The following is a 63,752-nucleotide window of genomic DNA, read 5'->3' on the forward strand; positions in this document are numbered from 1 at the left end:
AAATAATACAACTAAAATCTATATAGTTAACGATTATTGAAAATAAAAAGGCAATTTATTCGTGTAAGGACCTGTCTAAACTGAGTCAAGAGTCCGTAAGTTTTCGTTCAAAATAATAATTTACAAATTAACATTCTATTATTGGTACATCTAAAAACAAAAGATAAAATAAAAAAGGTATTTTAAAGATATTTAGCAACAGGTTTCTCAGTTTGACAACTGTTCAACACCCTAGTCATGAGTGAGGTGGGGTTGTACCTTAGTAATGATACGGACCACAAATTGGGTAAATTCGTTTTTTGAAAAATTAAAAGTTATATTTGAATATCGTAGTAACAAACTATCAAAGTTTAATAAATCACGTTTCTTGTAATAACTTTGATCACCAAATTAGTTGGATGTGAATGAAAACTTTATCTCAACTCATTGAGTGAAAAAGTAAGATAGCATGGCCCAAAAAATAGAAAGTTATCATATGCACGTACATATCACTATTAGTTTGTAGATCGTTTTCTCAAACAATGGCATTAGTTGTCTTTCATATTTGGCAAACTTTGTCTATGAGGTCCGAATCTAGCGCTACATACATTCCCTCGACATGGAAATTATAGTTAGCGTGTTTTTATTGACAAATTCGTGACCCACAACAAGAAGGTTTAGTTGCAAATTCTGGGGGAGGTGCATAAAGTACCTTCTAGAGAAGAAGTGTATAGCCCTTTAAACTTATCGTATGTACTTAAAATATCAGCTTTTAATGCATAGTTTACGATATTTCTAGAACTTGATTTGGATATATGTGATATTTTACAAGTTTAAATTTAAATGTGCATATATGAAATTTCTTATTTTCTCTACCATAACAAGATTGCCAAATACAAACATATTCTTCTTTTTTTAATTCTTACTCTCCTTTGAACTTGTCAACTAATCATTTATGGTAAAAGCCGAATTCTATCAAAATGTATACACCTTAAACATTCTCTTAGGGTCATTCACTAGCCAAGGACTCATAAAGCCCATCGCCAAAGCTCTATTGAGATTTCATTCTAAACCACACTAGCGATAGGGTTAGCTCATCAAACTTATATGTTACCATTGCTACAATGGACTTTGGGTCGGGTTTGTTGTCTTATTAGTCTGCATCTAGCGCTCTTGAGTCTAGATCGAAGCTGTAACACCTTTATAAACTCATTCAAAAGCGATTCGAGATCGAAGCCATGGGTAAAAGAGAAAAAAAGTCGTAAGTTGTAATATTTGATCATTGTCTTTTAACATATTTTAGAAAGTGGTTTGCCAACTCTTCTAACACAAGACCTCTCATGAGAGAATAATTGTCGGCATGAAGTATTAGAGAGATGTGGTGAAAGCAATTAACTGATTCATATGAATGAGTCTATAAATATACACTGAGTGTGAAAATGCAGGATTACAGGAGACTAATTATGATAGAATACAACAAACTCTTGACTATTATAATTATTCAAATGCAAATAATATATGGGTTGGATCACTTAATATGCCCCCACAAGATAGACATTCCCAAGATAATTCTATTCATAGATAGAAATTAACTTAATTGTGGTTTTAGAAGTGGATTGGTTAGAATGTTAACTAGTTGATCATCGCCAGAAATATGAGTGACCCATAATGAACCATCTTCAACATTTTCTCGCACAAAGAGAAAATCTAAAGCCAAATGTTTCAAACGTGAGTGAAAAATCGGATTTGCATATATACGGTAGCACTCAAATTGTCCTATTGCAGGAACCTTGGATGGATGAAAACGATATAGATCTATGTTGGAAATAGTGGATCGGTTCGGTTAATTTAACGCGACCGACTGAGTTACGACCCGTGAGAGTTACACCTTGGGCAACGAACTAAAAATCCGTTTAAATTGTTTAACCGGTAAATGATGAATCGAATTACGCAGAATTATTATTTATAATAGTTATAAATAATAAAGTTTATTTACTAATTAAATATAATGGTTCGAGCTTTAAACGAGAGTTGGAACGAGTTGGACTTTGGACCCGGTTACGATTTATTATTAATAAATATAAGATTATAAGATAATCTTAATATAGTAAGAAATCTATTTTAACTTGGAGATTACTCCATATTGAATGGAGAGGTATGTATATATATACATATCGTGAGACCATGAAAAAAAAGACATAGCAGAACCCTTCTGCCGCAAGAAGTCCAGCCGCCACCCTAGCTTCCTTTGCGTCACCATCGCTGCCGCAAACGGACCTCCGCAACCCAGCCAACTTTAGGCCACCACCGTTGCTCCGCGAAGCTTCGCTGTAGTCGCCTGTTTGCTGCTGTCCCGCGTGTCAACAGCCACCACCATCACTGCCGTAGTGCACCGCCGCTGCTCATTGTTCAGTTCGTCATCTAGCGTTGTTCGTTGAACCTTGGTATCTCAACCGGTTATTCATTAACCGAGGTATATATTATATCATCGGTAGTTAATAATATATATATTGATTAATTGGTTTAATTAATTATTCGACATATTATTGAACCAGGTTTACCGGAATTAGAGCACAAACTTTAACTGGTTTTAAAGTTTCTGATCTAATTAAGTTTTAGGGCAACTTTATATTTTGGTGAAAATTTTATTTTGTTTTATTTGACCAAAAGCTTGCCCGAATTTCGGTTGTTTGTTATGCAATATGTAAATCTGGTCCTACCGTGTTTGTGGTTGTTTGTGATGTTTTGGTTTTTGGTTTTTGGCTTTGGCCATATGGATGATTCAAATTTGTAATACTTAGGGTTTTTCCTTTATTATATTTATTTTTGTAATATTGTATCTCATTTATTGTAATAAACGAAGACCCGAAGACAAAGACCATCGAAACTAAACGGGAATCACGAAGTTAGTGGGAGTTGCTCAAAACGACGATTGGATGCACTCAAGTCCATCCTTGTGGTTGTTTGTGTGATATGACCCCGTGACCTGTTCGGTCTTGCTAATAGGCTCTAGCAAGATCGAACAATTATTGGCATATAGATTTACATATTTATTTATTGCTTTTGTGGTTGCTTATTTTTATAATTGTTATATAATAACCAACCTCACACCAATATATATATATATATATATTTTAAAAGGAGTTTTAAAATATTAAAAACAATCATAATAAAACAATTTCTAAAGGGGGTTTTACAACTTGTCAAATTTTGTCTTTAAAACAAAGTTTGATTTAAAACAAATTATAACCAATCATGTTTTGCAAATTAAACTAAATTTGATTTTCCAAAACTAAATAACTTAATAGGTAACTATTAACTTAAAGTTGGTTATTTATATCACGACAAACTTAGTTTTAATAGGTTATATAAAACTAAGTGTCCTGAGAGATGAAAGGGTTCATTAAGTTGTCCCGATTAATACAGTAAAAATGGAATTTTACTCTATTCGGTAATATTTAAAATTAATCCCAATTTTAAAATCAATAGTCTATGCCATCCTACTATAAGCCACACTTGAGACATATTGCGAAACTTCAAGTGTTTGGAGCTACAGCACCACACTTGAATTCTAGCCTATCCTTTCAAGGTGAAAGGGTTTTGTTGACACATCCGGCCCTTTCACAAGTGACTATACTAGGGCGACTATTACTTTACTCTCCTGTTACGTGCTACAGCTGTCTGGAGACTAAGGTGGGCAAAGATGAGGCTAAACGTATCTACTTAGACAAGTGTTGTCTGAATAGGCCTCATAACCGAGAGTTGTGCATTATTCACAATTGGCAATCGTTATTTGTCTGCCTAACCACTTACTAATGTTGTGTGCTACAGCTGCCATTAGTAACTGCAAGCCAGATTCTCAAGTTCCTATTTTATTAATGTTATTGGATCATTGATAATAGGATTAAAACATCGAAAATACTAATTAAATTACTTTTTCTTATTTAACAGATGTCAACTGATAATAACTCCTCATTCACCCTCAAGGCTATTCTTGAGAAAGAAAAGCTGAATGGCACAAATTTTCTTCAATGGCACCGCAATTTGGGACTTGTTCTCAAGATGGCAAAGAAGCACTATGTTCTCGATGGACCAGTTCCAACCGAGCCTGAAAACAATACTGCTGCTGCCAAAGAAGTTCTTGACAAGCATATAGACGACTCTGCTGAAGTCGCCTGCATTATGCTAGCCACCATGCCTTACGAGCTTGCTAAAGGCTTGGAAGATTTTGGTGCCTATGAGATGCTGGAGCAACTCAAGGGCATGTTCCAGAAACAAGCTCGTCAAGAACGCTATGACACCATGAAGCAGCTTATAAGCTGCAGAATGAAATAGGGATCACCTGTTAGTGCGCATGTCGTCGAAATGAAAGGGTACATCGAACAGTTGAGGAAACTTGATTATCCCTTGTCAGATGAAATGGCAGCGGATTTCACTTGAACTCTCTTCCCAGCTCTTACGACCAGTTCATAATGAATTTCAACATGAATGGCTGCGTGAAGACAGTGCCGGAGCTTCATGGAATGCTCAAAACGGCTGAGATGAATATTCCCACTAAGACTAATCAAGTTCTTATGGTTCGATCTGCTGGTGTCAAGAAGCCTAAACCCAAGAACCGGTGTAATAACGATAAAGGCAAGAAAAGGGTTACTATTGATGTCAAGTCTGTCACCAACACTAACAAGGGTGTTGCAAAGGTACCACCGCCGCTTCCTGAGGAGCGCCAGTGCTGCAGGTGCAACAAAATGGGACACTGGAAGCGTAACTGTCCAGACTATCTTACTGAGCTGAAAAGGCAGAGGACCAATGGTGAAAGCTCCTCTAAAGGTATTTTCGTTTATGTTATTGAACTTTTCACTGTCTCTAGCAACACATGAGTATTTAATACCGAATGTGGTTACCACATCGTTAATGTCTTGCAGGAGCCTGAAAACTGGAAGAAGCTGAAACAAGGCAGCATAGAACTCATCGTTGGTGATAGGAAGAGAGTCCCAGTTCTTGCAACTGGCACATATCATTTTGCTTGTTCATATGGCCTTGTAGTTACATTAAATAACTGTTTGTTTGCACATGGTTTGACCAGAAACATTATTTCAGTTTCTTTACTATTTGAACAAGGATTTAAGTACGCTTTTAATGGTATTACTATTTCTGCCTACTTGAATAATATCTTTTATTTTGAGGCTAAACCTCGAAATGGTATTTATGAGATTGATGTTCAAATAAAAAATAATGTATATAATCTTTCTAAACGTATTAGATCTGGCATCAATGATACATTTCTATGGCATTGTCGACTTTGCCACATAAGCAAAGCATGAGTTAAGAGACTCCAATCCGAAGGGATTCTTGAATCCACAGGACCGGACTCTTTTGATGACTACGAATCCTGCTTAGCTGGCAAACTCGCCAAAGACTACTTCACTCATAAGAATGAATGAGCAAAGGATCTGCTAGGACTCTACATACATATGTATGCGGCCCTTTCAGAACCATGTCTAGAAATCATGAAAGATACTTCGTTTCTTTTATTGATGATTACAGTCGATATGCTTATGTGTATCTTATGAAACACAAGCATGAAACTTTTGAAAAGTTCAAAGAGTTTCAAAACGAAGTGGAAAACCAACTTGGGAAAACTATTAAAATGCTTCGATCAAATCGAGGTGGAGAGTATCTCAGCTCAGAATTTATAAATCATCTAAAAGAGCGTGGAATTGTTTCACAGCTCACTCCACCCGGCACACCCCAACACAATGGCGTGAGCGAGAGGAGAAATGGAACCTTGCTAAACATGGTCCAATCGATGATGTGTAGAACTAACTTGCCTCACTCCTTTTGGAGCTTTGCCTTTATGACCGCCGCCCGCATTGTCATGCTGGCTCCAACTAAAAAGGAAAGCAAAACCCCATATGAGATATGGCATGGGCGTAAACCCAATTTGTCTTTCCTTAGAGTATGGGGATGTGATGCATATGTCACCAATGATTCTGATGACAAGCTCGATCCTCGCGGCGTAAAAGTTGTTTTCGTCGGACACTATAACCAAAGTGGATATTATTTCTTCCATCCTGGTACAAATAAGATTTCTATTAAAAGGAAGGGCCACTTCCTCGAGAAGGAAATTCTCGATCGAGGAACTGGAAATAATATTGTCGATCTTGAAGAAATTCAAGAACCACAAACAACCGCTGAGGAAGTCGGAACGTCTGATCAACAAGTTGTTGTTGCTGATACATCAGACATAAACACAAGCGTTCGAGGAAGTAATAGGACTCGCGTACCAAATTCTAAATACCTATGGCATCTAGATGGTCCCGAAGTCCTCTTAGTAGCCGAGTCAAGCGACGAACCTACTAATTACAAATCTGCTATCTTAGATCCGGAATCTGGGAAATGGCAAGATGCCATGAACACCGAGATGCAATCTATGCGTGACAATCAAGTCTGGAACTTGGTTTAGCTACCTCCCGAATGTCGGGCAGTAGGGAGCAAATGGATTTTCAAAACGAAAACCAACATACATGGAAATGTATACACCTATAAAGCACTGCTAGTAGCGAAAAGCTTTACTCAAACTCAATGTGTTGACTTTGGGGAAACCTTCTCATCCATTGCAATAATCAAATCGATCAAGGTGTGCTAACTGAATAAGTCCATTTATGGACTCAAACAAGCATCTCGCAGATGGAATCTTTATTTTGATAAGAAAATCAAAGAGTTTGGTTTTATCAAAAATGAAGATGAGCCTTGTGTTTACAGAAAGGCTAGTGGGAGCACTATATCATTCCTCACCTTGTATGTGGATGATATACTGATCATTGGAAACAACATTCCTATGCTTAAGGAAGTTAAGCACTGGTTGTGATCTTGTTTCGCAATGAAAGATCTTGATGAAGCTGCTTATATTATTGGAATAAAGATCTACCGAGATAGGTCTAAGCGGATTCTAGGGCTAAGTCAAAGTACATACATAGACAAGGTAATGACACGCTTCTCAATGGTAACTCCAAGAAAGGAGCTGTCCCCATGGCTAAAGGAACCGTGTTGAACAAATTGCAATCTCCAGCAATGGACATTGAGACATTGAAACTAAACACATGCAAGCAATTCCAAATGCTTCAGCGATTGGTTCTATCTTGTATGCTATGTTGTGTACTAGACCTGACGTCTCATATGTTTTAAGCATGGCTAGTCATTTTCAGCAAAATCCTGGCATTGCCCATTGGACTGTAGTAAACATTCTTAGGTACCTGAAAAGGACCAAGGATATGTTCTTAGTGTTTGGAGGAGTGGAAGAAGAGCTCACCGTAAGGTGTTACATTGATGCCAGCTTCCAGAATGACCGAGATGTTTCTCGCTCACAATCTGCTTGAATGAAGAAATTCATAGCCCACCTCGATCTGATTTCAAGTATTCGGAAACCGATCGACTTAATATGCGATAACACATGAGCCATTGCTCAAGCCAAAGAGCTTAGATCTCATCACAGGGCCAAGCACATTCTAAGTAAGTTCCACTATATACGGGATATACTGGAACAAGGAGACATCATAATAAGCAAAGTAGACACATATCAAAACCTAGCTGACTCGTCCACTAAACCGATAACTCAAGACAAGCATGATCATCACAGAGATGCTATCGGTCTTAGATTAGCTAGTAGTTTGTTTTGATTTAGTATTTGGATGTGTGAACATTTCAACAGTTATACTTTAAGTTCTCTTTTGATTTAATGGTTAAATGCAAATGTTGAATAATGTAACTGTGTTCGGTTTTAATACTTTTAATCCATGAATATTATATTCTAAATTATCCGTAGTCAGTCAGACTTGTGGGAACGACTCTGAATTAAGACTATTCTGACTTTGGACTCAAGGAGTTAACTTCCAAACTCACAGACCTCATCATGAATGACGTTGGATGTAACTCGCATCAAATCATCTTCATGGATCTTAGTCATAAGATGTTTTGATATTGGTATACTCATTTAGTATCCTTAGACCTGAGATACATATTAGAACTTTCGTTTACTAAAAGGCTATTCTTTGATCAGTGTCAACCGTTGTCGCGTAACTGCCAGCTATAAAGGCATTGGTTGGGAATAATCTGAAGTTCAGTGGGAGTTGTATGTAATCAAGATGGGATTCTGTACTCTTACATGATATGTAACAATTAAACATCTTGGCGCCCTCGTTGATTCAAACTGGTGAAGTGTGAGGCCTCACCCAAACTTACTATGTGTTTGATTGGACCACTTTGACTCTAGATCGAGAACAATAATGATTGAACACCATATGAGATTGAATATGATCCATGTCTCATTGTTCAATTAATGTCTTATACAGAAAGGATAGATGACAACGATTATCATAAGCTCATTGTATTGCAATAGTGTATTCCAAGATGTTTTGGTTAATGACTTTAAAGTCTCATAACTTGTTGGGGGCAGCCATGTGTAGCTAGAGCACCATTGGTTGTCTGCGTTAAGAAACTTAACCGAAAGCCGTCCAAGTAGGAGACTGTTGGAAATAGTGGACCGGTTCGGTTAATTTAACGCGACCGACTGAGTTACTACCCGTGAGAGTTACACCTTGGGCAACGAACTAAAATCCGTTTAAATTGTTTAACCGGTAAATGACGAATCTAATTACGCGGAATTATTATTTATAATAGTTATAAATAATAAAATTTATTTACTAATTAAATATAATGGTTCGGGCTTTAAATGAGAGTTGGAACGAGTTGGACTTTGGACCCGGTTACGATTTATTATTAATAAATATAAGATTATAAGATAATCTTAATATAGTAAGAAATCTATTTTAACTTGGAGATTACTCCATATTGAATGGAGAGGTATGTATATATAGGGTTAGGTTATAATAGGAAGTATACTTTTTGTAAGAATGATAAGAAGTAATCTTGTCCATTGATTTTAAATATAGAGGGTTGAGATTAGTTTAGGGAGAAATCAAGTGTGAACACAAGGTAAAAGGCATAAAAGGAATAACACATTTGTTAACTTTCTCTCTCCACATGCAAGGCACATGCCAAATTCCCCCATCACTTTAAAACGTCCATAACTTTTTTTACAACATTTTTATTGAAAAACAAATTCACCATAATAACGAGTGTCTTTTTATCTTTTATATGAGTACCATATTGTAATATAAAAATTAAAAAAATTAGTGGGTTTTTTACAAATTGTGTTTTACCGAATTGTGTTTTACAAAATTGTGTTATACAATAGTATTTTTCATTATGTTTTTTTCATTGTGTTTTTTCCATTGTGTTATTTATATTGTGTCATACAATTGTGTTTTTTACTGTGTTTTTATCATTGTGTTTTTTTTCATATTGTATTTTTCCATTGTGTTTTTTTCATTGTGTTTTTTCGGACTTTTCCGGCGAGGTGGTAGCGGTGGGTGACGGTTGTGGTGGCGGTGGGCGGTGGAGTGGTGGTGGTTGTAAGAGATGAGTGAAGATGTAATTGGGTTTTTGAAATTAATTTAAGTGGGTTTTGATATTAAAGTATTAGACTAAAATACCCTTTTTCCTAGCCTTCTTAGGAAAATCAAACTTCTTACTTGAACCGAACCTGTATATATATACATATCGTGAGACCAAGAAAAAAAAGACATAGCAGAACCCTTCTGCCACAAGAAGTCCAGCCGCCACCCTAGCTTCCTTTGCGTCACCATCGTTGCCGCAAACGGACCTCCGCAACCTAGCCAACTTTAGGCCACCACCATTGCTCCGCGAAGCTTCGCTGTAGTCGCTTGTTCGCTGCTGTCCCGCGTGTCAACAGCCACCACCGTCGCTGCCGTAGTGCATCGCCGCTGCTCGTTGTTCAGTTCGTCACCTAGCGTTGTTCGTTAAACCTTGGTGTCTCAACCGGTTATTCATTAACCGAGGTATATATTATCTCATCAGTAGTTAATAATATATTGTTTATTATTACCGTGCTCGTATTGTTTTGTAACCGGATCCTGTTGGGTTTAGTTTCGGTGTTGATTACTCGATTTATTCCGCTGCGTATATATTGATTAATTGGTTTAATTAATTATTCGACATATTATTGAACCGGGTTTAATAATAAATTTTTTAACTAATCACCACTGAAACCCAACAATCTAGGCCAGCGATCATCACTGAAACCCAACAATCTAGGCCAGTGCTCAGGTTTTCTGGTAAATTGTAATGGTAAATTTACTACCCAAGTCTTGTTTCTAGAATATTTTTTTGTTATTTCTGTCTACTTTTGTAATGGTAAATAATATGCACAAGTATTTTACTAACATGAGCGGTTTAGAAACTCATTCCGATTCGAGACCGAGACTCACTAGCCAAAAAACCTTAGACCGTGAACCGGACCATTTGTGACATTCAGTTTTTTGGTCATTCGGTTTCTTGTGTTAGACTGGAATTGATAATATATGGGCTGATTTAAACATTTAGTGTATGGGCTTCTTCAGTACTCAATTGTATACACAATGGAAAATGTGGGTCAAAAAACCAGACTAAAAATGCGTTGTGGAGATCACCATGTGAGGCTAATTGGATAATGCAATAACTAATAAGAATCTTCGATTAGAAGTTTATACGAGTAGGTCATCATAAGAATCTTTCACTCAAATTTACTTGATCAAAGAAATTTAGTTTGAAACAAGTTGGTACAATAAAACAACATAGAAACAATTCACTTGCTACAAATCCATATTAGTGTCACACAAGGTCATCATGCAGGAATTAATACCTAAAGTAGAGATCCATGTGTAAGACTTACACTGGCAACCCTCATGTTATGCTACACTTACGACTTCTACTTATTTGGCATATTATAGCTTGACCCTAGAACCCCTATGCTCTATTTATTTGAATTCCTAGGATCCTAGTTCGAGTTGCCTGGATTTCATCTGTAACATCTTCTCATTCATCCAAAGATTATTTTGAGATCCTTTCATATGGTGATTTCTGTGCCGGTCGTGGGCCATCGTAATGAAGATAAGGCTTTAAACCTGTACTTAATTAAGTCCTCCAAATTATAAAAAAAATTATATAACGATATATATTTAATCGACGGATTAGAAACAAAAATAGCTATTGTTCTAGTGGCTAACCTTTGTGTTGCTTAGTGGTAGGTCACAAGTTTGAGACTAGTTATCAACACTTTTCTTTTTGTTTTTTAATACAATTGTTTAGAAAGGGCCACAAAATCAACCGGTTATCAACACTTTTCTTTTTGTTTTTTAACACAGTTGTTTTGAAAGGGGCACAAAATCTCATTTCGATTTAGGCCTCCAACATCATTGAGCGGTCCCGGTTGATTTCTAACTTTTTAAACCACACGTTGACTAAGTCTTCCACTAATTTGCAATATGCAATACTTTTTTTTGTACATTCTAAGTCTTCCACTTGTGATTTCTAACTTTAAAACACACTCGTTTCCTAAAGTCTTCAAGTTGTAATAATTCTAATTAAATTTTCAAAGCGAGAAACATTTTTAAAGGTTAATGCTGATTTGTAGTGCAGAACAAAAATTTTTAAAGATTAAAGATTAATGCTATTGCATATCACGATCCCTCCAATATTGAGCTGAATTATTGGGTGGAGCTGCTTGGCTGACTTCAAAGTCTTAGTAGTGTGAAGACTTTTAGGTCAACCATTGCTTTTATGTCTTGTCATGGCCAAAGTTCCACAATGAATTCCATGTCTTTAATAACCGGTATGTTGCGTATGAACTAGTTTCTTTAATCAAAAGTTAACCGATCTTCACATGTTACCAATTTTCTATAAGTAATTTGGGGTTGAAAAATGGGGAATACTCTTTGGGGTTTGGAAATCCGTCTCGTTTTCATTTGTATTTTTTTAGTGACAGTGACACGTGAATGTGTGGGTGGTGGAAATCTCACAGCAGTTTCTTGTTCTGAGCAAGAGAGACTAGCTCTTCTCGAGTTCAAACATAGTGCGACATATGACCAGGGAATGTTTTCATCATGGGGGGTTGGCAACGACTGTTGTAGGTGGAAAGGAGTTGGCTGTGATGATGTCACCGGAAGGGTTGTCAGCCTTCATCTCAGAAATGAATTCGGGGTTGACTACTACTTCAACGATCGAGGCCACGAAATGCCAGATAATGAAGCCTACCGCTTGGATGATCGACGCTACAGAATGTCCTATAATGAAGACTACCATATAATTGAGATTACCGAGCAATGCAGCTCCTTCGGTGCTATTGAGGTGAATTCTTGTTTGACAGGGTTGGTCTATTTAAAACATCTAGACTTGAGTGGGAATGATTTTCAGCAAAGCCAAATACCAGAGTTCATTGGATCCTTAAAACAACTAAGGTATCTCAATCTATCTAATACAAATTTCATTGGTAATGTTCCCTATCAAATTGGAAATCTTTCCAATTTGAAGGTTCTTGATCTTAGTAACCCATATGAGTTGACGATAGATGATTTCGAATGGATTTCTGGTCTTTCAAAGCTTGAACATCTTGACTTGAGTGGAGTAATTCTTAGTAGAACAAAAAACCTTGACAACTTATTTTACGCAATTCCTTCCTTATTGAACCTGCGATTGTCCTATTGTGGACTGTCTATGGCTAAACTTCATTCTCAACATCTTAATTCTAGCAGAAAACTGGCCAGCATCAAACATCTAGATCTTAGCGGAAATGACTTTCAAGCTCAACTCCCTGGCATATTTATGAACATGACGTCCTTAGAGTTCCTTGATCTTTCATACAATGATCTTGGTACTCTTAGTATGGCATGGAGATTTCAAAACTTGCTAAACAGGATACCTTATGTTTCTGTTTTGAGTTTGCAGGCTTGTTCGATCCAAAAGATCAATCTGTCACCCACTAATCTTAGTTTTAGTACAAGTTCTAATATCCAACATTTGGATCTTAGTATCAATATCATTGAAGGCATATTTCCGTTAGTTTTAACAAACATGAGTAACTTATTATCCCTTGACCTCTCGGGAAACAAGTTGGACTCATCAATTCCCACCATGCCTAGCCTTCTCAAGCTCAATATAAATGAAAACAGCTTTAGGCGGATTGAGGATGTTGGAATCTGGAGACACTGTCACCTCAAAGAATTGATTGTTACATACAATAATCTTAGAGGAGAAATGATCAGCCCATCCACTAATGTATCCAAATGCTCTCAAAATGAATTGGAAATTTTGAAATTAGATGACAATGCATTAAGCGGTTCAATTCCAGATTCTCTTGCAAGATTGACCAATTTAAGAAGCTTAGATCTATCGTTCAATAAACTTACAGGTCCAATCCCCGAATCTCTGGGAAAATTAAGATCATTACAAGTCGTATATCTATCTTATAACCTCTTGATTGGTCCCATCCCAGAATTCTACGGCCAACTCACCATACTTCACCTTGCTTATAATAATTTGAGTGGTTGTATTCCAGAATCATTGGGAAATTTAACAACTTTAAAAGACATATTTCTGAAATCAAACCGGTTTACAGGTTCCATCCCCGTATCTCTAGGAAGACTCATTTCGTTAAGAGTCTTTTCAGTGTCTTCAAATTTGTTAAATGGGACCATTCCAAGTACAATTGGGCAACTCACCAAGCTCTATATTTTGGACGTCTCTAACAATTCTTTGCAAGGATTGGTTTTGGAAGACCATTTTGCTAACCTCTCGATGTTGAGATACTTGAATGCAGATTCTAATAATTTGTTTTTCAATATTTCACATGAGTGGATACCTCCCTTCCAATTGCAAATTGTTCATCTTGTTTCTTGCAAGATTGAAGGTGGATTTCCACAGTGGTTTCGAACTCAAAGGAATCTTTATGAGTTAGTGATGTCTAATGCTAGCCTTTCTGGACCTCTTCCCGCATGGTTGCGCCTCATGCGTATCATGCATTTCTTAGACCTTTCTCACAACAAACTCACAGGTCCTTTGACGAACCTTCCTTATTTATTTGAAGGTGAACTGAATTTGCAAGATAACCTTTTCAGGGGACTAATTCCAAGGTCATTGTGCAAAAACACATATTTGAATGTTCTTGATCTTTCAAAAAATAGGTTGAGTGGTAAAATTCCCAAGTGCCTGTGGAATACGTATCTAAGTGTTATGGTACTCAGTTCAAATAGGCTATCTGGTGTCATACCGAATCCTTTAGGCTATTCAAGTTTGAGATTGTTACAATTAAATGACAATAACATCAATGGAGAGCTTCCTCGAGATTTTGGGTATTTCAAAAGTTTGGAAGTCTTGGATTTGGGTGAGAACAAAATATCAGGAAACATACCTAAATGGATTGGAGAAAATATTACTTTGTTGAGTGCTCTTAGATTGCATAAGAATAATTTCACAGGGCGTATTCCTCACTCTTTGTGCAAATTGCAACAACTTCATATTTTAGATCTGGCACACAACACCTTAATAGGATCCATCCCTCATTGTTTTGGAGAGTTAGGTGGTATGAAAGATAGCTCGCATGTTAACTCTTCTATGGTTTCCGGTTACTTTGGAAACATGATGCAAGTCCTCAAAGGTGCTGAACTTGAGTATACAAGAATTCTGGAATTCGTTAGAAACATAGATCTTTCAAGCAATAAATTTAGTGGAGAAATACCTGAAACGCTAACGACACTTGATGCATTATTGGGTCTCAATTTGGGTAACAATCATTTTAGTGGGGGTATACCAAAAAGCATTGGGAACATAAAGTCGTTAATTTCTCTCGATTTGTCGGCAAATGAGTTAAGCGGGATGATTCCTCCAAGCGTGGCGGCTTTGAATTTCTTGAGTTACTTGAATTTGTCACACAACAACTTGTCAGGACAAATCCCAACAGGTAATCAGTTGCAGACGCTTACAGATCCATCAATACATGCTGATAACACATATCTTTGTGGTGCACTCGTGCACAAAGAATGTTATCCACATGAAAAGCCACCACCCACAACAAGCAAGAACAAACAGGAAAATGCTAGCGAGCCAACGAAGGTATGGTTTTACTTGGACATAATGAGTGGTTTTACGATAGGTTTTTGGGGTATTATTGGAGTATTGTTGTTCAAGAAGCAATGGAGACATAGGCTTTTCATGTTGTGTGAGGAAACCATAGATGATATACACGTTGCGGTCATGGTTACAATTTTAAAGATGAAAAGAGGAAGAGAGGCTGCATAGAACTCAAGAAAGTGTGAAGTATCTTATCTGCTATAAACAATAGAAATTCCTTCTTTTATTCGGTTGTGCTTCTTAATATTACTTTTGTTGTGCTTCTTAATATTACTTTTGTTGTGCTTTTATATTTGTGGAATACCTACTTTAGCTTGATGTGAAACATATATTTCAATAAATGCAAATGAAACTAAGGAAAAGCGTCCAGAATTGCTCAAAAGTAGAGTCCAGAATTGTTGTTGTCCTTATTCTCCCATTGACACGCAGTGATTGAAAAGAAATTTGTCTAAATCGATTTATTACAATGCATTTTAAGTTTTCTCAAATTTACAAATTATCTATATATCAAAATGGAACGATGAATGACAAAAAAACTATTCAAACCCTACCACTGGTTACAAAAATGGTATATATTTTCAGTCACAAACCTGACACGAAACCAGTTAATATATAAACCCAGGTGTATACCCAATTACTCAAATACCCAATTACTAATAACCGACATTGAATACAGTATGAAAACGGCTATATGGCCGTTAGAGACCGAATCTAACTGTTTATTATTATTATTATTATTATTATTATTATTATTATTTTGTGTTTTTTTACCATTTTATCCATCATTGTAGGTACCATACGCATATAAAAACTTATTTAGGTCTAGGCTAGTATTCAGGTTTTCTGGTCAATTTCATAACACATGTAAATCGTAATGGTAATTTACTACCCAAGTCTTGTTTTTAGTTTAAATTTGTTATTTCTATCTACTTGTAATGGTAAATAATATATATGAGTGGTTTAGAAATTCATACCGATTCAAAACCGAGACTAACTAGCCATGAAAACCTTGACCGTGAACCGAACCATTTATAACATTCAATTTTTCGGTTGTTCGGTTTCTTGGGTTACACTGAAACTTGATAATATACGGGGTGATTTAAACTTGATAGTAAATGGGCTTCTGACGTACTGTATATGCACAAGAAAATGTGGGTTAAAAAACAAACTAAAAATGGGTTGTGGAGAGCAACACGTGAGGTTAATTGGATAATGCAACAACTAATAAAAATCTTTTATGAGAGCGTTATACAAGGAGCATGTCTTCATAAGAATATTTAATTGAGATTTACTTGGTACAATTAAACAGCATGGAAACAAATAGTTATATAAATTATTTTTTTCTCAACTACATAGCTGTTTAATTCTGATGCTACAGCTCATTATAATATTATTTGACATGTCACACCATCTCACTGCAATATTATTGGGATTAAATTATTTTATTCGTTTTCTCTATTAAAAATGGAAAAAAAAATATGAAACCATTTTAAATAATGATAAGTTTATTCTCGATGTTGAAGTACTTAAATACAAATTTTATTAAGAAATTGATTTTCAATATTTCACATGACTGAAACCCGCCATTCCAATTAACACTCTTACAACTTTGTTCCTGTAAGATTGAAAATGGATTTCCCCAATGGTTGCGAACTCAAAGGAAACTCGAGGAGTTAGTGTTGTCTAATACAAGCATTTCTGGACCTCTTCCCACATGATTGCGCCTTCTATCCATCATTCTTAATTTAGATCTTTCTCACAATAAACTCACTAGTCGTTTGACGAATCTTCCTTCTTTATATGAAGGTAGGTATGAATTAGGAGGCACGTTAGTGTTGGAAAATAATCTTTTCACAATGTTGATTCCAAGATGTTTGTGCAAAAGGACAGATTTGCAAATACTTGATCTTTCTAGATATAGGTTGACAGGGAAAATTCCCAAGTGCCTATGGAATCTAAGCTTGGATATGTTGCTTCTTAGCTCAAATAGGCTATCTGGGGTCATACCGAGTTTCTTAGGCCATATGGATCCATCTGTGGAATGGCTACAGTTGAATGACAATAACTTTAGTGGAGAGCTTCCTCGAGGTTCTGGGTATTTCAGCTATTTGATAGTCTTTGATTTAGGTGAGAACAAAATCTCAGGAAAAAAACCTGGATGGATTGGAGAAAATATTCCAAGATTGAGTGCTCTCAGGTTGCATGCAAATAACTTCACTGGATGAATTCCTTACTCGTTGTGCAAATGTTGACAACTTCAAATTTTAGATATCGCATACAACAACATTACCGGATCCATCCCTCACTGTTTTAAGGAGTTTGGTGGCATGAAAGAATCGTCAGATGTGTCTTATATGACTTTGTTTGATTACGGAAGTGTAACGCAGGTGCTCAAAGGTCTTGCATTGGACTATACAAAAAATGTGTACTTCGTCATAAATATGGATCTTTCAAGCAATAAACTTGCAGGATAAATACCCGAAGCGCTAACAACCCTTGATGCATTGGTGGGTCTCAACTTGTCACATAATCATTTTAGTGGGATATTCCAGAAAACATCAGGAACATAAAGTCTCTAAACTCTCCCGATTTGTCTGCAAACTAGTTGATGGGATTGATTCTTCCAAGCATGGCAACTTTGAATTTCTTAAGTTACTTGAACTTATCACATAACAACTTGTCATCGAAAATTCCAACGGGAAATCAATTGCAGACACTCATGGATACTTCAATATATGCAGATAACCCATTTCTCTGTGGTGCACCATTGCCAAAGGAATGCTCTGCTCATGAAAAGCCACCAATCACGGCAAGAAAGAATAAACACGAAAATGATAATGATCCTAAAAAGGTATGGTTTTACTTAGACATAACATGTGGTTTTTGTCAGAAATTGAATGGTATGATTGTTATTGAACAAAATATTAAAAAAAACCAAATGATTCTTACAAGAAGGGTTGAACCCTAGAACGACCAAAAGGATTAATGACTACATTGTTGATACTTCTTATCTACTTCTTGACTCCAGCCAAGGTCTCAATTTATAGCAGATGCTTAGAGAAGAAAGAGCCATTAGAATCAATCACAGAACCTTCCACAATCTTGGTTAGGGTTTCCATACAAAAACCACGATGATGCAAGAAGAAAAACCTGTCTTGAAGCAACCCACCAATGAGGTCAATATGCAAAACAAAAATAAGAAAAAGCGCAATATAAGAGGTGGACAAATAAAAATAAACTAGAACAATAAATAAATTTAGCATGGATTATTAAATTGAAAGAGGAAATAGAGTGTATATTTTTAACAGTTTTGCAACAGGGTTTTGGGGTATTATTGGAGTGTTGTTAAAAAAGCAATGGAGACGTAAGCTTTTCATGTTTTGTGAGGAAAGCATGGACAAGATATACATTGCAGTCATGGTTAGAGAGTTGAATCTGACAAGAGGAAAGGAGGTTTCATAGATCATTCAGAATTCAAGTAATTGTGAAGTATCTTATCTACTATAAGTAATTGTTTTTCTTACAAATGTCGTGCTTCTTAATACTGTTATGATGCTTTTAATATATGTAAGTCATTTGAACACGAGTTCTTGCATGGTAATTTCTGCATCCTCTATAAGTTGTTCGCTTTTAGAAACTAAAAGTTGGGTCCCTTATGTATTGAGTTTTATGCATGGTAACTTTTACGCATACCTGCAAATTATTTGATGTCTTACGATAAATGAAGGGGTTTTGTCGATGATGAAATTAAAAGGAGTAAACTGGACTGCTACCTGTAAATATCCCACAAATCACTTAATGTCTTATGTCTTATCCATTTAGCATCGAACCATCTTGCCTTTGTGTTTAGTGAATTGAGCTGCACTTTGTAAATTGACTCATGTGTAAGCAAACTGATTTTGATGGGCTACAGTTTGTAAACATATTCATTTTGAAAGTCTGATTCATTTTGATTAGCTGCAGTTGAGTGTCTGACTCGAGTGTAAACAAATAAGGTTTGATTCATTTTGATTAACAATAATAACCTCCTACAGTAAGTCACCCTAAGATTCTGGCATACTTTAGGTAGTCCATTTAGAGCATTGTTGCCATAATACAAACATAAACAATCTTGGGGTACAACAGCCCAATCCATTTCTGATTATTAGACATGCCAGCTGTAGATTGTTTTTGTATACAACCAACATTAGTTGATTATCCCTACAAGCAGTGGCGAAGCTTGGACGAAAGCGTCCGACATTCCGTACTAAATACGTATGAAAGCTTTCATAAACAAGGGGACGAGACTTAAAATTTTCGGACGAAAACAGAAAAATTTACACAATGTATAAAGTTTTCGAACATAAACAGATAAATTTACACAAATCTTTTTTTCAGCTAATTAAGAGCATTCATGAATTTTTGAAGGGTTTAGTTAGAGATGGTGTAACATAAAAGATGTCGTCTACCAATTTTTAATTCCTATTTCTAGTTTCATTCTAATAGTAAATGAAAGTTAAAAAATAAAGTTGATACTTTAAAGGTTCGACTGAAATCTCATTTTTGCCCTTCAATAATTAAATGTCTTATCAAAATTGTGCATTTTGAAATTTGATCTATCCATATATCATATATGCTACATACTTTATAAGAAAGAGAAGATAAATTAGAAATAAAGTTTCTTTTTTTTTTTAAATTACAAATTTTGTTATTTTGAATATACAAAATTATGGAATTGGTCCTTTTCGAAAATGAGTTTTACTCTTTATCTTTTATTTGTATGTTTCGCTCGATTTTTGTCCTTTAAACTAACGACCATCCAATAATCCAGTTAAGTCTTGGCATGTGACAATCATGTGAGGGCAAAAAGGTAATTTCCAACCTTTATTATTATTATTATACAAAAAATTTAATTTTATATTTGAGAGATTGTAGGCTCCCATCATTTTCTTATTCAGTTTCTTTAAATCAAGATCATGACCATTTCAACTTCAACTTAACCCTAACCCACCACCACGACTCCTGCCACCATCTGCAGTCGCCGCTTACCCTACACCACCTCGACCATGATCTTCATCGAACCCCTTCCCCCATCGTTAAACCCTAACCCACCACCACACTACCAGCTGTCGTTAACGACTATAGGTTTTTGTAGGTTTAATGACAATAAGGTACCGAAGTCGCTTATCTAACGCCGATTTGATTACCAAAATCGTGGAGGTGGACGGTGACAGTGCTGGTGAACGATGACGGTTTCTCCATATCTGACGCCGATTTGATTACCGAAATCGTGGAGGTGGACGCCGGTAGCTTCTAAAAGATCAATTAAGGATTTGATTCCGATGATCCTTATCAAACGCCGATTCCGGTGGACGCCGGTAGCTTCTTTTCTCCATATCTAACGCCGTATCACATTCGGGAATCAGAGGGGTTTGAAATTGGCTTCATAATTGTGTTGCTAACGCTTGGAAAATCACTTGATTTTGGTTTTGACCTAGGGTTAGGGTTTTAAAATTGTGATTATTGTACATTCCTGAGATATGAACTGGTGTTGGTGGGTTAGGGTTAAACGGTGGAAGAAGAAGAAAGGGGTTTTGATGAAGTTCTTGTTTAAGGTGGTGGTGGTGTTGCTGCTGCTGCTGTTGTAAGCGGCGGTTGGAGATGGTGGCAATAGTGGTCTGAGTGGTGGCGGTGGTGGGTTAGAGTTGTAAATAGTTGATGATGATTTGATGAAGAAGAAAATTACAGGGCCAGCAACTTCTAAAATATAGTATTAAATTTTTTGTATAATAATAAGACAGAATTACAAATTTTGTCCTTTAAAATAAGACGAATTACGGTTCGTGTCCTTTTCTAAGTTTCCTTGCAGACGGTGTACTTTAAACTTTTTTTTCCTACAAGTTTTGTCCTTTACGCTAACTGGGTTAGAAAAAGTCAGTTAAGTATGACATGTGCCAGACATGTGATGGGCATAATTGTAATTTTAACAGGGGAATGTATTATATATATTTTCTTTTCTTTCTCTCTTCTTTCTCTCTAAGCCACCACCATCACCATAAATTCCGGCCACCACCGCTACTCTCATCGATTCCGGCAACCTCGTCCTCCGAAACGACACCGATGCCGCCTCGTTCGGTGTCTGGAAATGCGTCGGGGTTCTGGAAGCAGCCGGACGGAGAAGGGTTTCGGCCGTGTTTAATGTTTGGGTTGAAGTATCGAAGGAGATCGGTTAAGATTGCGAATGAGAAGAAGCGGTTTTTAGTAGTTGTGGTTTCTGGAGGATTGTTTCAAATTCGGGCTCAGATTGTTGATGCGGTTGTTATCGCGAGAGTTCTTGAAGCTGCGTTGGTTTTTCCGGTGTTAAATGGAGACGAGAGGTTGTTTTAATTAGGGCTTTGTTTTAATTGTTGATTTTAGGGTTCATAATTGATTTGGGGGTTAAATTTGTGCATGTTTATGTTGCTAATTGTTAATTTAGGGTTCATAATTGCTTTTATTTTATTTTATTTTTTTATTTTTTAAGTTTCTATTTAAGGCTTGATTTCTAATTTTCATTATTTTATTATGCAGTGAATTTTCGGAAATATTTGATGTAGAGCACTTTAGAAAGACGTTAAACCCAAACATTAAACACGGCCGAAACCCTTCTCCGTCCGGCTGCTTCCAGAACCCGATCTCCTTCGATACTTCAACCCAAACATTAAACACGGCCGAAACCCTTCTCCGTCCGGCTGCTTCCAGAACCCCGACGCATTTCCAGACACCGAACGAGGCGGCATCGGTGTCGTTTCGGAGGACGAGGTTGCCGGAATCGGTGAGAGTAGCGGTGGTGGCCGGAATTTATGGTGATGGTGGTGGCTTAGAGAGAAAGAAGAGAGAAAGAAAAGAAAATATATATAATACATTCCCCTGTTAAAATTACAATTATGCCCATCACATGTCTGGCACATGTCATACTTAACTGACTTTTTCTAACCCAGTTAGCGTAAAGGACAAAACTTGTAGGAAAAAAAAGTTTAAAGTACACCGCCTGCAAGGAAACTTAGAAAAGGACACGAACCGTAATTCGTCTTATTTTAAAGGACAAAATTTGTAATTCTGTCTAATAATAATAATAATAAAGGTTGGAAATTACCTTTTTGCCCTCACACGATTGTCACATGCCAAGATAACTGGATTATTGGATGACCGTTAGCTTAAAGGACAAAAATCGAACGAAACATACAAATAAAGGATAAAGAGTGAAACTCATTTTCGAAAAGGATCCATTCCATAATTTTGTATATTCAAAAGTACAAAATTTGTAATTTTTTTTTCTTCTCCCTCTCTAAATATCCACCATCATTCGTGAATTTTGTAACGTCCTCTTTTCTAAATAAATAAATAAAGCATTTCGGTCATTTTAGTTGACGTGTCGAGAGACGTTAATTAAATTAATTAAATAATATGTAGGGTATGGATAGGATAAGGTTAGCAAGGTTAATGGACTTGAACACAATTAAGGGCCTAAAAGCCTTTGGGCTTTGCCTATTTAAACCCCTAAACCCTAATTCCAACCTTATCTTCATTATTTCATCATCATTCTCCTATCATTCTCACACACCCATACACACACAAATCCATCTTTCCATTTCCATCCTAGATCTAGTCCAATCACCAAAAAGGTAAACTTATATTATTGTCATTCGTTTCTCGTTAAGATTATTAACGGCTAAACCGGGTCAAACCAACATAACCAAATCTAATACAAATAACATTAAAAATGAGAAATTATAAATAATATAATTAATATACATATAAGGAAATAGTGATTAAGCAGATGCTTGTATATCTGTATGTACACCAATATATACATACAAAGATATATACATGTATATGTATATAGATATATTCGGTCACGAGGAACCAACGGGTTGAAGGTCCGGCGAGATCCAAGAATACACGAAGCTCGAGGTGCCAAACAGATCCAAACCCGTATAAGACCCGCCCCAAATAAAAGAATAGGAGTAAAAGGAGAACCAAGCAATTAACTGGCTAAGAAAGAAACTCATTGAAAAGTATTAATCTATAAATATATACATATACATATAAATATACATATGACAATGGTAGAAATAAATATGAGAACTTAAAATAAGCAAGAGCCAAATATGAACCCGACACAAACCCGAACTCGCTTAAGGAAACGTTAACTCTTAGACGCATTGAGAACGTAAACTAATAATAATGCAAAGAGTATATATATATATAAAGATCCTTAAGAATGCAAATTAATGAAGTCGGCTCGTTAATAAAATAAGGATAAGTATATTAGATTAATAAGAACGGTTAAAGATGAATACATGTCGGTTCGGTTAATTTAACGGTTAACCCCGTTAACTCAAGAAAATAAATAATAAACAAATATAGAGGATTAATACGTGTACATTATTAACAGTTAGTCGAGCTCAGTTGAAGAAAGGAATTACTATTAACGGTGAACGCAACAGGATCCAGGTGAGTTCTAGCCCCTTTCTCTGTGACGTTTTTTGGGGCTGTGTGCATACTCCTATGTGATAGTTGAAATACTTATCCTAAGTGATAAGTGTAGGATACGTGTATGATTGTGCATTGACTGCTATTATATCATAATGTTTATATGATAGAATGTGTATATGTATATATGTATATTATATATACATGAGACAGGTAAAGTATGCATGTAAGATAATGAAAGTATAAAATGAGCGTATGGAAATATATATGTGTATATTATGTATATACATGAAGCAGGTAAAGTATGCACGTACGATAATAAAAGTATGGAATGAACGTATGGATAGTTGACGGGACATGTATGGTCGTATGGTTAAACGAGACAAAAGGACCAGACTCTAATAATATCTGAGATAGCAGGAATCAGACCCTAATAATATATGAGATAGCAGGGACCAGACCCTAATAATATCTGAGATAGTAGATAATAAAGTATATAATATCTAATAATATATAATAGGGACCAGACCCTATTATATCATAATGTTTATATGATAGAATGTGTATATGTATATATGTATATTATATATACATGAGACAGGTAAAGTATGCATGTATGATAATGAAAGTATAAAATGAGCGTATGGAAATATACATGTGTATATTATGTATATACATGAAGCAGGTAAAGTATGCACGTACGATAATAAAAGTATGGAATGAACGTATGGATAGTTGACGGGACATGTATGGTCGTATGGTTAAACGAGACAAAAGGACCAGACCCTAATAATATCTGAGATAGCAGGGATCAGACCCTAATAATATATGAGATAGCAGGGACCAGACCCTAATAATATCTGAGATAGTAGGGACCAGACCCTCATAATATCTGAGATTAGAGGGACCGGACCCTATTAATATCTGGGATAGAATGGACCAGACCCTTGCAAATATCTGAGATTGAGGGACCAGACCCTAATAATATCTAAGATAGTAGAAGTAGGATAGTATACGGTATACCTTAGGAAAGTAGTAAGGAAGGTGTGTAAATACGTACGTATGTACGTAAAGTATATATATGAATGAGTAATAGTAAGTAAAGTACAAAATACGTATCTTCGGACGCGTATAAGTATGGACGTGAATGTATTGTATGTTAAATTGATTAACTAGAACTCACTCAGCGTAGCTGATTTTAGTATGCACGCAGGTGAGTAGGATGAGACGGGTGGCTTGAGGGAGACACGTGGCGAATAAAGGAAGACTGGCATCGAAAGAAAGAAGAGACATCTGTTATTATATTCTATGTTTAAGGCTTATGTTTTGTTATTTTAAGACAAGTACTTATGTTATGTAAGAATGCTTGACGTTTATGTTCCGCGAAATGTTTTAATTAACTCTGATTTTACGAATTATGTGAATGAGTAAATCCAATGAGCGAGAAAGTAGGGCACCTGGGTCGGGGGCCTTACAAATTTGGTCATGTCAATTGTGCAGTTCTTTGATCTTTGACTTTTATTTGGTGGATCTAGGGGTATTCACCGACCGGTTTAAAACCGCGAAACCGCCCAAGCCGGTCATCGGTTTGGCTTCGTGGTCGGTTTCTTTTTTTACATTCGGTCGGCCAGCTTCAAACTTTTCAAACCGTAATGAACGGTTTGGCTTGCGGTTTTTATTGAAAACCGGCCGTTAAAAACCGGATCGGACCGGAGGATTTATTTATATATAAATTTTATTTTTTTATATTAGATTTATATAATTAATTATAATATATCATATGTTTTAAAAATTGGACTTCTTGTCTTAGCCCACTATAAGATGCTAGTGTGTAATTTAACCCAACTTTACTAAAAGTCCCATTTACTCCCCTTTTGCGTAAATTACAATCAAGATCCCCACCATCTGACATTATCTCCGCCTTTTCACATTGCACGTCTTCTACTCTTCTACCTAACCCTAAATCGGCTGTTTACTCAACCTCGCAACATCACCGATCACGACATTGCCGCTCAAACTCCCGATGTCTCCTTCGATACGCTATCACACCTGGTAATATTTTTTGCAATTTGGTTTAGACTTTTTGTTAACGTTCCTGTTGTTTGTGCTTACACTCCTAATTTGAGTATTATATATGGTGTTTATACAAGTTATTATGTTAATGTTATTTATTTATTTATTTATTTTTTTTGTATTACAATTTGATTAGATATGAACTTGTAAATTAGAGTAAATTAGAGTTTAAGTTTTTGACAACAACATATTAAAGCCCAAACCGTGAAACCGGCCGGAGCCAAACCGTTAGTAACGGTTCGGTTCGGTTTGGTTTTTATTTTCAACGGTTTGGCTTCGGTTTTTTATTAGCAAAAACCGTACTAACGGTTTGGCTTACGGTTTGACCCCAAAACCATCAAAACCGGACCGTGAACACCCCTAGGTGGATCTATCAACATTAGGATTTGCTCCATTAGGACTATAATTGTCAAACCCAACCTTTAGGGTCTTCTTCGGGGTGGGCGGTGTCTTATGTTCAAATGCTTTTTTTGGAGGTTAATCCTGGATCATGTGCGCGCTCTAAAATATAGACAACATCGTTGTATGACAAATTCGAATTTGGGTAACATGATATGACAAGTGTCATGACTCACAAAGCACAGATACCACTGAGACAGCTGCCTTCCAAAAAAAAAAAAAAAACCCTGCATTTTTTATATACATTTTTAATAGACAAGGTGTGTATTACCATCGAAACCTAAATCGGAAATTTGTTGACTCAAGCTTTAACACCTTCCTAAATTACCATATTCGATCAATAATGACCATGGTCTAATAGAAATAGCAATTCGCTTGAGTTGGAAAACTATGCATATAAACATTATTGGCAAGATATTTGGTAATTCCTTTAGGGGGTGTTTGGTAGAGGGAATTGAGGGGTGAGAAATGGAATTGGAAAGAATTCTCTTGTTTGTTTAGGAAAGAAAGAGGTGAGAAATGGAAATAAACCATTTCCATTTCTCTGATTTTGTTTCTCTAAAAAATCGGAGAATTGGATTTCTAGGGTTCCATTTCTCAGTCTCATTCCAGGGTTTCCTCCATCGATCTGCTAGGTATGATTCTTCCATCCTCTCCTTCTTCTTTAACAACATATCTTTGATTTTTGAAACCCTACTTTACGATTTTGCTTGCTTCTGCTCCTTCACTCTTCCGTCACATTAACATGTTCTTTATAACTACGATTTCTTCATCTTCGTATCAGTTTCTCTGTATATCTATTTGAACCAAGGATGAAAGCCATTTTATATATGGGGTTTCAGTATATTACCCATGACCCAGGTACTTTCATTCTTACTTGATACATAAAGTTGTAACATGAGTAAATGATACAAATTATGTTTGTAAAATGATTTTAGGTAATTGGTTTTGGGTACATATAAACCTGAAAATTTGAATTGTCTTCTTTCTGCATGTTAAAATTGAAGCCTTTTTATCTCACCTAATCACACCACTGTCTTTCAAACATAATTCTCATTTCTTGTATGTGTGTATTAATTTGTTAGTTTCATCATTTAATTTATCATTTTGATTTGTAAAAATAAAAGAAGTTCTTTTTTGAAAGATTTTAAAGTTGTATTCAAATGTTGTCCTGCTTGCCCATATTCGGTATGATCAAATATTTGAAATAGGCCTGCAAATGAACTGAACGTTCAGTCATTTGTTCGGCAGGAAGTTCATTTCATTAGTAAACACACGAACACGGACAACTCTTTTTTTTCCATTTAGCAAACGACAGGTTATTGTTAGCATTTACTTTTAATTGGTGTTTGCTCAATTATATTCATTCATCTATGTACAGTTATGTCCGTTTACGTTCGTGAACCAGCCGTGAACCGTTCATTTATACTATATATGAATGAACTTGAACACTCGTGTGCTCGACCGTCTGTTTGTTTAAAGTTTAACGAACGAAGATGAACATACATGGACAGCGTAATTCATGTTCGTTTGGTTCACTTACAGGCCTAATTTGAAAACACAACCATAACTATACAAGTGTATTATATAATAAAGTTTTTTACTCACATGTGCCAGGGAGTACTTTTATCAGGACCTCCGGGAACAGGAAAAACACTATTTGCAAGAACACTAGCAAAGGAGAGCGGGATGTCATTTGTTTTTGCTTCAGGTGCAGAGTTCACAGATAGTGAAAAAAGTGGCGCTGCGAGAATTAATCAAATGTTTTCGGTTGCAAGACGAAATGTAAAATGTTTTATAGATTTTAATTTTAATAATCATTTTATGATGAGTTAGGGTAATACTAAGTTTCTTATTTTATTTGCAGGCCCCTGCTTTTATATTTGTAGATGAGATTGATGCGATTGCTGGCAGACACGCAAGAAAAGATCCAAGAAGGAAATCAACATTTGATGCATTAATCTCTCAGCTTGATGGAGAGTTAGTTTCTTAAATTTAATGATTACCTTTTATTTTTTTTGGATTTGTTTTGATATATGCTATTTTGTATGAATTTCATAAAGGTGAAAACTGGGGTTGATAGATTTTCATTAAGACAAGCAGTTATATTCATCTGTGCTACAAATAGACCGGATGAATTGGATCTAAAATTCTTTCGTGCTGGACGTATCGATCGCCGATTGTACATAGGTTTACCCGATGCAAATCAAAGAGTTCAAATTTTTGGTGTTCATAGTACAGGGAAACAGCTTGCTGAAGATGTTGATTTTGGAGAGGTAATTGCTTGGAATTTTTTTAATTTTTTTTTATTTTAGGTTTAAGTTTTGTAAGTTTATTTTATATACAGTTGGTTTTTCGCACTGTTGGGTACTCTGGGGCAGATATAAGAAATCTTGTCAATGAAGCTGGAATAATGGCTGTAAGTGTTACTTTTTATATAATTTACTTAATATTGTTCATATGAATTAATTGGTTAAATGATAAAATTTATGAAGGTGAGAAAAGGACATACAAAAATATACCAGCAAGATATTGTTGATGTGTTAGATAAGCACGCGCAAAAGAGGTAGAAGCACGGATGCAGATGAGATATATCGAGAGTCTTGCAAAGATATCAAGGAAGTTTTGCTTCGATTTGGGGAGATGGTGGGTGAACAACTTAGCAAAGAAGGTATGGAGGCTTGTGAAATCTATGAAAAGGTTAGTGATGAGTTGAAAGCTTTACCAGGTATCACTACGAAAAAACGGTTCAAAGCAGCTCATTTGATTGGTAAAGATGTGGATCTAGGACGTTCTTTTCTTGCGTTGACAATATAAGAGAAAATTGAGATGGTCGAGTTGTATACCGATGGTTCAATGGGATAGTTGTGTATGGTTGAAGTATGTTTTGTATGTGAATTGGTTTTAACTATGGTTGATGTTTTTTGCTTAAAAACTATGTTTTGTATGTGAATTGGTTTGATCAATACATATTTTGGTTGGAATTTATGCATCTTTTTATATGTTTTTTATTTTTTAATAAATATTTGTTATGAAAAAAATACTTGTGCTAATGATAAAGTTGATATAATTCTCTGTTTATTTCCTATGTACCAAACAAGAGAAATGATTCTCAGCTATATTTCTCTACTGAAATCTCTGTACTACCAAACAGAACAGTCAATTCTCATTCTCCAGACCAATTCCCTTTCTCTGCAATTCCATTTCTCTATTCCATTTCTCTACAATTCCATTCTCTGTACCAAACACCCCCTTACGGGATTTCTGGTTCCGGATAAACTAAATTTGAAAGTTGTTAATTTGTAATAGAACTTAAAATTTTTTATACATTGGAATGATATAATAAACATTTTCGATTTGTATGTTTATCAAAGAACATATGGTAGTGATGGTGAGGTGATAGATATCTTTATAAATTTAATTAAAGTATACATACGGTGTGGTGTATCAAACTCACATTCACGGGGTTTGAGACTTTGAGATAACAACCCAACTTAGGCCTTATGTATAAAGTATAAGTATTGTCCTACTTTACCATAAGAAATTGTTTCCACGACTCGAACATATGACAGTTGTCGTTGCACCAAGATGCGTCCTTGTTTACAAACTTTAGTTAATAGTTTAAATTTGAAACATAATTATAAAAAAGGCTTATGAACATTTCTTGATATAAAATAGGGGTATAAACAAGTCATAAGCTATTCGAGATCAGCTCATGAAAAAGTTCAATCGAGCCGAGCCTAAATGAGCCCAAGCCCAACCTGGAGCCTTAAAGCAAGCTCATTTAATAAACAAGCATAAGCCCAAGCTTCACGTACAAGCATAAGCCCAAGCTTCACTTGTTAAGCTCGAGCTTATCACTTTTATAATATATGCTCAATAATTGTTAACTAAATATAATAGAGATAGGTTTAAAATGAAACTCAAAAAAAAATGAAGAATTGGGGAACCAAATTCCCACTTTCCAGCCCTTGATCATCTCCATCCATCTTATGGTGCACATTCAATCATCAACATTACATCATTTTTATAAAGAGAAAAATCACCCATTCAAAAGAAATCAAAAAAATAATTAAAAAAATTATAAAACCAAAAAATCAAAAAAGTAAAAATATATATGATGTTATATATGTATTTTGTTTTATATAAAGTTATAATTGAAATATACATATCTACCTATTCTAATAAAGTAAAATAACTGTGGACACATGTCAGTTTGTGATTAAACTTCATAATTTTTTCCCCCAAACTAATAATTATGTCATAGATCAATAATTATTCACTTTTCTTTTATACCCATTTATATTATATCTATAACATGATTAAATTATTCACTTTTCTTTAAACTCTATTTTATTATATATATACTATACATTTTTATAAAAATAAATATTCTTATAAATTATAAATATATGCTTTAAATCTATTCATTTATTTTTTCAGTTAATTTACTAAACTATATATATGTTAAATGTAATAATATATACCATTCACTTTTATATATAATAAAGTTTATCATAGTCAGTTTCTTGGTTTTTTATCAATGATTGTTTCAGGTTTTCTTTTCTGTGAGACTTAAATTGGATTGTTAAGGGTCAAAAGTTGGTAAATAAATTGTTTGGTACAAGTTAATTACATTTTGCTCAAAATTTGTTATAGGTCAAAAAGGGTAATATGGGTATTTTTAAAAGTTTAAGAACGCAAGTAGATTTATCATCAAATTTATTACGGATTCAAAGTTTTGACTTAAAAATATCAAAAAAATAAAAGGTAGAATTTTAAAGGTTATTTAGGGTTCGAATTTATTTTCAATGACATTTTTGGAAATAACGAAAAGATTCGGGATTTGGCTAATTAACTATTTTACCCACAACTATTAAAATTTAAGAAAAGATGTCGAACACTTTCGACATGCTACCTCCATGCATATCAATGCTTCTAACTTTTATCAAATTTGAAACATTTGTGTCAGCATTGACTTTTCCTTTAATGGTGATTAAAATATAGCGTGTGAAACATGTAATACAAAATTATGCTCAAGTGAAAAAAAAAATTCACAAAATTGAACAGGTTAACATATTATTTTTATGTGTTGTCATTATGGCAAAGTTAGAAGTCCCCTCAAAATTATAAAAATCATTTTCATGATGTAGAGCTCAAACTGTTATTGTATGAAAAGTCTTTTTTGAAATTGGTTCATAGCCAAAATTCTTTTAATTATATATATATATATATGAGACGGTTCAGTGGAGAGATGAAATTAGAGTGAGAAATATGGGAAATGAATCCTGACCATTAAATATATTAATCAAATGCCTACATTGATTATGGCGTTATTGTAACTAATAGGATCATATTTTAATGTATTTTAATACACAAGGGTGTTTTAGTATTTTTCTTTCTAAACATAGCTTTGAAACTTGCAGTTAATAATCAGATCCCACATTTCACGGAAATCGTGGGTTCATCATCTCACAATTAAAAATCCCTAAAGTACAAATATGGAAAGATATCTTTAAAAGCTGCAAGTGATTCAACAATTATCATTACTTTTTTAAAGGTTCATTTTATATTGTATACAAAGAGAAGTATGGTCAATTTAATATATATTTTATACTTGGTAATAAAAAAATTTTATTTTTATTTTTATTATCAACTACATCATTGTAGGAATAACTATCCAATAATGTAGGATAAATCATATGTTGAAATATTGTATATAAAAATGTGTAGGAAGTACTTATAATATAAATACGAAAAATTTAATATGTTACAGTGGTGATTATAAAAATATGGAAGGGTTTATGTATTTATTCTATCTTGTAGCATAATTGTATGTGTGTAGGTTATAGGATGTGTATGTTAATGTTGGATTTGTAGTGTAGGATTGTGTATGTTTTGTAAGGTTATGCATAGAGTATGGTTACATAAGCATGACTATGGTTGTGTATGTATGGTCACATATTAGACACACTTGTGTTTTAGTGTAAGGTTACACAGCATAAGTTGTTTGTGTAGGGTTATGCATATTTTGAATACATTAATAGTGGAGATGGTTGTGTGGTGTAGTGTATGTAATGAATACACTACACAACCATATTCATGCTTATGTAACCATGCTTACGCGTAATGTAGGATGGTTCTGTTTTGTGCAATGTATATGTATTATCTCCGTTGTGTAGGATGTGTAGGATGGCATTGTATGGTTTATATCATGTTATAATATTTGTATTTTCTTTTATATAAACAGCCGAAATAAAATTTTGCGTTTTTAGAGATTTGTAGAAATAATGGTAGATGGCATTGTGGGATACAAGATTAGTTGCATGATAACGAGGGAATTGTCAGCTTGAATGCTAGTTACCTACACAGAATATTATCATGGTTATTGATTACGTAGGAATAGTATGTAACTAAGAAACAAAATGATTATAGGATAAAAATTAAAATTAAAAACCTTAAACTTGCATACAATACACTTCCTTTTGCCAACATGAGTAATAATGTTAATTTTGATTTCGTTATCTGGCACGACCCGGTCACGGGAACAACGATATAGTCCTTCAAAAAACTCTTTTTAACCTATTAAAACTAGTTATTCTAATTTATTTCAGAAAACTAATAATAATTCGAATCGTTTGAAGTATTTGTAATGTTTTAAAGATTATAAAACTAACAAAAAACGCATTAATAAAAGAATAAAAATACGGTTGAATAATTTTAAAAAAATAAATGAAGATCTTAAGCAAATAATGTATAAAATTTGTTTTTTAAAATAAAATAACAAACCAAATAATATATTAATAAAAGAGTAAAATATGAAGAACAATCTTTTTTCACAATTGGTATAGTATAAAATTTTTTGATTTGATATTATGTTATATACAATTTCTATAAATTAGATAAATATTTTTTAGATCTAAATAACAACTAAATATATTTAATAAAAAATAATTTGAAACCTTCAAACAAATTAATACTTACCAGAATAAAATAATTCAGTCTTTACCATTATGCCATTTTCAATTAATATGATGTATTATTGAACTCAACCCTATATATATATAGGGATTATATATAGGATTTCTCACACTTCTCACACTAATATGATGTATCAATTGAACTCAACCCTATATATATTTGGTAAGGTTAAAATAAAAATCCACTTGAGTTGTGAAAATTCTAGAAACCCACTTTCAACCACATGTTTTTAATTAAAGGTTGAAACTTATGGTTCACAATTAAAGTTAATAAAAAATGTGAAAGTAATATAATTTTTTCTCTCTCCTGAAAACATATATAAAAATTAGTAAAAAAATGTTAAAAAATAGCAAAACAATTTTTTTTGATTTTTTGTATTAAATGTAACAACATATATTACATGTGCAAAAAAAAAAAAAACAAAAAAAACCGATGTTACATAGGGTTTTCACAACTCAAATGAGTTTTCATTCTCTCTCTCTCTATATATATATATGATGCTGAGAATCAAATTTCCAATAGATGAAGTCTTTCTGATTTAAATAAAATCAATTTATATACACGTAGTATAGATATTTATATACACGTAGTATAGATATAAGCATAGATGTAATCATTTTTTCATATACAATATGTACTTATTTGCTTTAGTTATAACTATATTATTTGGATCATCTCGTGTGTTATACGGGCTCTAAAGATAGAACATGTATATAACACACACACACACACACAAATTAGTTATTAATAAATGGTAAAAGAGTCGATCCAAGTCAAACTCAAGCTTGAAAAAGTACTTATAAGCCAAGATCAAACTTTAGAAATAAAAATCAAAACAAGCTAAGCTCAAACTCTATGTAAATTAAACAAGCCAAACAACCTCTATGTAAGTTATTTAAAACCCAAAGGGTGAACCACAAAGAGCGAGATAAAACATTTAAAGTTTAAACTACACACAAAACCACCATTCCTTTCCTTGTAATTATTATTATTATTATTATTATTATTATTATTATTATTCTCTCTCCTCCCTCAAACGTCGCAACGGTTCGCCGTCGCGTAACGGCGGCGGGGCCTCACCTTGTCCTCCTTCCTTCTTTCTAGTACTCCATTACAATTACAAGCACCTTTACATCTCACTTACTTACTTACTTACTTACCAGCACACACTCTTCCTTCACTCACATCTAATCTCTAACTCGTACGGTACATTCTCACTCACTTGTTTATTACAATTCAATTCGTCTCGGTTATTTGTTAAACCTTGTTATGAATTAATCGTTACATTGTGCTATGCTACTTGTTATTATGATGTTAATGGCGAGTTCATGTAGCCGTTACAGATCTCTAGGTTTTTTTTATCAATGCTAGGTATTTTGTTTTAATTTAACTTCAGTTTGATTATTATTTTGTTCTATGAGTTTGATTTTGTTTAGATTAGGTTGCAGTGTATAATTAGTAAGCCGATTTTATCTCAGAATGTGTTGAGATTTGAGAATGACTCTTATTAGTTTGTTACTGCACAGTTTTTTGGTTTATCAGTGTATTATATGTTGCTTGTTGATGATAATTTAGAAGAGTGATTAAATTTAATTGTTTATTGGGGCTAATTAGCTTGAATTTACAGTGCTACACATAGGTGTGTTGCCGAGCCAGAGCTTGGTTCGTTTTGACTTACAAGAGCTCGAGCTTGGTTCATTTTGACTTACGAGGGATCGACTGCTCGAGCTCGGCTCTTTTTGACTTACGAGGGCTCGAGCTTGGTTCGTTTTGACTTACGGGAGCTCGGGCTTGGTTCGTTTTGACTTACGAGAGCTCGGGCTTGGTTCGTTTTGACTTACGAGAGCTCGGCTTGGTTCGTTTTGACTTACGAGAGCTCGGGCTCAGCTCAGCTCGTTTTGAGCTATTTTTTGAAAGCGCGAGCTTGGCTTGTGAGTCAGTCGTTTTTTCAAGCTTGAGCTTGTTTCGGGCTTGGCTTGTTTATTATTTACTTATTAATTTATTAATTTATATAGATTGTTTTATTATTTTTATATATTTTTGAGAAAACCTTAGCGAGCCTAAGCTCGGCTTGAGCTCGTGTGTGGTACCTTAAAGGAGCCAGAGCTCGGCTCTAGCATCTGCTGTGCAGTGTGAAAGTAATACATACAAGTCCAAAAGAGTTAAAACTTAAAACTACATTAGGCTCATTAAGGCTTAACGAGCCTAAACAATTTTTCCATACAAGGCTCGAGTTCAGTCTTTTTAACCTAACGGGCTTTTATTTGAGGCTCGGGCTCGATAATGTTTGGCTTGTTTTGAGCTTTTTATTGATATAATCTTGAGTAGTGAGCGAGTCGGCTTGTTAGCACTCTTAGTTACACATTATTCTAGTCAGTTGAAAGTTCTTATATCTGACTGGATTTGTTATTTATACATTAGTGCAAAGATGTATAACACTATGCAGGTTTTAATCTGTGTTTTGTGTTTGTTGTTTCTGATAGGTTTACAAGATGATTGGATCGTTTCTTACCAGAGGGCTTGTGTATGTTAACCAAAACTTCTTTTCTTTTTTCGGTTTTGAAAATTCTAATTCACTTTAACTAATAGTAAAACCAATTAATTACATTACATGTAGGATGTTCTTTGGGTATGCATATCCAGCCTATGAATGCTTCAAATCTGTGGAGAAAAACAAGCCTGATATCGAGCAACTTCGCTTTTGGTGTCAATACTGGTATTACTACAATGGTGTATATATTAATATTTAATATTGCTATGTTTGTACTTGTAACCTTAAAAATGTTTCATTTCAGGATCTTGGTTGCTGTTCTAACTGTTTGTGAACGAATTGGTGACACATTTATTTCATGGTATAAACATATATTATACGATTACAGTTTATTATTTTTTTTTACATTTTCTTGTTATGTGAAGGATCCCAATGTATAGTGAAGCAAAGCTGGCATTTTACATATACTTGTGGTACCCCAAAACAAAGGTGAGTTTTGCATATACTTTTTTATTTTTTATGTTTGTCACTTATTATCGATGTTTTTATATCATTTCAGGGAACATCATATGTTTATGATTCCTTCTTTCAACCATATGTTTCAAAACATGAAACCGAAATAGACCGTAATTTGTCTGAACTGAGAACAATGGCGGGAGACATGACAATTATGTACTGGCAGAGAACCGCAAGTTATATTCAAACGAGAACTTTAGATATTATACAATATGTTGCTTCACAGTCGACACCAAAACCGGCACCAAAACCACGACCCCCTCAGGTATTTTAACTTGATTTAAAACTTAGGATTAATTTCATATCTATCCTTACAAGCCTGAAAATTTTTATATATACCCAACTTTAGTGAATTTTCACATAATGACCATTCTACCTCCTTTTATTATATTTGTTTAGACTCTATTTTTTATTTGGATTTTGATCGACATCGACAATAAGCAAGCAAACCAAACTGTTGTCTCTTCTCTTGTGTTCTCTTGAGTCTTGATGGCAGATAATTGAATCATTAAATCTGTATGTTTGAATCAGATAACCGAACCAGGCATAATTGCATGATAATCAAATGATAAGCAATCTGAAAAAAGAATATTAAATGGGTAAAAAAATTTAAGCTAACAGTGCGTAAGTAAAAAAATTTCTAAGTTAAAGATGGACATATAAAATTTTAAAGTTTTAGAAAATAAGAGTAAAATGATCATGTATAAAGTAAGTTGTTTTTAACGATTTTGGTATGTTTGATATTTTAACCACTTTGTAAGGGCATACATGATATTTTTAGTTTTGTATGGGTATATGATATTTTCTAGAGGTATATATGAAATTGCCTCTAAAACTTATTTGCGTTTATTTATTAAACATAAGCGTCTTAAATGATAACTTGAAATTACAGCCACAGAAACCTGTGAAGGCTCAACAACAGGAGACCAAAGTGCCACCATCACCTGCTGCCAGCTCATCATCATCCTCGTCATCATCAAATTCGGGTTCCGATGCAGTGGAAATCCAATCAGATGCTGGAAAGGGACAGGTGGCGACCGTGCCAGCTGTCACGAAAGCACAAAAAGCAAGTACGACAGAAGACCTAGCTGTGACTGCAGAGCTTCAAACTGCTGCTGAGCCCGAGAAGAAACAGATTGAGCCTGCGGGTTCGTCTTCAAATTTGAGCACGGCTAAGTCACTTAAAGAGATTATGATGGAAGAGCCGGTGCGGGTTACACGGGCTAGGTTGAGGAAAGCAAGCTCACTTCAGTGAATGAAGGTGATTGATTATAAGTCCACTTTGTGTTATGTGTTTATAAAAACTGCAAGTGTTTTGGCAGTAGAGATGGATGTATGGATATACTTGATATATTGATGTTATACATGTTTCTTTATTTGCCATATAGCTGGGAGTTTGTTTATATCTGTTGTTTTTTTTTGAAAAAAAAAATTGTTCTTAAGGGCATTGTGTTAGATTACATTTAATGCTCTCACATTCTCTTTGAAGATGTGGATAATTTTCAATGGGAATTTAGTGGTATTATAAGTGTATTTTAACTTTGTGCCTTATGTGTTGGACAACAAAAGATATTAGAGTTAATTACGCAAATAGTTCATGTGGTATCTTAAAAGTAGCACATTTGGTTGTCATTCTGTAACATTTTTGGACAAATTATCTCAAGAAAATTTAACTTGAAGGAATTCCTTCTAGTAAAGAATTAGCATTCCTTCTACATGATTAAGAATTTCAATCAAAAGGATAGTAATCTCCTCTCTCGATGTTATCGGCTGCTGCCACTACCATCACACCCTCTGTGACCGCCATCATGTTTTTTTAAACGGCAAGATTTTGTTAAAAAATAAAACCATCTAATATGAAACTAGACAGGACGAAACGGAGATACAAACGGAATCAGAAAAACCACCTCTAAAAACAAGTACAAGACTTGAAAAGAGAAACGCGCGACAAAAAGCAAAAGAAAAGAAGGTCGAAAGGGACCACCATCGTGTTATCATCGCCTCTCATATTGTCGACGCCATCACTACCAAATTTCAATGTCTTTAACTAGTATTTTCCTGGCGTGCGGGTCTGGAAAATTCAGGCGGTGGTAAAACCCAAACGTTGATATGGTAAGTCGACGCGATTTCGGTCGGTTTCGGTTACGCGCGTTATTGTATCGAAACTAAGACAACAATAAAACAAAAAAATATATAAAAATTGGGTGGACCAATGGCGTGGCGTCGGTCGGTATAACTCAATCATTGGTAAAACCCGACAATTATTGATCCCAGGCGTTGAGGTGGTTGAGTCTATGCGAAATCAGTCACTTTTCGTCATGTTCGTTACGGTATCGGAACTAAAAAAACAAAAATCAGCATTCGGTCGGTTTTCATTACGGTACTGGAACTAAAGCAAAACGCGGCGAGTCTACGCAAATTCAGTCGGTTCCGTTGCCTTCGACACGATACCTGTCACACCCCGACCAATGAAGGCGGAAACGTCGAGGCGCGACATGATTGCTCATTGCACAATGACACTATAAAGTTACAATATTTAAACAACTCATTTAAATCCATATCATCATAAATAACACAACAATTGTTCATACAAAATGCCAAATAGATAGATAAACAAATAACTTGTTCTTTTATTTTCTAATATCCTAAAACCAAGATAATAAGTTTCTTCAAGTAATCCAATCAAGCTAACATCAAACCTGTAACATTGCATAAAACAGAGTTTGTCAACACGAAGGTTGGTGAGCAATTTTCATAGTTTTGGACAATAAGTATATAGTATGAAATCCACAACTAGTATATGAAAACAATAAATAATAGCAACAATTTGGATAATAAAACTGTCAACAAGAATACATTGACGAACCGTCAATAAGAATACATTGACGACAATAATGAAATCGTCAATAAGAATACATTGACGACACCTTTCTATATGGGGATACCATATATACTCGGAATTAACGTATGATCATACTTTGATGAGGCTACCCGCCTTAGCATTCAAGAATTTGCACATAATCATGTAAAGCATATAACACCAAATCGAGAATTTATTTAAGTAAACATATACAATACGTGTTGTGGTTTAAGACTCAAGTATAAATCATTTGAATTTGAATAAGTATGCAATGCCACCCCCAAAACGAAAGATGGAAAACGGGGGATGAAAAAGTACTCACATTAACAAGTAATTTGAAAGATAGTGTCGTGAATAATCGGAGGGATCGGTTTAACGAGCAAGACCTATATTAAACGGTTCTTGTGTTAGTAGGTAGTCTTGGAAGGGTTTAAAATAAAATACATGACAAATAAAGTAAATAAATAAAGTTTAGGATTTAAAATGTAAATATTTGAGAAATTAAAGAAACGAGTTTTGTAAAATAAGTTTACTCGAAACCGGGTCTCGGTATTCTATTCATTAGTTTTTTTCATTTTTTTACTCAACCTATGTTAAGTAATAGTGTGGGTTAAAATGCGATATTGCAAAACCCTTGGTTATAAGAATACCAAAACGAGGTTTAAACGAGTGTTCGGGTTTGTCGGTTCGAGACTTAATAATTGACCAAGCTCACAGTTAACTTCCCAAAATAATAAATGTTATGAGATAACTCAATACAATCAAAATAGACTTAACCAAGTATGTAGTTCTATTGTGAAGAACCTTAACGTTCGTTAAGCGAGTATACGACCTTATCGGTTCGAACTTGTTATAAGATCAAGTTGGTTACTGACATGCCAAGTATGTTTAGAAATTAACTAAAATTGATTTAAAATATAATCGTGAAGAAAAATATGAGTTTTGGTGGCTAAAAACACACTTGTGTGTCTTAAGCGAGTGAACTCGGTTTAGTTCGGTTTTTGGTTCGGTCCTTGACTCGGAATAAGACCGAGGATGGTTACCACATACCCAATTACCATGGAACTTGTAAAATAACTTATAAATAATAATACTCAAGTTTTACATTCAAAAAGTTAACAATAATGCTTTTAAACAAAAGTTCGGTTTTTGGTTCGGTTCTTAACTCGGGATGAAACCGAGGCTAGTCACCACATACCCAATACCATGGAACTTGACAAATATGAACAATAAACTAAAATATGTAGAAGTTAAGCAAGTATAACAAGTTATTGGTTAGATTTGTTAAATATATAAACAAGGACTACAAAGTCCTCCATGTAACCTTGCCTTACTAGCCCGACATTTCAACCGGCCAAGACCGGAGAAATGAAAGACCGAAGGTAAACAAGGAGTGTATATTATATATATGTTGTAACATCAAGCTTTAAGTATTGAGAAGTTAGTTAAAATGAAATATTAGCTTATGAAGAATAACCTTAGAATTCAAGAATTTGAAAGAGAAATGAAGAAATGAGCAAGCACAAATGAAGAAGATGGGTGTGTATATATAGGGTAAGTTGAATGGGTCTTTCATAAAGGGTGTTTCATGAAAATGGGTTGGTTATAGATCCAAGAAAGCACAAACTACAAATGGGTCTTTCAAGTCTCCATTTTGGTAGTTTTAGTCCCTGGAGTTCGTTTTGAGCGTTTTCGGGGAATTTTAAGAACCGAAAAGGGTGTTTTTTTTATCCAACAACTATAAAACAAATATTTAACATACAATTCATCATTTTGATAATATCGAAAGGTTCGGGATACAAAACGGATCGGGTTTACATTAAAAATACAAGTATAAAATAACCTGAAATTGACAAATGTCACAATACCCTAACTAAAACAAAAACAAAATTCACGTTAAGTAGGTTTTAATTACGTTCATTACGTTTATTACGGGTCGAAAATTAAAAAAAAAAAAAACTAGGGCGCTGTGAAGTGACCCAATAGAGGCTTTGTGGCACCAAACTTATAAATTATTATATATAATAATAGATTTACAACACAAATATAGTTGTTCTGTCAATTAGATGTACCAAATGTTACAATCTTTTTATCAGGTTGCAATTAATCAAATTTCAATATTTTTAACAAATTCCAATAGTTTAACATTTTAATTCCTTTAAATCTTAATTCTTTGTTAAATTCAAACTCCTTAAAAAATTATTTGAACTAAAGGGCTCATGCTTAACAAAATATTTAGGATATTGATAACTTAGGACTTAGGATAGCTTATAATTTAAGATCATCGTAATGAAACTAAAGTGTTTTCGATTTTTTTTTATTATTTTCAATTCAAAAGATATACACAAACAATAAGTATAAAGCTCCTAATTATTTAAATAGTACAACACTTTTCATGACCTAAGCATTGTTCGAATTGGATGGATTGGACTTGTTAAATAAATAAGAAAACAAAAGCAGCATGATTATGCATACAACATGACTTCATTTTATTATAATGGAGTAAGTAGAACACCTATTTAAATACAAAACTATCTTCCTAAATTCTCAACCACAACACCATCTATAGACTTATGAAAGTCGTACCCCACCTTACACTTTCTCATGGCACACCACACTTCTTTATCACGACCAGAAGCTTGGGAGGACATTCACATTAAAAAACCCAAGAAGCAAAGATGGGTATGGCGCACGATTACAAACGTTTTCGGTTGCAAGAAGATTGATCGTTCAGATGTCGTGGACCCCACAACGACCCCTACTCGCTATTCAAAATTGGGACCTTCATCTCACTTGTCCATCACATCATCACCGTTGTTGTTGCACCCGTCTCTTCGCTCTCCAATTAAACGACGCTATGGGTAAAGAAAAAGAGATGTTTTTTTAATTGCGTTGTGTATTTGTACGTTTGGTTGTTAAATTGGATGGTGATCAAAGTGTTATTGATATTCAAAAGGTTTTGTTATACACCACTTGAGTATTTACTTTTTTTCCGCTCGTATCAATTCTAGTCAAGTTTGTGTAGAAAAATTGTAACATGGTAAAAATGTCCTTTAACTATAACAAAATAAAAATAAGAGTTAATTGCGGTTTACTTCTATGTGGTTTACAAGTGGGAACAACTTGTGTCCCTGGGCTTTGCATCCATGCAGATTGCGTCCCCCTTGTCTATCTCCCTCCAAATTCAAAAGGCTCTAACCAATTCCCAATTCTTATGCGCAATAATTAACATCACTTTATTATATTAAAAACCATATGTAATCATTACAAACTATAGTTACCGTTAGTTACATACAAAGTTGATCAGAAAACAATAAAGTTGTTCAACAAAAAACAATGATCCTGGAAAAACCTTAATCAACTCCACAATTAGACATAATTAGGCATAAATAGTATTTCGAAACCACCTACTAAATCCTATCTTCGTTGCCTCCTTGGTCATACCGGATGTCGAACCTCATGTAGTTATTGCACTAGTCAAGAGTAATTAACTACACTAATCAAGATTAATCTTACTTGTCACAATTTGTGTTTCAACTTTCAACGGTGTCGTTGATTGACAATGACATTTGAGCAGCAACAGTGGGTGTACGGTGGTGAGCAACGATGGTGGGTGTATGATGGTGTTGAAGCTAACAGGGAAGGAGCGTGTATGGTGGTAAGTAGCTGCCTTGGCACGTAGGAGATGAAGGGAAAGCATATAGACGCAAATGGTCTGACAAGGTGAATATGAAGGATTGAGTCGGGTTGGGGTTTTGATATATTGTAAAATGATGAGATTTTCCTTTCAACTGGCAGAGTAAGATACGGAAAGTTGACTGAGGGACTCAAACTTATCCCGTCCGACAACCACAAAGATGCAAACTGCTCAATTTTTGAAAAGGGGATGCAAGTGGTTCTTGCTCGTAAACCACAGGAACATAAGCTGCAGTTAATTCTTAAAATAATGTACATAACATTTTGAATACTAGGTGCACTATCTAATGCATATTTAATCCGTTTATATCTTTTTAGGATAAATTAGACTGGAATGTATAGTTGTATAGAGAGGTGATGGCAACTCCCTACCTAAAATAACATAAACAAGACCATAGTATTTACCTAATTATTTATGAGGCGACTAATTACCTTAAGAAAAGTTAAAAGGGAGATTCAATTAAAGCAGCCGTATTTTTTGTTTAATAATTGGTTTGTCTAACTCTTGGATCACAAATTCCTTCATTTTGACTCCATATTTTAACTTTAAAAGATTTTTCTCTGATTTTTTATAAATTTAAACAGTGATTTACGAATCTTAAGCTACAAAAGAAACATACAAACAACTAAAATAATTTTGGGAAAACAATAATTGACGAAATCAAGGAATATCCGAATATAAGTCTAATAATTGGACCAAACCATCGTGACTGTTTGTCACATGATTCGGCCCATCAAGACCGTTCCATCCAATGGTCCCATAATTCCTATCATAGGCCAAGTAATGATCATTTGAAATTTGAATATTTTGTGTCATGTTTACCATACTAAAGTGGTTTAGTAATTAAAAGTAACAAGGTTGGGTATTTAGGCTTTATGATGGGGTGTCATATTTCACCTCCCTCACTATCTCTCTTACCTCGATGCTTTCTCTTTCTATTATAATTTTATCCTTAAACCATCTTACAGCCATGGAAATACTTGTCTTTCTCATCCCCAGTTAGCATAATATTTTGCTTAGCTTATTAGTATGGTACAAATCAATAATGCATAAGCCTACACATATAGGATATATCATTCGGCAGCACCTTCGACGCACCCGAATTGGGGTCATTTTAGGGAGTGTTCCCACAGGTACGGCATCTTCATATCACCTGACCATCACGTTACCCCATCCTGCATCGCTAGTGATACGGTAGCATATATGGTTCAACAATATGCAAATTTTGGAGGTTATCAGGAGCGAATTGAAAATATCAATTTGCACGTTTCATATGTGATGATCATAGTCAATGCAGGTGGGCAAATATCACATATTAAACAAATGTACCATGTCTCACTACTTTAAATTATCCACTCTGTTTTGAAAATCAACTTACACTTTTTTCTTCTTGTCTGGCATTTTGCATGAAGGGATCTGTCCCCAGCTATACGAGAAATGTTGAGCATAGAACGTACCTTACAACTAAAGAAAAATGTGTTTTTTAGTATATAACATAGAGCACAACTGTTGGAATTATGAACGGTTCGGGTTAATCAATACGGCCAACCGGGTTATGACCCGTGAGAGTTACACCGTGAGGTAACGAGCCATTGACCCTCTTAAGTTAGTTAACCAGGTTAGATACTTTAACGAGATGAAATTACATGAAGCGAGCTTTGGAACAAGAAGTGGACTTGTTGGCCAATTAGGTTTATAACTAACTAAGTTGGTTAAACCTAATGATAGGTTATATAAACACATGATGTTTTATTAACCCTAAGCCAATTAACAAGTCCTTAATCCTTTCTTGCACCACCTAGCCGCCGTCCGCCTGCCTTCCGCCGCTGCACAGCCGCCACTGCTCCACGGCCGCTGTCCACCGCCGCTGCCAGCCATTCCCGCCGCCTGCCGTTGCCGCTATCTGCCTCCGCGCTGACTGCCGCAGCGCCTGTCTGCCGTCCGCACACCACCACCGCTGCAGGGTTGCCGTCGTGCACCGCACTGTTGGTCGTTGGATCTCGTTGTGTCACCTAGCTCGGTTCGTTAGCCTTCGGCGTCTCAACCGGTTAATTATTAACCGAGGTAAACTTAAATATATTGTTAATTATATATTTAGTGTTTTGACTTGTACTCGTATTGTCTGTAACCGGATCCTGTCGGGTTTAGTTTTCGATGCTGATTAATTATATATAAATTCCGCTGCGTATAGTTAATAATTAATATGATTAATTATTATTTGTCACGTTTATTGAACCGGATTTAATAAACAAAATTTTAACTGATCACCACTGAAACCCAACAGTGGTATCAGAGCCTTGGTTACAACATACAAGTCGAATCCGGTGTTTCCACCGGTTCTACATCATAAACTTCAAGGTAGTTGACATTTTTGATCGAGATAAAATATTAGGGCAATTTTAGTTTGGTCAAAATTTTATTTATTTTATTTGACCAAAATATTGCCCGACTTATTTTTCGTTGAATATGTAAATCTGGCCCGACCTTGTTTGTTTGGTTGAATGATTTTATTTTGGCCATATGGATGGTTCAAAAGTTGTATTTAGTTTTGGTTTTATTTTATGGTTTTTGGCCACTTTGATGGTTCAAAATTGTAATAAATAGGGTTTAGTTTTTCATTACTTGTATTAGTGTAATTTTGTAATGAAAAAGACCTGAAGGAAACGAGGACGAGGACGAGCTCATGGAGTTCTTGAAGTCAGTGGGAGTTGCCAAAGATGACGGGATGCACCAAAAGTCCATCCTTGTGGTTGTTTTGTGTTGTGACCCCTTGACCCGATTGATCTTGCTAATAGGCTCTAGCAAGATCAATCACTAATCTTGGTCATTTAAGATTTACATATTCTGTTTGCTATTTTGGTTGCTGGCTTGATTATAATAGGATTATAATACCACCAACCTAATACCAAATATATTAAAATAAATTAACCAATCAAGTTTTTCAAAATTAAACTAAATTTAATTTTCCATAACTAATAACTTAATAGGTAAAACTATTAACTTAAAATTGGTTGGTATTATCGCGACAAACTTAGTTTTAAAGGTTATATAAAACTAAGTATCCTGAGAGATGAAAGGGTTCATTAAGTTGTCTCGATCAATAAAGTAAAACTGGACTTTTACTCTATTCGGTAATATTTAAAATTAATCCCAATTTAAATCAATAGTCTATGCCATCCTACTATAAGTCACACTTGAGGCATACTGCGAAACTTCAAGTGTTTGGAGCTACAACACCGCACTTGATTTCTAGCATATCCCTTCAAGGTGAAAGGGTTTCATTGACACATCCGGCTCTTTCACAAGTGACTATACTAGGGCGACTATTACTTTACTCTTTTGTTACATGCTACAGTTGTCTGGAGACTAAGGTGGGCATAGATGAGGCTAAACGTATCTACTTAGCCAAACGTTGTCTTAATAGGCCTCATAAACGAGAGTTGTGCTCTATCCACAATTGGCAATCGTTGTCTATCTGCCTAACCACTTACTAATGTTGTGTGCTACAGCTGCCATTAGTAACTGGAAGCCAGATTCTCAAGTTCCTATTTACTAATGTCATTGGGCCATTAATAATAGGATTAAAACATCGAAAATACTAATAAAATTTACTTTTGCTTAATTGAACAGATGTCTACTGATAATAACTCCTCATTCACCCTCAAGGCTATCCTTGAGAAAGAAAAGTTGAATGGCACCAACTTTCTTGAGTGGCACCGCAACTTTGGACTTGTTCTCAAGATGGCAAAGAAGCACTATGTTCTCGATGGACCTGTTCCAACCGAACCTGAAAACAATACTGCTGATGTTAGGAGGGTTCTTGACAAACATATGGACGACTTTGCTGAAGTCGCTTGTATCATGCTAGCCATCATGTCTTACGAGCTTGCTAAAGGCTTGGAAGATTTTGGTGCCTATGAGATGCTTGAGCAACTCAAGGGCATGTTCCAGAAACAAGCCTGTCAAGAACGTTATGACACCATGAAGCAGCTCATCAGTTGCAGAATGGAACAGGGATCACCTGTTAGTGCGCATGTCGTCAAGATGAAAGGGTACATCGAACAACTAAGGAAACTTGATTATCCCCTGTCAGATGAAATGGCAGCGTTTCATCCTGAACTCTTTTCCCAGATCTTACGACCAGTTCGTAATGAATTTCAACATGAATGGCTGGGTGAAGACAGTGCCGGAGCTTCATGGAATGCTCAAGACGGCTGAGATGAATATTCCCGCTAAAAATAATCAAGTTCTTATGGTTCGATCTGCTGGTGTTGTCAAGCCTAAACCCAAAAACCGGGGTCATAATGGTAAAGACAAGAAGAAGGTTACTGTTGCTGCTAGGAATGCCACCAACACTAACAAAGGTGTTGCAAAGGTACCACCGCCGCCTCCTGAGGAGCACCAGTGCTACAAGTGCAACAAAATGAGACACTGGAAACGTAACTGTCCTGACTACCTTGCTGAGTTGAAAAGGCAGAGGACCTATGGTGACAGCTCCTCTAAAGGTATTTCTATATATGTTATTGAACTTTTCACTGTCTCTAGCAACACATGGGTATTTGATACCGGATGTGGTTACCACATCGTTAATGTCTTACAGGAGCCTGAAAACTGGAAGAAGCTGAAACAAGGCAGCATGGAACTCATCGTTGGTGATGGGAAAAGAGTCCCAGTTCTTGCAACTGTCACATATCGTTTTGCTTGTCCGTCTGGCCTTGTAGTTACTTTGGATAACTGTTTGTTTGCACCTGGTTTGACCAGAAACATTATTTCAGTTTCTTTACTATTTGAACAAGGATTTAAGTACGTTTTTAATAGTAATGCTATTTCTGCCTACTTGAATGATATCTTTTATTTTGAGGCTAAACCTCGAAATGGTATTTATGAGGTTGATGTTCAAATAAACAATAATGTATATAATCTTTCTAAACGTATCAGATCTGGCATCAATGATACATTTCTATGGCATTGCCAACTTGGCCACATAAGCAAAACACGAGTTAAGAGACTCCAATCCGAAGGGATTCTTGAATCCACAAGACCGGACTCTTTTGATGACTGCGAATCCTGCTTAGCTGGCAAACTCGCAAAAGGCTCATTCACTCATAAGAATGAACGAGCAAAGGATTTGCTTGGCATCATACATACTGATGTATGCGGTCCCTTCAGAACCATGTCTAGGAATCATGAGAGATACTTCGTTTCTTTTATTGACGATTACAGTCGATATGCCTATGTGTATCTCATGAAACACAAGCATGAAACCTTTGAAAAGTTTAAAGAGTTTCAAAACGAAGTGGAAAACCAACCCGGGAAAACCATCAAAATGCTTCGATCAGATCGAGGCGGAGAGTATCTCAGCTCAGAATTCATACATCATCTGAAAGAGCGTGGAATTGTTTCACAGCTCACTTCACTCGGCACACCCCAACACAATGGCGTGAGCGAGAGGAGAAATCGAACCTTGCTAAACATGGTCCGATCAATGATGTGTAGAACTAACTTGCCTCACTCCTTTTGGAGCTTTGCCCTTTTGACCACCGCCCGCATTGTCAATCTGGCTCCAACTTAAAAGGTAAGCAAACTCCAAATGAGATATGTCATGGGCGAAAACCCAATTTGTCTTTCCTTAGAGTATGGGGATGTGATGCTTATGTCACTAGTGATTCTGACGATAAGCTCGATCCTCGTGGCGTAAAAGTTATTTTCGTCGGATACTATAACCAAAGCGGATATTATTTCTTCCATCCTGATACAAATGTGATTTCTATCAACAGGAAGGGCCACTTTCTCGAGAAGGAAACTCTCGATCGAGGAACTGGAGATAATATTGTCGATCTTGAAGAAATTCAAGAACTACAAACTACCGCTGAGAAAGTTGGAACGTCTGATCAACAAGTTGTTGTTGCTGATACATCGGACCTGAACACAAGCGTTCGCAGAAGTAATAAGACTCGCGTACCAAACTCTAAATACCTATGGCATATAGATGGTCCCGAGGTCCTCTTAGTAGCTGAGTTAAGCGACGAACCTACTAATTACAAATCGGCTATCTTAGATCCGGAATCTGAGAAATGGCAAGATGCGATGAACGCCGACATGCAATAATTGCTTGACAATCAAGTCTGGAACTTGGTTGATCTACCCCCTGAGTGTCGGGCAGTAGGGAGCAAGTGGATTTTCAAGAAGAAAACCGACATGCATGGAAATGTGCAGACTTATAAAGCACGGCTAGTCGCGAAAGGTTTTACTCAAACTCAGGGCATTGACTATGATGAAACCTTCTCGCCCGTTGCTATGACTAAGTCGAAAAGGATATTACTTTCCAAATCCGCGTACTATGACTATGAGATATGGCAAATGGATGTCAAAACTGCTTTTCTTAATGGACATCTTTTTGAAGATGTCTATATGGTTCAGCCTGAAGGTTTTGTTTCCTAAATATCCTAACAGGGTGTGCAAACTGAATAAGTCTATTTATGGACTTAAACAGGCATCTCGCAGCTGGAATCTTCATTTTGATGAGAAAATCAAAGAGTTTGGTTTTATCAAAAATGAAGATGAGCCTTGTGTTTACAGAAAGGCTAGTGGGAGCACTATATCATTTCTCATCCTGTATGTGGATGATATACTGATCATTGGAAACAACATCCCTATGCTTAAGGAAGTTAAGAACTGGCTGGGCTCTTGTTTCGCAATGAAAGATTTTGGTGAAGTTGCTTATATTCTAGGAATTAAGATCTACTGAGATAGCTCTAAGCAGCTTCTACGGCTGAGTCAAAGTACATACATAGACAAAGTAATGGCACGCTTCTCTATGGATAACTCTAAGAAAGGAGCTCTCCCCATGGCTAAAGGAACCGTGTTGAACAAATCGCAGTCTCCGGCAACGGACATTGAAACTAAGCACATGCAAGCAATTCCATATGCTTCAGCGACTGGTTCTATCATGTATGCTATGTTATGTACTAGACCTGACGTCTCGTATGCACTGAGCATGACTAGTCGTTTTCAGCAGAACCTTGGCATTGCCCACTGGACTGCTGTGAAGAACATTCTGAGGTACCTGAAAAGGACGAAAGACATGTTCTTGGTGTTTGGAGGAGTGGAAGAAGAACTCACTGTAAGGTGGTACACTGATGCTAGCTTTCAGACTGACTGAGATGATTCTCGCTCGCAATCAGGATATGTATTCACTTTCAACGGAGGAGCTGTTTACTGGAAAAGCTCCAAGCAGAGTGTGGTGGCGGATTCTACCACTGAATCAGAATACATAGCTGCATCAGATGCTGCTTGGATGAAGAAGTTCATCGCTGATCTCGATGTGGTTCCCAGTATACATAAACCAATCGAGGTGTTCTGTGATAACACAGGTGCTATTGCTTAGGCCAAAGAGCCCAGGTCTCATCATAGAGCCAAGAACATTCTAAGGAAGTTCCATCTCATTCGGGAAATAATGGAACGAGGAGACATCATAATAAGCAAGACACAGATCAAAACCTAGCTGACCCGTTCACTAAACCGATGACTCAGGACAAGCATGATCATCATAGAGATGCTATCGGTCTTAGATTAGCTAGTAGTTTGTTTTGATTTAGTATTTGGATGTGTGAACATTTAAACAGTTATACTTTTGAGTTCTCTTTTGATTTAATGGTTAAATGCAAATGTTGAATAATATAACTGTGTTCGATTTTAATACGTTTAATCCATGAATATTGTATTCTAAATTATCCGTAGTCGGTCAGACTCGTGGGAACGACTCTGAATTAAGACTATTCTGACTTTGGACTCAAGGAGTTGACTTCCAAACTCACAGACTTCGTTATGAATGACGTTGGATGTAACTCGCATCAAATCATCTTCATGGATCTTAGTCATAAGATGTTTTGATACTGGTATACTATTTTAGTATCCTTAGACCTGAGATACATATTAGAACTTTCGTTTACTAAAGGCTATTCTTTGATCAGTGTCAACCGCTGTCGCGTAACTGCCAACTATAAAGGCATTGGTTGGGAATAATCTGAAGTTCAATGGGAGTTGTATGTAATCTAGATGGGATTCTGTACTCTTACATGATATGTAACAGTTAGACATCTTGGCGCCCTCGTTGATTCAAACTGATAAAGTGTGAGGCCTCACCCACACTAACTGTGTGTTTGATTGGACCACTTTGACTCTTGATCGAGAAATATAATGATTGAACGACATATGAAATTGAACCTGATCCATGTCTCATTGTTCAATTGATGTCTAATACAGAAAGGATAGATGACAACGATTACCATAAATTCGTTATCTTGCAAAAGTGTATTCCAAGATTATTTTGGTTAATGAATTTAAAATGTTATAACTTGTCGGGGGCAGCTATGTGTAGCTAGAGCACCGCTGGCTGTCAATATTGAGCTACTTAACCAGAAACCGTCCAAGTGGGAGACTGTTGGAATTATGAACGGTTTGGGTTAATCAATACGGCCAACCGGGTTATGACCCGTGAGAGTTACACCGTGAGGTAACGAGCCATTGACCCTCTTAAGTTAGTTAACCGGGTTAGATACTTTAACGAGATGAAATTACATGGAGCGGGCTTTGGAACAAGAAGTGGACTTGTTGGCCCATTAGGTTTATAACTAACTAAGTTGGTTAAACCTAATGATAGGTAATATAAACACATGATGTTTTATTAACCCTAAGCCAATTAACAAGTCCTTAATCCTTTCTTGCACCACCTAGCCGCCGTCCGCCTGCCTTCCGCCGCTGCACAGTCGCCATTGCTCCATGGCCGCTGTCCACCGCCGCTTCCAGCCGTTCCCGCCGCCTGCCGCTGCCGCTGTCTGCCTCTGCGCTGACTGCCGCAGCGCCTGTCTGCTGTCCGCACACCACCACCGCTGCTGGGTTGCCGTCGTGCACCGCACCGTTGGTCGTTGGATATCGTTGTGTCACCTAGCTCGGTTCGTTAGCCTTCGGTGTCTCAACCGGTTAATTATTAACCGAGGTAAACTTAAATATATTGTTAATTATATATTTAGTGTTTTGACTCGTACTCGTATTGTCTGTAACCGGATCCTGTCGAGTTTAGTTTTTGGTGCTGATTAATTATATATATATTCCGCCGCGTATAGTTAATATTTAATGTGATTAATTATTATTTGCCACGTTTATTGAACCGGATTTAATAAACAAAATTTTAGACCCAACAACAACAACAACAACAACAACAACAAAAAGAATTCTTTGAGAGAAGATCAATGTATAATTGAACCCATTTTTATTGTTACAATAGCTCACTTTTGTAAGACATTTTGATAATCTGTAAAAACTAACACCTAATTCACATGAACGGTAACAACTTATGATTAATTTGCTTATAGAATGAAAATGAATAAAAATTCAAACCAACATGGTTTATGTAAAACTCTATTAATCTTGGTTGCCACCCTCTACAAAACCATGAGACATTCCAAAAATAAAGTTGTATTAGTCTAGAATTAACCTCAACTTGTGGTCCTTAGTCAAAGTTGATTAAAGTAGGATAAGACGCCAAAAACTTATGGGTATTGATGCTAGCTTGTGTCCCGTTGTTGGGGTGTCACATTTTGTCCTTTCTTCCTAAATGCCATCAACGCCAATACATTAACTTACTATAAAAGATTATGTTATATTTCTTTGTTACCATTAACTTAAGAGTTAATTGTATATTCTGTCCATTACTCTATATATTCCGTTCAGAAATTTTAAATATGAATAACCAGTTTCACTTTTTAGTTGAAAACTAAATCCAAAATATTTTGTTACTTTTTTTTTAACAGCAAAGACATGAAACTCGGGATCGATCACCCTGACAAATGGGTCGCCATTCCACCCGAATAGCAAAAGGTGATGACCTAGCCCACGCACCCACCCACCCAGGATTTTGATAAGAAAAAAGAGTATTCGGAGAGTCATGAACATACTTAGCTAAATACGTGTTTTGGTCTCCTTACGAATTTATGTGTGAGACATATCTCTTCACCATGAGTGATAAGTCATCAGTCACACCTTCTATATATAGATGATGAAATGAGTTGAGCAAGACACCTGAAAATGGTACTTCTGCTGCGGCTGTTGTACCTAGAGAGACAAACGAGTTTACCCGGGTGGCTTGAAATCCGTTTTAAGTGACTTCTGTTAAACAAAAATCCTCAACCTATCACCTGCTTTGTTTTGGCTTTCATTTGTTTATGTAATTCTGTTTTCTTAGTCATTTCCATGTAATCTGTTGTTAATGTATTTTCGTTTCCTTTGCATTTTGTATCATAATCTGTTTTTAAGTGGAAATTCAAAGTTTATTTTTACCCATTAGTTTTGTGAATGGTGATTTTACAAATATTTCCTATAGCACAGACAAAGGTGTGATACTCTTAGGTTGACATAGTAAGAGAATGAAAGTGGCCATTAATGTTACACATCGCATTACCTAATGATCATTTACTAGTCTCATCAATGAGACCGTGACCATATCTTCCATTAAATGTCAACCACTTCAGTGTCCTTTTTCTTGAAAAACATTAATTTACTGTTTTTCTGTGTAGAAGGTTGCTAGCAAGTTGATAATTCCTTTGTTTCTTGAATAATATTTTTTTTGAACGGCCAACAAAAATAGAATACGTAAGTATTCTGTACAAGGTGATCTAATGACAAAAGGCCACTGCCACCTGACCCAACATATTTGCAAATCAATTTACTTATTTGAACCATAAAAAATAATTATATTTGCAAACTCACATCTATATTTGACCTTAAAAATAATTTATAAAGATTGAATTTTTTTTTCAGATTAACAATTTATCATTAAAATCAAAACGATTACAATAAAGTGGCAGGCAAACGGGCAACAAGCTGCGCCGCAACCCCCTTTTGAATAGCAAAACCAATTCTACTAAAAACAAAGCGTTAGGTCGTAGGAGACGACAATGTACCATAAACGATACGCTGAACCATGTTTAGAAAATTCACGGCCTCCGGGGCCAGAAACCCAAATGTATCAAAAGCAAAAGGGAGAAACACGTGTTGATTTTCTAAACAGGCTTTCTCGTGTTTGGCAACTTTGCCCGATTCGGCGTTCAACGCAGCCTGACCCACAACAAATCCGCGGTCCCTGAGCCCGACAAGAGAAGACCCTCCTGTAAGGTCCACACAAGCGTGTTTCCCCTTGCCCACCCAAACACAAGAATATCAGCTGGTCGTAACGTGGACCTCCCTTCGAGCGGATCTGTAAGAAAGTTAACTGGGGCCTCCTTTTTTGCAGAAATCCCTGCCCGTTTAAGAACATCGCACAGAACATCCCTAACCAAATCATGCCTATATTTAAAACCGGGTAATTCTTTGCAATGCACCGCATGGTCTCCAAAGGAATCCAAACAGACTTTGCGGCAAACTGGGCAAGGCTCATCAATCGGAAACATAGGGATTATTAACCGGTACTTAAGGATAGCCCGGTACTCCAACCCCGACATGTGTTGGCCTAATCCTTCAATAGGGATGACCGTTAGAAAATCCTGACCCTGATGAGCTCGAAGGCATTCAAACACCGCTTTTTGGCGAGGAGATAGATCAAAATTCGCTTCTAAACTCTGGACGATTCCACTAAATAAGGCACTCGCCAAAGCATGTTGGGCTTTAGGGGGGGTGTCCTTATTAGAGAACCCGCTAAGATAAAAATCGGGAAGTGAAGTACGTAAACGATCTATCGCACACCCGTAATCAGTGTTCAACCCATCAATACCACATCCCCGAAGAATGTGGTCCTGCAAACTCCATGATTGTGCTCTCGAAGCCACAAAAGCATATGTAGATACATCCCTGGCCGAACATAAACCTAACCCCCCAAAACGGGTCGAAAGAGATGCCAACCTCCATTGGAAATCCCCGAAGAAAGGCCCCCGACAAACCACGATGTCCTCAATCGCCCCTCGAAGGCCATTATCAAAAATAGAAACAGCTTCCTCCACGTACATAGGTTGGCACGTTATTAAGCCAAACAACAGCTTTGCGACCCCCATACATGAGCGAAGCAAAAGAAGCTCACATTGAGGGTCTCGAAGCCTTGGGAGATAACTCATCAATTCCACACCTCTAGATGCCCTTTTCACAGCCAAACTACTGATAAACCCCACATCCCGACTTGCAGCGCCACCAAGGAGATTCACACCATGTACTGGCCTTCCAATCCCGCAAGGGAACAACCCCTCCCGCACCTTTTCCCCATTGCACATTGGCCAAAATAATTCTGTTTTCTTAATGTTTAATTCAAGACCCAACCGAGGGCCCTCGGCCCTGATAATATATAATGCATTAGCCACCTCTTTAGAGTCCCCGATAATCGTACCATCATCCAAGTACCAAGCATGGAAAAGAAACTTGCAACGATCTCTGATTCGGTGAACAAGTGGATGCAAAACTAAGGCAAAGAGAAGAGCCCCAAGAGGGTCCCCCTGCTGAACCCCAGTGGTGGACCTAATGTAAGCATCCCCCACATATAACCTAGCCGATTGAATCTACCCATAAGGAAATAGAAGGACATCGACTACGTACCTCATGTAGAAGGGCTGTCCTATCGACTAAGTTGAAGGCATTAGAGAAATCAACGGTAAGCATAGCCAATGACCCATCCGAGTGAAACTGATTTAAAAACCTTTCGCGCTATGAAGCACGGCCTCTGCCCCACTAGGGACTCCCACCCCAAATTAAAAGTCACAGAGGTATTTAGCAATCTCCTTCCCGACACCCCTCATAGCCACCTTAGAGACCAATCTCCTCCAAATGGCCCCTACAGCAATAGGTCTAATCCCATTGTCCGGTTTAAGCAATGACATAAGGGGGGCAGACGCAACAAACTCTGCCAACACACTAGGGCACCTTCTCCCCAACAAATAAATTAACAACCACAAAAATAGCCTTGAGCAAACTATCCGTAAAATGTGTTGGGCTCTCAATCCGTCCCGCCTACACGAAGTCCCTTTAGGAAAGTCCCTTTATAAATCAATTCATATTTCCACCCTATTGAAATTCTTAATTTATCAGGACATACACCATTAATGGTTTCAACAAACAAACAAATACCAAACTATTTTACTCTCTTTTTCCTTCTTAAAACCGAAAAGTCAATTTTTTTTTGTTTGTATGTTGTATTATTCATGATTAAACATTCAATAAATACGTTTTTTAATATGGGTTAGTATACTTAAAATATGGTTTAATATATGATTTGTAAGTTGTTTTATACTTTCAACCTAGCTAACATAAGTTAACTGAATTGGGTTATTGAAACACTTATATGATTATCATTGTATATATATGCATATTTTGACCCCATAATATATTTTGTTGAAATTTTGATTACCTGACTTGATAAAAAAGTTTCTCGGATATCCGAAAACTAAGACAATGTGACAACGATAATAAACATTTTAGGGTCCGCCACTGGCTAGAAGTGTCTAGACATGTTAACGTCACTGATGTTGCATAATTTGCGTACTTGGATAATAAATTCGATCAATGATGCAAACCTGTAATCTTGATTTCAATCTTGGTTTCTTTAACAATTGCCTAGATTAATCTTTGAATCGTGAATCACTTTCAGATAAACCTGTTATCGGGTTACACGCAGTGATTTAAAGGATAAGACAGAGATTTTTTGTAAATGAAATTGGATTTTGATGATTCTATGTGATGATGAAGAACCAGAGAGAAGTAACCGTTTTCTTTGTTCTATATATTCGATCAAGTCACAACCTACCGGGAATAATAAAATATCAATTATTATTATTCACTTCCCTTATGAGCCCAAATAGATTAACTAAAAGCCCATTTAACATTACACTTAAGCCCAAGTATAAAATTGAATAACAAAGCCTAAATAACATTATTGTTAAACGAGCCCGCACTCCCGCGTCACCTAACTCGTTTAATCTCCAATGTTATTTTCTCGATCGAAAAGTTAATCCAATAACAATAAAATAACCAACAACTGGTCACTACCATATGAATTCACTACGTACTATCTCTTTATTCTTTAAAATATTTAATCCTTTGCCATTATTCTATTTGTTGTTCGGGACATCTCCTGTACCTCCGGACTAACATTAGTTTGGGCGATTCTTTTCAAAACTAATGAATTATTACTAAAGACTATGGAGCTTTGATTATTGATTATCTTGCAGTCATGGCTTCAGTGTTTAGGATGTATTGTGCAGTTACCCTAAGAGACCTAATTAATGCGTACACTAGTGAAGGTGTTTGGTCTCTTGGGTGGTTAGCACTTAGCAGTAAGAGAATGAGCAATGGCCAATGTTACATGACATTAACTGAAGGATCATTTAGTAGGCTCATAAATGAGAGTGTTACGATGTCTTTCATAAAATATCAACTAATAAAGTAAAAAACTATTACAAAAAAAGACCTAATTAATGCGTCAAGAAATAAATAAAGGATAAGATGTGAGGGTCGGAATTTGCAATATATGTAGTTAAACTTAAAAAATTTTAAAAAACGTTAATTATAAAATCCACGTCGCCACTCAGCGTGAACTTCAAAAAAAAAGATAAAAAGATTTCCTATATGAAACAAAAAAAAAGCTATAAAAACATGTTAAAACCTTTAATTTAATAAAATATAAAAGTTAAATGACTTAATTGGAACACTTTTTTTTTTAAATTGAGTGATCTAATTAAAACACTTTTAAAACTTGGTTACTATTCTAGAAAGTTGTCCATTTAATTTTTATGCATGCCTTAAACTTTAAACGATTAAATTTAAATCAGTCATTTGATTTATGAAATATTGTCATGATAATGTTAAGCTGGATTAGGGCTATATATGTCTCTATAAACAGTTGTGTTACTCCTTATCCATTTTTTTACTTTAAAAAAATATTATAAATCAGTTGATATCTTCAATTTATTGAAATTCTTACCTGATCTGGACAAATGCGGTTTAAGGTTCAACATACAAACAAATGGCTATTCATTTTATTTTCCCTTTCTCCTCCCTCAAACTAGAAAGTCAAAATTGTTTTTGTTTGTATGTTGCATTAGACACGATTAAACATTTGATAAACCCATTTTTTTTAAATATGGATTAGTAGTTTATATACGTTTTATAATTAATAAAAGTTAGGGAATATCTCGTATACACCACTATAAACTTTCTAAAACCATAAATACTAAACGAAATTCAAAATATTTTATATTCTTCTTCACTAATTAAGTAACAAATTAATTTTCGCCGGTAGCTTTGAAAGCTATGTTTTGTCCCGCTCAGTACTAGTTTGCCATGCGTAATGGGGCATTATAAAGGCGGATAGAGCTTCTTCGCCATCCCGGGTGCATTACAGGGCTTTATAAGTGAATATACACATCTACAATAAAGCTCATATGTGTCTTAAAATGATAATGATTGAAGAAATATTATTCATTACACATGTTTTTACTACGAATTTGTCATGATGATGTGACGGAAAATATCTTTACATTGCCTATTTGCCTTATTATATATATAGACAAAAATCAGCAGTTGGTGCCACAACTTATTTCTTAGAAACCTTTGGTTTAGTATTTAGATATAAGTTTGATCAGCATAACAAATTTTGATGTGGTTGGTTGGCTAATTTCTGATTCAATAATTTTGTTTTTGTTTCATCTTTTCTTACTTGTACAGGCTCGACTCTTTTTTTGGCCCTTTTCTTTTTGTAATTTAATTTCATATTTTATGGTCCAACATATCACAAAAGTTTTTTTCAGCTGGTTTTAAACCCCTAAGTTTGACACTTCTATTTTTTGATTTTTGTATACTGTTTATATATCTTGAATTTTTTCATTAATTTTCCTTTTTATTTGTATATGATTTAGTTCTAATATCGTCATGAACCTAACCAATATGATCGAACCGTCATGAGCCTAATCGTTATGGACCGAATTCGCGTTGATTCGCACACAAAATGAGGGATTTTTACCAATACCGGCCTCTGGCCGAATTTGTGTCGTCGCTTCGCTGCAACACGACGGGTTTACTTGCATAATATAAGTTTAAGTCTCATAGGTTGGTGCTGCTGTAACGTGATTGGACCACATGACGACACCTAATTGACCCTTACATTATTATTGTTTTTTTAATTACTTTTTTTTCTTATTTGAATCATATAATTATGATTTAGTGCCGAATTCATGTCGATTCACCGATGGTTTTTTTAGTTGCCTTTGATACCAACCAATTCGTGTTTGTTTGCTTCCGTAACACATGGTTTTTTTTTTGTTTGAAATATGTATATATTGTATATGAGTGCTGACGATTTTTTTGTTCAGCTGTCAGTAACCCGATACCGACCGAATCCATTCGACGGTGCAACACACGGGGTGTTGTCTGTTACTGCAATGCCGACCAAATTCACGACGGTTTACCGTCGCAAAGCGTTTTCTTTAATATATTAATTTGTTGTTTTTGGGTATTGACATATTTATTTGTTTGGTTTTGTTCCGATACCGTAACCTAATACAGACCGAGATCGTGTCGATTCGTTGCCACAACCCACAAGCTACACATATAATTGCTAAACAACACCATACCGGCGCAACGCGCCGGGTAAGATACCTAGTTTCTTTTATAAACCGATTGCGGTTAAAAAAAATATTTTTAATTTTGTAGATTAAATGAATTTCAAACAAAAAAAGTTGTTGATAATTGAGATATGAAACTCAAAATGAGTTCTCTTTTTCAAAAACTGGTACAAAGTTATGGGCATTTTTGGGGATTTCTAAGCATGCATTCGCCATTAAAACGTAGTACAAGCACGATGGGAAACAATCCCTCAATCCACGTGGTAACTTAATATTTTATATAATCACCCCTCCCAACAAATCACAATTTAGATTATAATATGATTCAAATTATATTTTTAAAATAATATTAACTACTTTTTAAAAGCTTAATATGTTCTGCAACAATGTAATTTTTTTATGACCGCAATCCAATTTGCTTTTATGAAACATGAAATCTAATTTGATTTTATTTTGATTAAATAGTATGTAATGTAAATACGTATAACCGCATTTGTGTTTGCATGTTACGTTAAATGCGATATGTAACATTGGTGTAATAGGTAATATAGGAGTATGTTAGATTGTCATTCAAAAATAAGCTTATTTAACTGTACGGGAAAACCTTTTAAACTATTTTGAAATTATTAAGTACATATCGGAAACAACCTCTGACACAAAACTTCCGTATCGCCTATTACGATCGAGCAGAAGGCGATGAAATAAGAACGATCAAAATGCATAATTGCATATCACAATAAAAAAAATCAACAAGCATCTTCCATTAGAATTCAAAATTTAATCTTCCAGCTATAAGTATAGGAAAGTTAAATTTCTTTGGTAAAGGGATGGAAATTTTGGAATTTTAAAACAAATATATAAATTATTGAATGGGAATTCAAATTTAAATTTCAATTATTAATCTGACGAGAACTTTATTATAAAGGAAAAGTTTAGGCTAAAATAGCAGTAAAGTGGCGGATGTGATTTTTTATATTTACACGGTGGGGTGTCTGTGTTTAAATTTAGTCGATTTTAATAATAAAAAAAAAATCTAAACCACACCGCTAACCATAGCTAGATTACTGCCCGGTCAATCAGTTTAACAAGTTTAATTAAGGAAACATGAAGTCATGTTCGTTTTACACTAATAACAAGATGTTTATTATTTGAGTATAACAGTTTACCCGACAACCCGATACGATTGAAACCTAGTTCCATGTAACAACCGTAAAAAAATCAAAATTATATCAATTTCCTTAAACTAATTTATGATGTGTACTGTGCTTAGTTTAAGTAATTAACTAAGCTTCCATCCATCAAATGATTAATATAGCTAGGATCGTTTACATCACAAATATTATACATATTTTAAATGTGCAAATATCCACACGTGCGACTATTGGCAAATATGTGTATTTGCGAAAACTCGATCGAAATACTTTCTTGGTAAATAAAAAATAAGATTTATACGCAATCTTATAAAAAAAAAATTATCACATTGAAAGTACTTTTTATCCAAAGGTTTGATCGGTTTATCCTATTTCAAGTTTCTCGAACACTAGTTTATAAAAGTATGTTTTTGTTATAAAACTTTAATGTTTTATATAAAAAAGGTATATGCATTAAACACACTTAATATTTACTAATTACTTGTTTAAGTATTAAAAAAATTATTATTTTAGCCACTAAGTATATGTAATTAATCTCTAATCTTTTCTAGAAACCACTAAATTCAACTAACTCATTTTAAAACTAATATATTAGTGTTAATCCTTCACTCACTTTCAATTAGTATATATTTAAATCCTTAATTATCCTAGTCTAGTATAGATGTAACATCTCACTACTAGCTTTAACACCAAGATGACACTAATGTTGATCAAATGAAGCCACGACAACAACATTACATAGCCGTGAGCTTAGGTGTATCTCCCACCTTTCACCATTAAACCTACTTAAAGCATCACAATTTCATTCTCAAAAATAGTTTTGCATCTTTACACACCCACATACTCTTGTTCTTTCTAATCATAAGGTATTTAATTAAAACTTATGGTGTTCAAATGATCCATTTGATAAACATTACCCACATTGTTTCTTTTCTTTGTTTTCTTTGAAGATTTGGATTAAAATGATGTTATTGCATGGTTGTTCTTGGTAAGCATGCCATTGTGATCAAGTAATGATCATAGATGGCAAACTTTAAGAATAAAACTATAAAAAAAACCATGCAAATGTTTACAAATACATGATTTTTGTAAAGAAAAGTATATAATAAAATAAGATGATAGAATCTTGTTCTTGTGATTAAAACTTTATAATTGTTGTTATAAACATATTATAATTTTAAAATCTCATAATACTTGTGATGTATAAAGTTAGATTTTAGAAAAAAAATGTTTAATTGTACAACACTCTAAAGCATGAAAACATAACTAGTTTTGTAAAACAAAAACTTTTTTATCCAAATATTGCTTTTAAAGTTTGTTTTTAGTTATTATTATTTATGATCGATATCATATGGTCTTTGGTAAAACTATTTGAAGTCTTCGCTTTGGTTTGATGTATTTTGGATTTTAAACGAAAATAGATCAATATAATGCCGAAATTTTAAGAAAAATCATAAATTTAAGATTTACAACCCAGAAAATATGAAACTTTAAAAGAAGCATTTTTATATCATAAAAAGCATGGAAATATAATTTTATTAAATCTAGATATGTTTAGCAGATGCATTTAGTTTTGTTTAGTCATTTAAAGTCTATTTTACAATACAGAGTTAAAACAACTTCAAATAACTTAAAATTTTTACATAAATTCTAGGTTTATATATATATAAGTTACAGTTTAAATTTCAAAACATTTGAAAGTCAGGGAATTATGTTTTCTAATTTTCGTTTGATTAAATTGTCATTTAATCAAGAAAATACAAAATTTAATCAAGAAAATACAAAATTCATTTTATAAATTATAAAATGATATAACAAAAATTTTTATAGAATGTCTGTGAGTTTTAGACGTTCTGTTAATTTTTGTAAAATTTAATTTTTGTAAAATTTTCCCAAAGTGATTTTATAAAGTTTATGAAATTTCTTTGATAAATTTAAAACTTGTAACGTCAAAAATATAGTTTTTAATAAATAGTTTGGGAAAATTTAAAAGAACATTTTATATAAGTTATAAAAACAGAAACTTATTAACTTGCATTATAAAATAAGCTTGAGAAACTTTTACAATTTATTATATTTAAACCAGTTTAACGAACCGAACCCGCTAAATCAATGATCAGGCATTATACGACTATTTATACCAAAACTTAAATCATTTCAAAACCAACACTTATGTGTTCATAATTTATTATACGACTATTTATACCAAAACTTAAATCATTTCAAAACCAACACTTATGTGTTCATAATTTGGAATATGAACGGATTGAGTTTTGAACCGAATAACGTTCGTACATGTGACATTTGTCAATTTCAGGTTATTTTATACTTGTATTTTTAATTTAAACCCGACCCGTTTTGTATCTCGAACCTTTCGATATTATCAAATGATGAATTTTATGTTATATATTTGTTTTATAGTTTTCGGATCTAAAAAAAAACACCCTTTTCGGTTCTTAAAATGCCCCGAAAACGCTCAAAACAAACTCCAGGGACAAAAACTACCAAAATGGAGACTTTAAGGACCCATTTGTAGTTTGTGCTTTCTTGGGTCTATAACCAACCCATTTTCATGCAACACCCTTTATGAAAGACCCATTCAACTTACCCTATATATACACACCCATCTTCTTCATTTGTGCTTGCTCATTTACTCATTTATCTCTCAAATTCTTGAATTCTAAGGTTGTTCTTCATAGTTTGACTCTCAAGGTCAAACTAAGCTAATCTTTCATTCTAACTAATTTTATTGATACTTAAAGCTTGATGTTACAACATATACAACATAAATATAATATATACTCCTTGTTTACCTTCGGTCTTTCATTTCTCCGGTCTCGGCCGATTGAAATGTCGGGCTAGTAAGGCAAGGTTACATGGAGGACTTTGTAGTCCTTGTTTATATATTTAACAAATCTAACTATATAACTTGTTATACTTGCTTAACTTCTGCATATTTTAGTTTATTGTTCATATTTGTCAAGTTCCATGGTATTGGGTATGTGGTGACTAGCCTCGGTTTCATCCCGAGTTGAGAACCGAACCAAAAACCGAACTTTCGTTCAAAAAGCTTTATTGTTAACTTTTTGAATGTAAAACTTGAGTATTATCATTTATAAGTTATTTTACAAGTTCCATGGTAATTGGGTATGGGTTCCCGATCGCGATGACTTTCGTACTTGCATACTCGACGAAGCTCACAAGTCACGATATTCTGTTTATCCCGACGCTGATAAAATGTATTTCAATCTTCGTTTTACCTTTTGGTGGCCGGGTATGAAGAAAGACGTAGCAAAGTACGTTTCGAAATGTCTTGCTTGCTCTAAAGTCAAAGCCGAACGTCAAAAACCCTTTGGGTTACTCGAGCAACCACCGATTCCCATATGGAAATGGGAAGACATTGCTATGGACTTTATAATGAAACTACCCACTACTCAGAAAGGCAACGATAACATTTGGGTGATTATTGACCGATTAACCAAGTCCTCTCACTTTATTCCAATTCGAGAAAAATACTCCGTTGAGCAACTTGCCC

General features: G+C 35.1%; 3 protein-coding genes and 1 pseudogene across 4 annotated transcripts; 3 read left to right on the plus strand and 1 right to left on the minus strand.

Annotated features, from left to right (window-relative positions):
- Nucleotides 1-11,787: 11,787 nt before the first annotated feature.
- On the plus strand, nucleotides 11,788-15,168 carry LOC143560719 (receptor-like protein EIX2). The gene is made up of 2 exons (XM_077048961.1): nucleotides 11,788-12,075; nucleotides 12,187-15,168. The coding sequence occupies exons 1-2, from the start codon at nucleotides 11,797-11,799 to the stop codon at nucleotides 15,166-15,168; spliced, it is 3,261 nt and encodes a 1,086-aa protein (XP_076905076.1). The 5' UTR covers nucleotides 11,788-11,796.
- Nucleotides 15,169-27,974: 12,806 nt separating this feature from the next.
- LOC143560720 (ATP-dependent zinc metalloprotease FTSH 12, chloroplastic pseudogene) lies at nucleotides 27,975-28,496 on the plus strand (annotated as a pseudogene).
- Nucleotides 28,497-34,077: 5,581 nt separating this feature from the next.
- On the plus strand, nucleotides 34,078-37,296 carry LOC143560710 (putative HVA22-like protein g). 2 transcript variants are annotated; one of them, XM_077048951.1, is made up of 7 exons: nucleotides 34,078-34,113; nucleotides 35,391-35,431; nucleotides 35,525-35,623; nucleotides 35,703-35,759; nucleotides 35,824-35,887; nucleotides 35,958-36,179; nucleotides 36,807-37,296. In XM_077048951.1, the coding sequence occupies exons 2-7, from the start codon at nucleotides 35,400-35,402 to the stop codon at nucleotides 37,167-37,169; spliced, it is 837 nt and encodes a 278-aa protein (XP_076905066.1). In that variant the 5' UTR covers nucleotides 34,078-34,113; nucleotides 35,391-35,399; the 3' UTR covers nucleotides 37,170-37,296. The 2 variants fall into 2 exon arrangements, with proteins under 2 accessions (XP_076905066.1, XP_076905067.1); XM_077048952.1 differs by having other exon boundaries at nucleotides 34,086-34,108.
- A 14,741-nt stretch (nucleotides 37,297-52,037) lies between these two features.
- LOC143560722 (uncharacterized) lies at nucleotides 52,038-55,052 on the minus strand. The gene is made up of 3 exons (XM_077048962.1): nucleotides 55,048-55,052; nucleotides 54,211-54,969; nucleotides 52,038-52,083 (listed from the first exon to the last, which is right to left on the minus strand). Exons 1-3 carry the CDS (start codon nucleotides 55,050-55,052, stop codon nucleotides 52,038-52,040), a joined length of 810 nt encoding a protein of 269 aa, XP_076905077.1.
- Between the last annotated feature and the right edge of the window lie 8,700 nt (nucleotides 55,053-63,752).

This window comes from Bidens hawaiensis, unplaced genomic scaffold (genome assembly GCF_021521415.1).
Source record: "Bidens hawaiensis isolate Kalapana, Puna unplaced genomic scaffold, B.hawaiensis_p1.1 tig00020431_1, whole genome shotgun sequence".
Lineage (NCBI taxonomy): Eukaryota > Viridiplantae > Streptophyta > Magnoliopsida > Asterales > Asteraceae > Bidens > Bidens hawaiensis.

What these genes read in the sequence shown, in the direction of transcription:
- LOC143560719 (XM_077048961.1), top strand. Translation starts at nt 11,797, where the DNA reads ATGGGGAATACTCTTTGGGGTTTGGAAATCCGTCTCGTTTTCATTTGT. An exon ending in ATCTCAGAAATGAATTCGGG is followed by an intron (nt 12,076 to 12,186) that starts GTTGACTACTAC and finishes CATATAATTGAG; the next exon opens with ATTACCGAGCAATGCAGCTC.
- LOC143560710 (XM_077048951.1), top strand. Translation starts at nt 35,400, where the DNA reads ATGATTGGATCGTTTCTTACCAGAGGGCTTGT. An exon ending in TTTCTTACCAGAGGGCTTGT is followed by an intron (nt 35,432 to 35,524) that starts GTATGTTAACCA and finishes CATTACATGTAG; the next exon opens with GATGTTCTTTGGGTATGCAT. An exon ending in TGTGGTACCCCAAAACAAAG is followed by an intron (nt 35,888 to 35,957) that starts GTGAGTTTTGCA and finishes ATATCATTTCAG; the next exon opens with GGAACATCATATGTTTATGA.
- LOC143560722 (XM_077048962.1), bottom strand. An exon ending in GGGTTGAACACTGATTACGG is followed by an intron (nt 52,084 to 54,210) that starts GTGTGCGATAGA and finishes GATGGCATTTAG; the next exon opens with GAAGAAAGGACAAAATGTGA.